The sequence below is a fragment of the Camelus bactrianus genome, chromosome 4 (assembly GCF_048773025.1).
Source record: "Camelus bactrianus isolate YW-2024 breed Bactrian camel chromosome 4, ASM4877302v1, whole genome shotgun sequence".
NCBI lineage: Eukaryota > Metazoa > Chordata > Mammalia > Artiodactyla > Camelidae > Camelus > Camelus bactrianus.
Genome location: NC_133542.1, coordinates 11,924,801 through 11,996,889, shown reverse-complemented (window position 1 = coordinate 11,996,889; position 72,089 = coordinate 11,924,801). Strand labels below are relative to the sequence as shown.

General features: G+C 35.9%; 1 long non-coding RNA gene and 1 pseudogene across 4 annotated transcripts; one reads left to right on the top strand and one right to left on the bottom strand.

Moving 5' to 3' along the window:
- Window positions 1–435, bottom strand: part of LOC105070501 (14-3-3 protein zeta/delta pseudogene) — a 512-nt pseudogene extending 77 nt beyond the window's left edge.
- A 13,144-nt stretch (window positions 436–13,579) lies between these two features.
- On the top strand, window positions 13,580–60,036 carry LOC141577439 (uncharacterized). 4 transcript variants are annotated; one of them, XR_012506317.1, is made up of 5 exons: window positions 13,580–13,688; window positions 43,882–44,021; window positions 44,205–44,560; window positions 44,640–44,755; window positions 45,321–60,036. It is a non-coding gene; the product is annotated as an uncharacterized LOC141577439 (long non-coding RNA). The 4 variants fall into 4 exon arrangements; XR_012506318.1 differs by lacking the exon at window positions 13,580–13,688 and having other exon boundaries at window positions 39,822–44,025; XR_012506316.1 differs by lacking the exon at window positions 13,580–13,688 and having other exon boundaries at window positions 39,825–44,021.
- Window positions 60,037–72,089: the final 12,053 nt, after the last annotated feature.

The following is a 72,089-nucleotide window of genomic DNA, read 5'->3' as shown; positions in this document are numbered from 1 at the left end:
TCGTTGCATTATTAGCCTCCTGTCTTTGTATGACTCCTCACTTAAAGTATCAAGTTGAGCAATGGTTTCATCAAAAGTTCTCTTTGAAAGAGAGCAGACTTTCTCAGAGGAGTTCAGATCCCAACACAACCCAGGGAAAGTAAGGACCTGACCCAACGACCCAACCTGATAGAATGAGTCCATTACACTTCCTTTTTGCTGGTTTCAAAAGCTTCTTGGTCTGCTTGTGTGACTGATCCATGTTCCCTTTCTTGTCACCCATGGCAACCTCAGCCATGTAACAGTAGTAGTCACCTTTCATTTTCAAATTGAAGACTTTGCTCTCTGCCTGTGCAACACTGGGATCAAGAACTTTTCCAAAAAGAGATAGACAGTATGTTGTTACAGATGTACTCTAAGCTTGGTCTCAACTTTCTCTCTGGAGTCACAAGTCATCTATTGTTTCTGTTCAGCATCTTCTTTCTTTTACTGAATACTTGAGATGACCCTCTAAAATGGCCTACAGCTTCTTACAACATTTTTTATAAATGACCTAGAGAAGATTAGTCTCCCCCTTGGATAATTCAGCTCTTGCCCAGTTACTGACTTAATGCAAGTGGCTGTGGCATCACACAGCTTAGCCTGCTTGGCCAGTTTGGCTTCTGATCCAGCTTCTATTTCTTCATGAGTAGATGTTTTATGACCGGAGTAGTTGGTGGAAGGTGGACAGGGGCTCAGCAGTCCCTGACTTTTTGTTTTCAATGATACTTTTATCAGATCAAAGATGTTCTCATCTATTTCTGAATTCCTAAACCTGAAAGAGGTTTTCTTTTTTAAATCATGAATTTAGGTTGAACTTTATCAACTGCTTTCCCTGCACTAAATTGAAATAACCATATTGTTTTTCTTGTAACATCTTCAGGTAATGAATTATATTCATGGGTTGTTGAATCATAAGCCTGGAGAAGGAGTAACTTTATGCAATTTCTTTTTATATAATTTATTTTCATTGCTGTATGTGTCCATACAAGTATATTTTTCAGTTGTTTCTAACTTTGTTTTAAACTGTATCAAGCTATTTAAAATCATTTAGGACTCTCCTACTAATGTTAAGTTTTATACATATTAACACATTCATCCATTTTGACTGTTTCATATTTCATTGTGTAAGTAAACAATTTATTGTTTGTTTATTCCTACTGATGATCAGGATTTTATTAACTATAATAATAAAAAAAAATAGTTTGCGACTGGCACAGGGATAGAAAACTGGCCAATGGGACAGAGAACTGAGAACTAGACTTGTGCATTCATAGAAGCTTAGGTACATCAGAGATGAAACTAAGAAACTATCCAGAAAAATCAAATCATCTCCAGATAGATTAAAGATTTGAATATTAAAAACAAAACTGTGAATGTCTAAGTAGAACATATTGGTGAACATATTTTAGGCACAGAAATTACAACAATATTTGACAATATTAAAATTTAAAAATTTGGTTCATTAAAAAATACTCCTAAGTGAAACATAAGTTACAAATGGGAAAAAGCTATCAGCAATAAACACAGCCAAAAATAAATTTTATCAAGGCTAGCTAAAGAACCCCTACAAATTGGTATGTAAAGCACCAATAACTCAAAGGCAACAATGGGGCAAAGGACATGAAAAGCATTTCACAGCAAAGCAAATACATGTCACTAGTAAATGAGCTTTGTCCATTGTTGAGGCAATGTCAATCAAGACTGCTGCAAGATACTATCGTAACTCTCATTAAATGGGCAAATATTTAAAAACCTTGGCTGTACTCTGTGTTGGAAGCGATATACGCCTTAAATCTCTCATACATTGCTAGTGAGGTTAAATGCTAAAACAATCATAGTACTACCTTGTAAGTTTAGACCAGTAATGTTAATCCTATATCTAAAGTCAAGAGAAACATGGGTGTATGTCCAGTATATGTGTATACCAGAAGACATATACAAAGAATGGTCATAGTAAAACAGTTCACAATAGCAAAATCATAGACAAAAGCTCAAATGCTCATGGACAAGACAGTAGATGAATTAACTGTATATTTATATGATGGTATATGAAGCAGCAATCAGATCAAACAAATTATAGCAACTATGTATATGAATATTAATGGTATGTTATTTGGTAAAAAAACTTAAATTATTTTTATATATAGCACAATATCCTTCTTACTGAAGTTAAAACAACTATAATCATATACTCTTTATGGAAACATACAATAGTTAAAAAGAACTATATAAAATAGAAGCAAGAGAATTAGGAAAATAAAAACACAAGTGATAGTTTCTTTGTGGGAAAGTGGTGAAAATAAGAGAAAAAAAGAAGGAAGAACATAGAACCAGAAATAAGCTATCATGAAAAATCTGGCTTTTAGGATTTTCCTATGCAAAAGAGCATATTTTGTGCAGAAACAATTTAACTTATTCCTTTCTGAATTGGATATATTTTATTTCTTTTTATTGCTAACTTGCTGTAGCTAGAGACTCCAAAAACTATTGGAACTAATAAATAAATTCAGTAAAGTTACAGGAAAAATTAATATACAAATATTAGTTACATTTCTATACACTAACAATGAACTATCTGAAAAAGAAATTAACACAATGCCAATCACAATAGCATCAAAAAGAATAAAATCCTTATAAATAAATTTAACCAAAGAAGTGAAAAATCTGTACAGTGAAAACTATAAAACATTGATAATAGAAATTGAAGAAGGCACAAAGAAAGGAAGGCGATCCCATGTTCATAAATTGGGACAAGTCATATTATTAAAATGTCCACACTTCCCAAATCAATTTACAGATTCAAAGCAATCTCTATCAAAATTATTTGGCATTTCTCACAGAAATAGAAAAAAACTTCTAAAATTCATATGAAATCATAAAGCACCCTGAATAGCCAAAAAATCTCTTCAGAAAGAAGGACAAGTTTGGAAGTATTGCACTTTCTGATTTCAAACTATATAACAAAGATGTTGTGACCAAAGTAGTATGGAACTGTCATAAAAACAGTCACATAGACCAATGGAACAGAATAGAGAGCCCAGAAATAAACCCACAAATATACAGTCAACCAAACGTTAATAAGGGGGTCAAGAATACCCAACGGGGAAATGATAGTCTCTTCAATATGTGGTGCTGGGAAAACTGGCTTCCCATATACAAGGGAATGAAATTGGACCCTTATATTACACCATACATCAAAATTAACTTGAAATGGATTAAAGACATAAATGTAAGACCTGAAACAATAGAATTCCTTAAAGAAAACATAAAGGAAAACTCCTTGACATTGGTCTTGGCAACAATTTTTTGGAAATGACACCAAAAACAGGCAAGAAAAGCAAAACAAAAATAAAAATGTGGGAATACATCAAGATAAAAACCTTCTATACAGCAAAGGAAATGATCAGCAAAATGAAAAGGCAATCTATGGAATGGGAGAAAATATTTATAAGTCATATATTTGCTATTTGTTACAATCCACAATATATATGGAACTCTTACAATGCAATGGCAAAATAAACAACAGTTAAAAAGTGAGCAAAGGACTTTATACATTTATCCAAAAGAGACATACAAACATCCAACAGGTGTATGAGAGGGTCCTGAAAATCACTAATCATCAGGAAAATGCAAACAACTTTTATATGGAGTCTTAAAAACGTCAAATTTATAGAACCAGAGAGTAGAAATGTGATTGCCAGAGGCTGGAGGTTGAGGGAAATGGGGAGATATTGGCCAAAGTGTAAAAACTTTCACTTATAAAATGAATTAGTTCTGGGGATCTAATGTACAGCATGGTGATTATAGTTAATTATACCCTATTGTATACTTGAAATTTGCTAAGGGAGTGAATCTAAAGTGTTCTCATTGCACACACACAAAATTATAACAATATGAAGTTATGGACGTGTTAATTAACTTATTTGTGGTAATTATTTCGTAATGCAAGTGTACATTAAATCATCACATTGTACAATCTAAAAAATTGCATTTACTTTGCAGCCCACCAATTTCACTCCCAAGTATTTACCCAAGAGAAGTGAAAAATAAAATATGTACAAAGATTTGTCCATGAATATTTGCAGCAATTTTATTTAGAATAGCCAAAAAAGCAGAAGTAAATCAAATGTACACCAACAGATAAATAAATTGTAGAACATCCATGTAACAGAATACTAAATAAAAATAAATAAATTAAAAAAAAAAAACAACCATTGATACCTGCAACAACGTAACTGAATTTCAGAATGGATGAAAAAAATAAATCAGAAGAAAAAGTACATACTACATGATTCAATTTAGATGAAATTCTTAAAAAGCATCTAAACCGTAGTGAGAGAGAGCAGATAAGTAGTTGTCGAGGGCTAAAGCTGAAGGAGGCGTATTGACTTGCAAAGGAGCACTAGGGAGCTCTGGGGTGACGGTGGTCTTCTATGTCTAGATTGTGACGATGATTACTCAAGTCTACGTATGTGCATTATATTTTCTATAAATTGCACCCCAATAAAATTGACAAAAAAGAATCTCACCCTTATTTTGAGTAGTATGTTTACTAATACTTATTACATTAAAGTAAGCTAAAAAACAATCTAATCACATAAGCTTAGAAATTCATGATGGAAAGTCATGAATAAACCAGCTGGATTATGATCAATCCAAGCCTAGGTGCTTGAGATCCTTTAAAATTTCAACAAGTAACCTCTCTGCCTATGCTAACTCTCAATGCCTTTTAGAAAGTTTAAATAAAACTATATTGGCATGTTCTGTCAACTATACTATGGCTCCGACCCATTCATCAGCTCTCAGATATCATTCAGATTGTTTTCTTGAACTGACGTCCACAGCCGTGCCTCTTGCTTGAGAGGCAGTCACAGGCAGACACTTGAAGGTGCAAGTTCAGGAGTTCGGGTGACCTGGGTTTATATTCTAACTCTTCACCTAGTAGCTGTCTGTCATTGAGAAAGTAACTTAGCTTCTCTATGCTCTGTTTCCCTCATCGGTAATATCAAGAGAATAATAGAAATAACAGTAACTTTTGAACAGGTTTTTGTATGATCATAGTATTAAATGAAGTAATGTACGCAGGCACTTAGAGTCAGAGCTCAACAGAGGACAGTTATAAACAATGCATTTAGAAATATTTTTGTTCCAAGAAAATGTTTGTGTAATGATATTTTGTGCTACGGGTTTGTCCTGAACTCTGAAAGCTTACTTTTCTACTTAAGAGAGGCTGAACTCAAGATCCTTCTCACTTTAGAAAAATAACCTGTAGAAATAGATCCTCAGTGGACATGAATGTGTTTGGAAACCTATACGTCAAGCTGAAAATGATGAACTAAAGAAACAAAGAACCTGTTTGTTTTTATTTCCTAAAGAAGTATCACCAACCCTGAGTGTAACTGCGTGATCCTTCTCACTAATACTCTGTCTACTCCTGTCAAGCAGAAGAGAATGTGCTAGGCGGAGGCTGGTGATTCACTCAGATCACTCACGTCTGTGTTTGACAGGCACTTCTTATTATCTCTCTATACTGTTTTCCCTGTGCATCGATATATTTTCCTTCTCTTCTGTTGAAAACAATACTAAACTAAATTAAAACTAAACTAAACTAAACAGAATAATAGAAACATTTCCCTCCCAAACAAAAACACCTTGGAACAGGTACTTGTATATCATCATACAACTAGAAACTTTTCTTACTTACCGGTATCTGTAATTCTAAAGAAAAAAGAAGCACTGACCACGGGTTACAAAACATGATAAGAAATGTTACAGAGTGTTGGGAGTTTCCAGGTGATGCTAATTTATTACCATCACTCAAGTGGGTAAGTTTATTATCCAGATCTAGAGTGTCCTACCCTCCTAAACGGTCTACTTAGGAGAGAAATACTGATTCCCGCATGACTCAGTTATTTATACCCTTAATCACCATTTTTTTTTTTTTGCATGAGAACCAATTTATGGAAAATAAGGTTATTTAAAGTGATATTTAAAAATAAAAATAGTCTTTAAATGTATCTTTTAAAACTGATAAGTGTTCATTTAAAAACCTCTATATACATCCAAACTATAACATGATAAAATACTAACACCCAGAAACAGTGACAAAAACACATTAATTCTGTTTTACTTTGTTGAATCCCAAGGGGAAAGGGTATATTTATACAACTCAGACTACCTAGTTTATTGTGCAAAATAATTGTAGAGAAAATAATTTTGCTCTTTATTCCTATCAGAGAAAAAGCAAGACGGAGGCAGCTTTCTAAGAAGCTGACATCCTAATATTAACTTGAAGATTATTTTCTGAATGTTATGATCTCTATTTGACAGTTAGTTGGTCACTGCTACAGAGCTATAAATTACACCAGCTACGTTCTTAGTTATTATTCTCACTTTTGCTTATCTGCTTAATTAGTTGAATCTCATTGCCAGTCAGGACTAGCAGCTTCAAGGTTTACCATTTTTACTTAAGTCAAATTGCCCTCTAGGCAATTCAGTGATGGGCTTCTGGAGAAGATGGTCTTCTGTGGATCTAAAGCACAGCCTGGTGATTATAGTTAATAATACTGTGTTATATGCTGAAATTTGCTAAGAGATTAGATTTTAACTGTTCACACACACACTGAGATAACGGGTAAGATGATGGATATGTGGCAGTCATTTCACAATGACTCACACTGTGTAGTTTAAATACATATAATTTTGATCTGTCAATTCTATCTTAGTAAAGCTGGAAAAAAAATATGGGCCACAAACCATAACTTAAAATTATTGAAAGATCAAGCCTTAGCCTTTCTATACTGAAGTTTCTGTTTAAAGGAGGATCACGAGGTCTTTAAATATTTAAGATGCCTCTAAAAGAAGGAAGGAGAGAGACACAAATCACAACTATAAAACCCTCAGTCTGATTAGATCAGAGCTAAGGAAGCATTTTATTTCCTCGCTGAAGTCCTAATCTTTCTGTCCTAATTTTATTTTCTTAGGGTGATGTGCCTTGGACTTCAGATCAACTAAATTCTGGTCTACTATTTTATATGCCATTTTTTTGATCACCCTTTTTGTACAGTGCAATATTCCTGATTACCCTGCCCCCTACCACCTCTCCCCCTCCCAGTCTTAGAAGCGTGATGCAGATGCAGTATTCTGTTATGGAAACAAACACAAACAGGTTAAACTAGCCAACTGAACGTATATGCTATGCATTTTTTGCTGCTGTAAATACAGTGATGAACAGAATATTTCACTTTGCACCAGGAGTTGCGTTATATATTTAAAACGAACAAAAAATCATCAACAAATACAAGGTTTTATGATTTACTACCTACTGAGTTCACAACTTTGAAAAATTCTTTTAATTTTCTGAACTTCCATTGCCATGTTGGTAAAATGAGAAAAAATATAAATATATTTACTTAGTAAGTTTGTGTATACTCATTTTGCATATAATATAAGCAAAAACATCTAAACATAGTAGGTATTCAAAAAGTAAGTCTCCCATATCCAGTATTTTCTATGATGAAACTAATTTATATTTTCATAAACCACAGTTTTGGCATTTGACTGTGTCGGCTGAAAAAAATTCACAACCTAAAAGTTGACAGTTATATTTTTTTTGGTGAACTTTCTGAGGACGTAAGCCCCACAGACAGCCTCTCAGAGAGCTCTGAGGGACTTCTCCAAAGAGGTAAGGGACAAGCCAGGATATTCAGAGTTTTTCTAACAAAAACCAAGTGGTAAGAACACCAAACGATTACTGTTACTTGAAGAAAACCAGATAGCTCAAGTGCTTTTCTATGTTTGGGAAGATGCAAAAGTCTGGGCTTACTGAAGTCACTGCTTTGATCTGCACCTTAACTCTCTAGGGCCAGTGACCTGTTTTTCTCCATCCTGAATCCCCTCAGGGTGCACCGTGGCAGGTGGCTGCAGTGGCTGCTGGCTTGATGACCGCAACATCCTTTGTTTATTGATATGGCAGGTGGCATTTTTTGTCCACAACTGAAAATGATTTAAGTCTAATTTCAAGGGAAGTATCTTGAATCCAATTCCAGCACCTTGATTACCAAAGCAAAAACTACCAGGTGACGGCAAGTGATTCAACCTTCTTTTTACTGGACTGTTTTCTGATTAGGTTAACACCAATTTCAAACCTCACCCAGAATTGTTGCCTTTTTGGCTCTGACACTAAACTTAAAGTGATGATATTTCAAGGAAAACTGAAATGCAAAGGATGCTATGTTGCATTTACTTTAGGGTTCATTCACTCTGACTTTACATGACTTGTTAGACATTAACCTCTTTGTTTTGAAAAGGCCAGGTACATCAGGGTTAGTGCAGAGGGTGAGCACCATTAGCCTGCACTTTGTCACCGTCAGCCAACCGCTGAATGGCTGCATTTTACATTCCACAGGTAATGGAGGATGTCAGAGCTATTTCAACTCCCATACAAGTCAGAACTTAACCGAAGACTCAAGAGTCTCTGATTTTAGTAAGAAAGACTTTTTCTGCCCAAGTCTTTCAAAGAACCTACATTCAATTTTCAATGAGAACATAGTAATTATTGTCTGTGAGTGCATTTCATTAACCTATTAATGAGCTCTATGGTAGAATTAGTTCAGAACTTAGCATGTAAATATGTAAGTAATTATAAAATAGACCCAAACTTTGCTTCAAATATTTGCTTTCAACCAGATTGCAACTGAGATGAACCATCATAATAAGACTGCCATTGTGTTGCCATTCAGTCTTTACATCAAACTCTAAGTATGAATGGTTTCAGCAACTTAAGTGACAGTGTCCTCCCTCAAACCTGCACTGATCGCACTTGCTCCTGCCTTGGCAAAGCCCGACAGCCTGCAGCACCCAAACACTGACAGTTTTATCTGGGCGTTGAGCAGAGATTTTATTTCACTTCATTATGTCTTATCACACTTTTCATTTTTTATTCCGCTATGGCAGGCTCATCTTCCCCTCACACTGCCAGAGGCTACCACTGGCAATAAATCTGTTTCAAACCCACTCAAAAGAGGAGAAATCAAATGAGTTAAAAAGGAAGTAGACCATAGCTGCTGCTTTCATTCATATCCATAGATTTTCTGCAACCTGAGGGGATTGCTATTCAGGGATGAACTGAATTGTATGTCAGGAGACTTGGATTCCAATTCCGACCTTGGAATTCACTACAAAAAATGTTGACACTTCTGGCATCACTATTTCCATATTTACAAATTAAAGATAGAAAGGTAGATAAAGATAGACCAGATAATTTCTGTCACTTTCATCTTGAAAAATACACACTTCAGACAATAAGAGAAGAAACATTTACTTTTTTGAGTAAATAATTGTGTACATGCTCTTGATTCTCAATTTGCAGAAGGATAACAGACTTTCTAGCTCTTGGTATCTTTTGGTAGTAATATCATTTTAAAAATAAGCATGTGCTTTTCATGAGAGTTAACACGTCAAGTTGGCTGGGTCTTGGGGTGCCCGGATATTTGGATAAACGTTATTTCTGGGTGGGTTGGTGAGGATGTTTCTGGAAGAGAGTAGCATTTGAATTTGTGAACGAGTAAGTAGACTGTACTCACCATTTTAGGTGGGCATCATCCAATCTCTTGAACGCCTGAATAGAACGAAAAGCTGAAGAAAGGAGAATTCGCTCTCTCTGCCTGACTGTTGAGCTGGGACCTGGGTCTTTTCTTGCCCTTGGACTAGGATTTACACCATTGGCCCTCCTGATTCTCAACACTTCACACTGGAACCGGACTTTATACCATTGGTTTCCTGGTTCTCAGGACTTCAGACTTGGACTGAAACTATACCACTTGTTTTGCTGGGACTCAAGCTTGAGAGAGGCAGATTGTGGGACTTCTCAGTCTTTACAATTACTTGAGCCAAATTACTTATTTTACATATTTCTTATTGGTTCTATTTCTCTAGAGAACAGACTAATACACTTTTCAAAAACTAGAGTTTTCAAAAGTATTCACACACTGATATTCTCATTATTTTTTTTGATATTCTCATTATTTGATTATACATTTTCACATGTTCCTCAAAACACTTTTGTATATATTACCTTATTTTTCCCTTCTTCTTTTCCTTTTGATAAAAACCGGTAATCACTTGTAATAACTGGATGGGCATTGCCTTCTGCATTTTAAGGATGACGGATTCCAGATGAGGAGAAATTAAGTGGCTTCGGAAAGATTTTGTGGCTAGTTAACAGCAGAAGAAATAGTACTATTCAAGTTAGCTGAATGCTAATCATATGATGCTCATTTGCTTTTTAAGATTAACATCTTTCTGTGAATGTACAGGAACATGCATTATTATGTGTGTAGTTTAAAGATAGCAGTGATGAAAGCACTTGTAACTACCAAATGTGTGAAGTCTTAGAACTTTATCAATATCACAGGCGGCTCTGTCTATCCCTTCCATGCCCCATATCAATTGATCGCCCCTTACTTTCAGATTCACCTTTTTTGATGTACTCCGCAAGAAAGGGGCTTTAAGCATTTTTTTTTTCCTTTGCTGCCCACGTGATTATTAAGTGTTGTTGGTAGAGGGAGCTGGAGAGACTTTGTGGGAGAAAGGGGCTCCTCCTGATTCCAGGGTGCTGCCTTTGGTGACTTTCTCCTGAGGTATTTATTATGGTCTGTACATAGTGCTTCCTTGCTGATGCTGGGTCCTCAGTATGATGGTGCCCCAACCCCCTCAGCCAACCTCAGCCCTCCTGCCCCTCAGATGGATGAGTCCTGCTTGCCCAGTGACTCTGAACCAGCTTTGTCCTGGACAACTCAGTGAACTTTCTTAATGAGGTCGGAACCCAAGTCTTGGGGAGGGACATGTTCATCCTTCTTGTGTACCTCGCTGAGCCTGATGGAATTCTTTGGAATTCTAGTTACCATGTGTGTAATTATTCCTTTGTTATAGTTGTTTTGGACCCTGGCTAATACGCCTTACAAATTATAAATCTCTCATGTCTCCCTAGAGACAGGTACTATCCTAATTCATTTATAATTCTTACCTTGAGTTCCTTTACAGTTTTTCCACCCACATATACATTTTTTCATGTTAAACAAATTTGAAAGATCCCCTGCTAGTGCATGTGGTTATTCCTTTACATATTCTTTGTCATTATAGGCTATTATAAGGTATTGAAAAGAGTTCCATGTGCTATACAGTAGGACCTTGTTGTTTATCAATTTCATATATGGTAGTTAGTACCTACAAATCCCAAACTCCCAGTTTCTCCCTCCCCAGCCCCACACCTCTTTCCCATCTGGTAACCATAAGTTTGTTTTGTCCATGAGTTTGTTTCTATTTTGTAAGTTCATTTGTGTCATGTTTTTATATTCCACATATAAGAGATCATGGTATTTGTCTTTCTCTTTCTGTCTTACTTCACTTAGTATGACTATCTCCAGGTCTGTCCATGTTGCTGCAAATGGCATTATTTCATACTTTTAATGGCTGAGTAATATTCCATTGTGTGTATATTTACATATATATACACACATACAATGCTCTCTTTTGTTCAAAATGATGTATTTTAGACACAATAATGTTGCTGTATCTGAGATATATATATATATGTATGTATGTATGTATGTATGTGTGTGTATATATATATATATATATATATATATATATAAAACAACTTCTTTATCCAATTATCTGTTGATAGACATTTAGGTTGCTTCCATGTATTGGCTATTGTAAATAGTGCTGCTATGAACATTGGGGTGCATGTATCTTTTCAAATTAGAGTTTCCTCTGATATATGCCCAGGAGTGGGATTGCTGGATCATAGGGTAACTCTATTTTTAATTTTTTAAGGAACCTCTATACTGTTTCCCATAATGGCTGCACCAAATTATATCCCCACCAATAATGTAGGAGAGTTCCCTTTTCTCCACACCCTCTCCAGCATTTTTAAACAGTTTTATTTTGCCTTTTTTTTTTTAGAATTTCACATAAATATAGTCTATAATCTTTTGTTACTTGCTCTCTTTTGTTCAAAATCACGTCTTTTAGATACACGAATGTTGCTGTATCTGAGATCTGCTCTACTTGTATACCCACAATGTATTCCCCATTCTCCTATTGTTGGGTGTTTGGATTGTTTCCAATGTTTGACAATTATGAACAATTGTGCTCTAAACATACTTGTACCTATTGCAAATAAGTATTTTTATCTCTATGAACAAGGGTGAAATTTCTGAATCAAAAGGAATAAATACATCTTCAATATTTCTTGATTACAGTATATTGTTTACCAAAGAATTTGTACCTGTTTACAATCCCTCTAGCCATATATGAAAATTCTTGTAGCTTTTATATGTTTAACACATCTCAAAATTAAGAAAAATGTTTGATTTTGCAGTTTCCTGACTTCTAAAGTCCAGTCCTTTTGTATATGTTTGTTAGTAATTTGGGTTCCTTTTTTGTGAAATACTCTTTTAAGTCTTTCACCTATTTATCTATTGGTTGCCTGACTTTTTATTTTTCCTTACTGGAATTATCTAGATAATCTGGATAAAAGTCCTTTATCAGCTGAATGTGTTGCAAATACCTCCTTCCATTCTATACTCATCACTTTTTTTTTAACAGTGTCTTTTGAAGATGGCAAAATTATGACTAATTTTAACATAGTTGAATTTATTACTCTTATTCTTCATGGTCACTGCTTTTTGTGTTTTGCTTAAGAAATACTTTTCTACCAAGGATATTATATATTCTACCATATTATCTTCTAAAAGTTTTATGGTTTTGCCTTTCACATTTGGGTTTTCTAATCTACTTGGAATTGATTTTTCATATGGCATGAATGCTCTTGCTATTATGCTATAATTTCTAAAAATCGAATGTATACAAGGTCACCATTACCATTTAGTTTTTATATCTACGGTTTTGGGGGAAAATAGCCTGATGTAGAATGATGCTGAATCAGGGGGAAAAGCCTTTTCGAGGAAAAAAAAAATCTGTAATTGAGCACTTATTGTTGTCAGACACAATGGGAAGTGTTTTACTTAACCTCAAAAAAGCTTATTTTATAGATAAACCAATTAAGGGTTAGAGAGTTGGAGAAGCTTGGCCGAGGTCACACAGTAATATCAATTTGAGCAAGGATTCAAATTTTTACCATTAAACTCAAAAGTCTGTTACAAATTAGATGGAGGCCCCTAGCAGAACCGAAGCCCCGCTGGTGGGTCAGTGAGTTGTTTCCCTGCTGAAAGTCCCGCTGCCACCGTCAAAACTGAGTTTGGTGCAAGCAAGGCAGGATTTTACTGAATGGCCCAGAGAGTGGAGAAGGAGAGCTCACGCACTAATGGCACCTTCTCCCTGAAGGGAGGCGTGTGGGGGACTTTTAAGGTGTAAAAGGCGGGTACATCATCAGAAACAGGATTAGAGGGCGGAGACTTCCAGGAACAGCCAGCGCATGCCTTCCCCCAGGCTTCCCTGCACTCCGCAAACTGAGCCTCGCAGAGTACCATCCCCTTTGGGCGGAGGTCGCCGCATTTAAATGAAGCGAAGGTAACTCTGGGACGACTCTAGGTTCCATGAGCGCAGGCGCCTGCCTGTCGTCACGTTGGAGCTGGTGCGGGATGGTTGACCACTATCTGTCTCTCCAAGTACAGCTGCGAAGCATCTCTGCCAAATACCAGGTACTTTCGAAACAAACACAGACATAAATCAGGGCAGGAAAGCAGTGACCTTTAACTTACTTTGCCTCTATCTTGGCTCTAGCCTGTTCAGTCTGGTTTTGCCACAGGCCTCTGTGGCATTTTGTTGATAAACGCTACTAGCTTGAGTGGTTAAGTTTCGGTGCCTGGAGCCTGGGCTGCGTAGTATGGATGACACTTCTGCTACTCTGTCTTTCTTGGGACAGAGATGTGCATATGTGTATGTGTTTGTGTGTGTTTCCGTCTTATTTCCTTTGCTTTTCTGTGTCTTTAATTTGAAATATGGATTTTCCTAGGATCATAAACTATCTCTGATTCCCGTTCTGAGTTTTGCCTGTACTCAGTTACTCCATTTTCCTTAGAAGTGTTTTCTTATATTTGTTACTGAACCAAACTTGGGTCTGCTCACCCGACAGGCAGCAAAGCCAATCTACTGACACCAGGTTGTGGTGAAGGAAAATCCAGTGTTTATTGCTAGGTTTCCAACTTGGGGCCAAGCAAGGAGATTGCTCAAAAGAGTTGAGCTCCCCGATGGCTTTCAGGGAAAGGTTTTTAAAGGTAACATTAGGGGTTAGGTTTGTAGGATGACTCATCAGTTTGTGGACATTCTTCTGATTGGTTGGTGGTGAGGTAACACAGTGGTATTTTGGGGGTTTAGGTCATCAACTTTCTGGTTCCAGTTTGATCTGGGGTCTGCCTGCTTGTGATCAGCATGCAGTTAACTTTTTCCACCTGGTAGGTATTTTAGTATCTGCAAAACAACTCAGGGATAGGGCTCAGGATATTATCTAAAGCTCTGGAGGAGGAACTAAATGTCCTTTACTTTGTTTATGATTAAATCATTATTATTTTGTCCTGCTTGACTATTTTCCTTGTTTCGGCATTTTCTCACTTTGCTGATTAAATTTGCCCTCCTGAACTCGGGGAAGGGCTAGGAGGCTAAAGCTTTTCTACAGATAGGAGGCAGGGGACCTAGGGGTCAGGCCCCAGGAAGGCCTCTCAGGGTCCTGCTCAATTTCATGTTTTCAAAATAGCCAGTCCCATAAGCAGACTTAAGCTTCTTTTTCTTTGTTTACATCGTATTATTTTTCAATAAAATGTTTTATTCAAGAAATATAGAAATTCGATAATTTCCTGAAGTTTAAATTTTAATTATAAATGTGAAGCCCCAGCACCTGCATCAGTTTGCTAGCTGTGTTCCCAGGAGCCCTCGGGGCCCTCAAATTCCCACACGATCCACACTGGGGGTCTGAATTAAGCAGGCAAGGCTTTGGTTCCCTCATCCCACACAAATTCCTCACACCAGCTTCAGCCAGAGAAACTCTGATTTATCTGATACGTTTCTTGGGACACCAGTTAAAATTTCATTTTAATAAATGTTTTTGCCGTTAAAAATGTCTGACAATAACTGGACAATCACAGTGAGTCGTTTTAGCATACAGCAGGATGCTTTCAGTTATGCAACTGTAAGATGATGATGATGATGATGATGATGATGATGATTATTTTAAACATAAATTTTATTTATTATGGCTGAAGGGGCCTATAGATGCAGGGGTAATCTACCCAAATACAAGTTTTAAAATAGTAAGCAAACTTTTCCCAGGGACTGATTAGGCAGATAATGAGAGTTGTCCAACACCATATGGTTTTACATGGGCAATACATTTGTTTTCTTTCTTTACTTTTTCTAAGATTATTTTTAAAACCCAGTGGAGAAAATTAAATTTATGAGATTTTTAAATTCTAGAGTTAATATGTCAATTTAGTAAGGTCAGTTTTTGTAGTCAATTTTATTTATATGCCAATAACAAACAACTGGAAGATGAAATAAAAATAGTTAAAAGAGCATCATAAAACCTGAAATACTTAGGAAGATCATTTTAAAAAGACATGAAAGATTTCTGTACTGAAAACCACAAATAATTACTAACAGATTTTAAAAAGCCTAAATTCGGAGCTGTGTCATGTTGATGGGGTGAAAAACTCATTATTATTAAGATGTACGTTCTCACCAAATTTATTTCAACAATGTCAAAATAAAAATCCTACCTTTGGATTTTCTTCTGCTGCTGGATCTTGCTCTGACACTTTCTTATTGCTTTGTTATTTCTTCAGTGCCTTCAGGCTGTGTATACATTTATACATAATGTACATCTTTCGCTGAGCCAAAGCAGTCATCCCTTGGTATCCAGCTGGGATTGATTCTAGGACCCCTGGCAGATACCAACATCCGAGGATGGGCAAGTCCCTAATATAAAACGGTGTAGTAAATAGGCTTCTGTCTCTGTGGGTTCTGCAACATTTAATCCACTGTGGTTAGGAACTGTAGATACTGAGGGCCAGTTGTACCTAATCTGTAGTTTCTCCACCTTGGTACTGTTGACGCTGAGGGCTGGATAATTCCTTACTGTTGGAGGGTGTTCTGTGTGCTGCGTGTTCTGGATAGCAGCATCCTTATCCTCTACGCATATGGTAACATCCTCCCAGTTGTGACAAACAAAATGTGTCTAGTCATCGCCAGATGTCCCTTGCGAGGTAAAATTGCCCGTTTAGAACCGATAACGTAGTATATCATTTTCCCAGAGCAAAAACCCCACCTTTTAAATAATTCTTTTCTTCTTCCTATTTCATTTATTACTTTCAAGCATTATCTTTTTTCCTCATTCTTGCCAGCAGCATTATTACAGAGTACATTCCTTTAAATCATTTATTTCCCATTAATTACAGAATTAATGCCAAATTCCTTAACATGTCATTTAAAGCTCCATCACCTTTTCCAGTCTCTTGTCTCACTGTACCTTGCTTCAGATAAGTACCCTTGCAACGTCATTATTTGTGTCACTCTTAGCCGCCACACAGCACTGTTGTTTTTTATTATCTCTCTGCTACCTGTCTTCTTTTGACCTGTGAATGAGATATTCCATATGGGTCACTTCAAATCCTCTTGGCCCCACTTCTGACTTCAGACACTGTGTGTGGATAGTTTTGTACTGACTTCAAAGGGTTTCACACAGGGGTGGGCCAGTAGGTGTACATTTCATATCCTGCCATGGGTTTCTCTGCTATTGTGGTGAGATGCTTGTGGAAATTTGCCTGAAAGTCCTTTGTGAACGTGGAAGAGTTAATGCCTGTGGGACAATTCCTGACTAGTAGGACGCACCTGACTAACAGGGGCCATAAACAAATGTTGCCCCCTTTCATCCTATGAGTGGATAATTTTGAGACTACTGTTGAAGTTTCCTGAGAATGTCCCACATAGTCAAGCCACAGTCCCTCATCTTGGATACCTTCCCGATAACACATGCTGATACTGGCTTCCCTCCTTCCCGGCTTCCCTCCTGCCATCCCTTACTCCTGCTGCTTAGGATCAATTTCCAAACAAACTACCTGCACAGACTCAGACTCTGCTTTTGGGGGCTCTGAAACTAAGACAGCCTGGCTAACTTTTGCTCATCTTTTAAGACCCTTCTTAAGTACAATCACTTCCAAAAAACATCTCCTTCTTTCTCTCCTCTCTCCATTTTTACTGGTGTTTCTCCTCAGTGCCAGCTATTTCACCATAATCTTTGCCAATTCTCCTCAAACTTCCTTGAGAACAGTGTTTATATCAACATCATCCTTTTTCCTACAGTGCCTAGGAACCACCTTGAATAATGACATACCTAAGTGGTTGTATGGTCAATTCAATATCAATCTTGAATAAAATAATTGTGTAGTTAATTAAATAATACGCTTTATTTTGGAGAGATTAGAAGTGGGTAGACAAACCCTGTAATAAAAGTGATTATTTGACTTAAAAACATTTTCAGGGGTAGAAAGATCAGATTGTATATATTTTTTTGACTTAAAAACACTTTCAGGGGTAGAAAAATCAAACAACCTCTTCATTCTCTATTTCTCTTCTCAATCATTTTTGTTCAGGCTGAGGCTGAGAGCTAATTGATGGGAGGATATAAATTTAAAGAAAACATTACCTCTGAGGCTAGAGAAAGCACTGAAAATACATTTAATTATGTGTTGAAATTGGTATAAATTAAATTACAATATTGCATTAAATAGCCTTATTCTCTGTAAATTAGTAAGCAGGAGATGACTTGAGAAGATTTAAGGCTTGAGGAGAAAGGAGAAATTGAGCTAGAGCCTCCATGAGGAATGACATGGAAGCCACCAGAGCTTAATGGAATGATTATAGGGCAGTGAAAAGTGTGCACAAGAGAATGAATGTATACAGGGTGGGGAAAAATATTTTTTAATAGGTGGACACACACAGTCCTCTCAACACCCATCTGGAGTTCTAAAGGTAAAAAAATAAATTTTGCTTCTTTAATCAGCTACCTACTGTCACTTTTTCTACAAAGAATCCAGGTTACTTGCTAAGAGAAGAGAAAATTAAAAACAACAAAATGAAATGTGTTGATGTTTGTAACAAACAGCTGGTAAGAGAGGAAAAGAGAACTTGGAATGAGATTGTCTCATAGTTGGGGGAGCAGCTGCCAATCATGTGGAAAATCTAGAATAGAGCATTGGGAAGAAAGTTTTTTGTTGTTGTTTTCCTTTTTGTTTTGTTTTTAAATTAAAAAAAACAAAAACAAAAACTGAGTCTGTGGTTGAAGCTTTGTAAGCTCAGAGCAGATGTAGAGAAAATGGAAGAGGGAATGCCACCAGGCTGGGAATTGGTATTAGAGATACGGAGAAAGAGATACGGTAGAGTGGGAGTCTAAGGTGCTCTTGAGGATGCAGAGAATGCCACAGGGTCTGCAGAAACACTGGTGTGGCTAGCGGCCTAGACTGGCCCTGCTGAGGCTTTGTTAAGGGAGGCCTATGAGCAAAGCATCCTTTGAGTGTACAGTACAGTATCATATGCTATAGGCACTATGCTATAGGGGAGATCTCTAGAACGAATTTATCTTGCATTACTGAAACTTTGTACCCTTTGATCACCATCTTTCCTTTCACTTTCCCCCAAACTCTTGGGAATCACTGTTTAACAATCTGTTCCTATGTGTTTGGTTCTTTTAGATTCTACATATGAGATCGTATGGTCTTTGTCTTTATATGTCTGGCTTGGTTTGCTTAGCATAATGTCCTCCATGTGCATCCACATTACTGCAAATAGCAGAATTTCTTGAGCTTTTGGTGTCATATCCAAAAACTAATTATATGCATTATGACTTTTTAAGCTGATTTTAATGATATTAACATAGTTAAATTGAGTACTTAAAATGTGACAAGGTTTGTGCTAAATGCTTTATCAACATTATCTTAACAAATACTTAAGATAACCCTTTAAAGTAGAAAATATCATTATGACCTTCTCATGAGTGAAGAACAGATATCTAGACAGGTTAAGTACTTGCCCGAGGATACAGTATACATGATAATTCTAAGAATAGATCCCAGGTTGGCCTGACATAAAGACTGTGAGTGTAACCAGCAGACCGTATTATAAAAGTCACTAAGTTGCCAACTATGATCTAAAACAACCAAGTCTAGGGAAGGTGAAGGAACACTGTTAAGATAAATACTTTGTACAACTTAACATTAGTAATAATAGCATTGAGAAAGCAAACAGATGCATCTTGTTAAGGGGCAGGTTAGAGTACCAAGTGACAAGTCTGTACACTTGTGACATATGCTTACTAATTTAGATGGATAACTGAGTCCTTGGTTATACTTCCATTTTTGTTTATAAGGGTTCATTTTCTCAGTAAGGATTCTTGGAGAGCAATTATTGCCATATCAATGCTAAAACAAATGATGTGTTCATATCACTTCTCGTTGAGAAATACGATTCATTTGGATTTAAATAAACATTTCAATCCATGGAAAGCATACAAAGAAACTGAGTATTACTGGACCATTTATCAGCAAGATCTCAGTCCATGCTTAAGGGCTATCATTATAGCCTTGAGAAGAATAAAAATTAATTACTGGCTTAATTCATTAAAAAAATTCATGGAGCATTTTCTGAGTGAAAATACTTTATTATTGTGTTTAATCTTCACAGAAACACTCTAAGGTAAATATGAGTATCTTCTTATAAAGAAACAAAGGTTTGAAGTCTATAAGACCCGTGCCTATGGTCACAGAGCCAGTAAGTAGTTGATTTGGCCTTACACCCAGGCTCGCCTGCTTCCAGAGTCTGTGCTGTATTCCCTAGTAAGGCCGATTTCAAAAACAGTCTGGCAAAAAAGTCAAAAACAATCCCTGAGTGCCATCAGCACACTATTCCTAACAACTATCTATGGGGAAAATCTCACGGATCATAGACTTGGGCAGAATGTCACACTGGCTGGCAGAACATCAGCTTAAAAGGTCAGTAAGCTTCACAGTAAAGCATCCTAATCACCCATGGAAAACAAATTGCCCATATTTCTACTTACTAAACAAAGTGAAGGCTCATTTAGTGTGTTCATATTTTGGGTAAATTTTCTCCGGACCAGAAAGTTATCAGTCTGTATATCATACACTGTCACATATTCTGAAAAGACGTTTTTAATCATCTGAACCAGGAATGAGAGCTTTAAGCCCTCTGGAAAAGCACGTAAATACAAACCAATTGTAGAAAATATAAGGAAGTCAAACTAAGGTGATGAGGACACCAATGAGTTATACTATGAAAAAAATATCTCAATACAGGCTGCTGCCATAAAAACCTCAAAGAATGAGTCAGTCTGCAGACATTAGGAACAATCGATAATCACCAAGATGCAAGGAAGACTGACTAGGAGGAAATTGAGTGAGAACATTTAGAATGGATAATCAGGAAAGGCTTCTTTGACTATTAAGACTGTGGGTTTTTAGAACAATCTATCTACCACAGGAAGCTGTGAAACTGACATCATTTAGGACACAACAGGGATTAAACTCAGAAGCCATAAAAGCAAGTGTGAGCAGATCCGTCAGCAGGGAATGAGGAAAGTAGCCTATTGTTTACTCCTTTCTGTGCAACTTATAGGAAGCTGTCTGTGTCCTTGAGTAACATTTCAGATGTTTGATAAAAGATGCAAATTTCACCCAGTTGACTGAGCTATGCTGCTTTTGTCCTCCAGTCCAGTTTCTGCTGGACTTGCTCAACTATTTCTCATGTGTCCTGAAGAGTTGTGTGTGTTGTGCTTGTGAGTTTGACAGAGACTAATTAGCATACTCACTATGGAAAGTTAGAATAGACAGACATGCAATGAAGTATCACCCATATCTTAACCACTAAGGGATAAGCGTGTTAACATTTCCATGAATAAACTTTGTAATATTTCACAGATGTGTGTATGTTTATATAGGTTTGTGTTTATGAAGATTATAATTATACAGTATAGACTCTTCTGCAACTTGCTTACTAATTAAACGTACTATAGTTGTCCCTCATGTAATCAAATTATCTTTAAAGTATAATAATACAGATTACACCCACAGTATTGATATATAATCATTAATTCTTAGTTGCTGGACACTAGGTTGTTTCTGATTTCTTACTATTATATATAATTATATAGACTACAGTGTTTAACCTTGTACAGAATTTTTGTCATAGCTTTAGTCACTTTAAGAGAAACCCTTGAATTGCCGCGATCAGAGGGTTTGCACGTTAAACTAATTATTTAAGTACCCACCAGATAGAAGGTGCCTTTCTGGAGAAAGGTAGTAGTGTTACTGAGTCCAAACTCTTTCTGCTTACCACACGGCAGGCTAATAAATCAGGAGATGAGGTGTTGGTGCAGAGAGTAATGACTTTATTTGGAAAGCCAGCAGACCGAGAAGATTGGAGACTAATGTCCTAGGGAACCATCTTCCCCAAGTCAGAATTCAAGCTCCTTTTATCCTAAAAAGGAGAGGGGTGTGGTTGCTTGTTGCAAACTTCTTGGTGTCAGAATCCTTTGTGCTTGCAGCTGTCCACGTAGGTCAGGTCATGATGTTCCTGTAAACCTCCAATGAGACAAATGTTATTTTCTATTCTGCTGCAACTTTTTAATTTAATCTTTATATGAATGGGAAAGTGTTACGCCTTTAAAGGTTAGAGCCTTAAGAATGGGCTATCCTGTGTATTTCAGGCTAGAGGCAACATGCTTTTACAAAAGGTGCAGAACCAGCATGACTAAGCACTGGAAGCAGAGCATGAGGTTAGAGCCAAAGGAACAGATCTAAGACAGAGTCAGATTTGTTCTTCCCTGTAACAGCAGAATGTGGGCTCTGGAGGCAATCAGCCTGTGGGACCAGAGGCTGATTCTTTGCAGCTCACTTTTCTTATCTATACAATGGGTTTCATAAAACTACTTCATATGATCTCTCTGAAGATTTGACAGATAAAAAAAGTGAAATAATCATGATAGTACCTGCCAGAGAGGAAATTCCCAGAGATTTTATTATTACTGTTGTTGTTGTTATTATTATTTTCGATTAACAGAACTATTTTCCATCAGTAACTATTTTCCCTCACCCTAGATTACAGTATATCACAGACATTTGCAAACCGAATAGTGTTATCTTACTGTTTTAATTTTTCCTTCTTTGATTAATTATAGGTATGATGTTTATCATATATTTATTGGCCATTTGTATTTTTTCCTCTGTGCCTTGCTTGGTCATAGTACTTTTGGCTTATTTTGCTGCTGCAATTTTTTCTTTATTTACTGATCTGTATGAGAGCTTCTTCTTTGCTGTCTTGTAGGACAATAAAGTTTTGCATGTGTTTAAGCAAAATGTACATAGCATGAAACAATTTCTAAAACAAAAGTAGCCATACTTTTCCCCCTACATTTTCCTACAGAGCACTGTTCTTCGACTGTGAATCCAGAGGACATGTTTTACATTTTTATACACCATTCCCCAAAGATGTATTTTTCAACGTCTTTAATTTTAATTCTAATTCTGTTTTACAATCCTTTGACTTAGTGAGTTGTTTTACTTGTATTACTTTGACCTCAACCTAACTCTGAAATAGTGACTTTTTTTTCTGCTATTTAAAAAAAAAAAGGTTTTGTTATTAACATATATCTATTTCCCTAGACTTAATAGTGCCAAATGCTTTGCTTTTTCCTCATTAGGCTAACTTGCCAAATCTTTAATGACACATAATGTAGTGTATAATTTAAGGACATAATCTTCAGAATAAGACATGTACCCAGATTCTAGATCACCTCAGTTAATTTTAACAAGGCACTCAGTATCTCTGAGCCTCATTTTTCTTACATGTAAAATGAAAATACTAGTATCTATCATATAGGAGCAGTTATGAAGGTTAAATAAGAAAATGCTTGTGGCAGGTTAGCTGCTAATAAATGGTAGTTACATTTTTCTACCTAATTGTTCTCCAATGAAAGTTCATCATGTCATATAAATTGCTCCCATCTTTGTGAATGTCAATAGCATTTCATTCATCTGGTTTTTCAAACTAGAACTGTTAAAAGTATCCTTAGACCCTTCTTCTCCAGCAATCCCTACATCTAATCTATTGTCAAGTCCTATTCAGATAGCACCTAAATGTGCTTCACATCCACCCAGTCTGTACCATCCCTGATGCTGCTGTACCCATCTAGAGCCCTCATCATCTCTTGTCTCAATTTCTATGAGCATAGACACTCTCTAAGTCCAAGTTTTACCTGCAGCCCAAGGACTATTTCTAAATTATAAATGTAAGTATGGTCCTGGTCAACTACAATACTTTCCCATTTCTTAGAAGAAATAATTGAAATTATTGGGTATGGAATCTGAGGTCTTTAAAAACATGAACTCACTCTATTTGCATAGTCTCATCCTTAGTCTATTTCCCTGCATCAGTGATCCTTTTGAACCATTTTGCTGTATGATTACAAACATTTTTGCTATTTCCAGAATATTCTGTGCACACAAATGTTTTAGGGCATTTGCTCAAAAAAAAAAAAAAGTCCTGCCTAAAATAGCAATTATTCATTCATTCATTCAAGATTAGTGAAAGGGAAATTAACATGTACTGAGTTTTAAATAAACACCAAGCACATTTAAAAGTTAAAATAATTCTTTGAAATAACTATTACTAGTATTATTACCGAGTCCAAACTTGTTCTACTTGCTGCACGACAGGCCAGTAAATCGGGAGATGAGGTGTCAGGGCAAGGAATAACAACTTTATTTGGAAAGCCAGCAGATTGAGAAGATGGCAGACTAACGTCCTGGAGAACCATCTTTCCCCAAGTCAGAATTCAGGCTCCTTTTATACTAAAAATGGAAGAGGGGTGATTGGTTGTTGCAAAATCTTCTTGGTGTTGGAATCCTTTGTTCTTGCATTTGTCCACGTAGGTCAGGTCATGGTGTTCCTGTAAACCTCCAATAAGACAAATGCTATTTTCTATTCTGCAAATTTTTATCTTTATATGAATGGGAAAGTGTTATACCCTTAAAGGTCAGAGCCTTGAGAATGTGCTATCCTGTGTATTTCAGGCTATAGGCAACATTCTTTTACAAAAGGTACAGAACCAGCGTGAGTCAACATGGGAAACAGAGCACAGGGTTAAAGTCAAAGGAACAGATCTAAGGTGGAGTCAGATTTGTTCTCTGATTTGTTCTTTTCTATCACAGTATCATGTTACAATGGATACAATTAACTGTTTTGCTCAAGTTCACACATGTAAACAGCAGAGTAATTCCTCATTCTTCCTGCTTCTCCAAAATATTTATTAGGTACCTATTCTCAGTCCTATGATGGAATATAATGCACATCAAAATAAATTAAAAGCATATTCTCACTCAAGGGAATTACAGACTAGTGGAACAACCACTCAGAAGCCTGTTGTTCATGAGTATATCCACATTTCCACAAGGCATGTTTCTGACATAGCCTCGTTTTGCACTTTAACTAACAGTACATGGCTGCTCCATTTCCTGCCATGGCTTCTTTCTTTGCAATTCCTTCCCTGGTTTTGGCACTTTCAGAATCTGTCAGAACCTTGATTTGCATAATAAAGTAGCATCTTTACTGCTTTAAGCACTGTAAGATAAGGCTTGAAAAAAAATTAGAGGATCGAAATTAATGGCCCAATTGGAATTATTTCCTTTTTATAGATGTGTATTTTATCATGAAGAATTGATTGACTGGCTGTTATTTTCTATTCTACACATGGGGAACTTGATGTAGATAAAAGGCAGACTATCTGAGGAGGAAGAACAGCGAGATGGGAGTGTAGGGCTTGGATGCTTGGTCTTTTGCTTTCGTATCAAATTGCATTTTGTCACTTGTCATAAAATTATGAAGCAAATGTCAATGGTAGATAAATAGATGGATAGATAGATTTTTTTATGATTGAAAAGAACAAAGTGTTAAAACAAAAATTCATAGGCCCTTGTATAAGCATGACTTCAATTTGAGTGAATGCTTCTACTAAGCTTTATGAAATCTAAAATTCAGGGCTCTGAGATCTTCAAGGGATCCTGAGCCTACTGGTGGAAACTTCTAACATAGCAGAGGGAACACTAGACTGGAAAACAGAAGAATGAATTTTAACTATCTATCTGACAGGCCAGAGTCATTTAATCATTATCATTAATTTTCTCATCTTAAAAGATAATAGTGACAACTTGCTCATCTCATAAAACTATTAAAGTTAAATAGATAAAGCATATACAAATTGAAAAATCTATGAAGTACTATCACAGTTTCTGGTAATCACTATTATAGTACTGCTTCTGTAAACAGAGTTTTATAGATTGTGGAATTAAAAATCAGAATGGGGGTTCAGAATTGGAAAGGACCATACCACTACTTTCCCATTCTATAAATTAGGACACTGATGTTCAGAATAGCTAAATGATTTGCCTATTGTCAGGTAGCCTTTACTTAAAATGTTACATAAGCACATGTTTTATTGGATTATAAACACTTCCAATTATTTAACAAAACCATTCTTATTAATATTGGCACCTTAATAAAGAAAAGTGGACAATGTGGAAGACAGGGACCTGGTTATAATCATATATGAGTATTGGTATGCATTTTATAAAATACATTGAATCGATTGTGTACACATTATCTACATACCAGAATCCCTGTGCTTAAATAGACTTCAATGATCAAGGACATATTAGAGAAGTAAATGAATTTGTAGAGATGGAGGCATAGAGTAGGCATTTAAATCAAGATAGGTAACTAGATCTATCAAGCCTTTTTCACATACCAAGGAAGAGACACACAGACTAAGTAATTAGTTTAAGAGTGGAACACACGGATAATAAATGATAGAGTCAAGATGTGAGATTGAATTTTATTAACTTCAAAGGCCTATTAATCCCTATAACACATAGGTATTATACATTAAAGTAATATTATGTGTTAGCTTCCATATGATACTAAATAATTATAATTAAACAATAATTAGTGTAGAGAAAAAACTATTGGAAATTAAGTACGAGAAATTATTTATAACTTGAAAAAAAGATGCTTCAATTTCAGTTAGTTTTAAGGATGAGCTAAATACTTTGAGATGGGAAAAAAATACAAGGACACTCAAGTAAGAGAAGATCTCACTGGCAAAGGCATGACTTGGAAAAACAAGACATTTTTAAAGGTAGAACAGTCTGTGTGGGTACAGTGGAGACTGGAAGTAAGGGACCCTGACTAAAAGACTTAGAAGGGATAGGACTGTATATTATTTACGATCTCATATTCTTAGGGTCTAGCAGATTAACAGACATAACAAAATTTACGAATGAATGAATGAATGAAATGGAGAGAAGGAGAAGTAGAACTTCATTATGAAAAGTCTTGAACTCCATGCTAAAAGTTTCAGAAATTACTTCTACATGTTGATGACAAATTGAAATATTTTAAGTAGATGTGTGACAATGTCAGTTTTGTATTCCAGAAAAATCACTCTGGTTGCAGAGACTAAGATTGTCTGGGAGGATTTGAGACAGAAACAGCATAGACATTTTTTTTTTTAATCAACTAAAAAAGACAGATAATAAAAACCTGCTAGGTGTTTGATAATGTCTTTAACCAATTCTGAGAAAGAAGACATGTTGAGGACAAATAATGTGGCAAGATTTTGTTCTATTGAAATGGAAGTGCCTATAGTATCTTCAGGTAGTATATTCTACAAAATATTACCTATAACTTAAAGTTGCCAGCATTTAGTGCACATCAAGAGAGAATGCACAGAGTAGCACAAATGAAGGCTTAAGGCAGAAAAATAGGGAAAACATAATTCAATAGGGATAAAGAAGAAAAGGTGATAATAAAGGAAAGTAAGAAAGAATGATCGAAGAGGAAAAAAGAATAGAAGACAGTAACTTCCTGGTAGCCAAGAGAGTTTCCAGAAAGAGGAGGTGATCAACAGAGCCAGAGCCTTCAGAGAGACTAGAAAAGAAGAAAATTGGTAAGAAGTCACTAGATTTAGCAATTAAAATAATGTTCTAGATTTTGAAGAGACAGTTAACATTTGAGCAGTGCGATTTATTTTTTAAAACATGGGCCAAACTTAACACGCTCTTATATTCTTAGAACCAGGGGGGCATCATATAATGTTGGTAAATACCTTCAATCCTTTGGGGATTGAATTCCAAAATTGTATTATTATAAATTATATAGTTTACATGTCCAACTTAATTAACAGTTGCTAGTAATATATTTATAGGCATCAAAATTTGTTGGTTCAAATGTCTGCATTATCAAGAATGGAAATTTAATCTATTGATGGCTTAACTTTCCTTGGCTTTGAATGAGACTTAATTTACCACTAAGCAATTTTCTGGTCCTCAAGTAGCATTGCCCACTCAATTGTACTTTAAATACTGTACTGAGACGTGATAAAGATTGGTATAACCAAATGGAAGGGAAATTTTATTATTATTTAGAGCTAGATGGAGAGTATCCTTAAACATTTGGGAAAAATACGATGATCCCAGGGAAAGATCAATTTTATATTAAGACTATAAAAACTATTTAAAAACTCGTCACTTAAATGTCTATTCTCCTTGGTAGAATTTAATTCTGTTCCTTAATTTCCACAGCTTCTAATGAGGGCCAGTCCCAACCTCATATAACTGTAAAGCATTGCCATTGGGGATTTCAATTTTTTTAAATGTAGCACCTCAAATGCTGTATTTAAGATTTGCTTATTAGATAATTTTTCATAGATATACTTATTCATACCCATGTACCTAGCCATATTTTTATAAAATCTTGAAATACTCTATTTAAAAGGGAAATTTAAGTAAAAGAGAACATTGAGTTAATCATTGGTAAAGTGATAATTCATCTTCCTGTGAAATGGAACACAGAACACTGAGAATAGCTCATGGGGTGGGTAATTCAAATTTAGTTGCATTCATGATGTTAAGAAACAAATGTATGTATTTTTCCTAAAAACTGATGCTTATATTTGGTTGTGTTTCCCCTTCATTGGAAGACATAGAGTATTCAAGAGCTTTTTCATAACAAAATTTAAGCTTTTCAACTGTATGCTTTAAGGAATGAACAATGCCAATCAAACACGTAATACTACCTCTGAAATACTAAATATTTTTAAGGGATTTTTATTTAATATGTTTAAAGTATTTTATTACTGCAAGTTAATAAACATTGTTTTCTGAGTCCATAATTAGATAGGAGACAAGAGGCTTTTTAGTCTTTTGTAGATTAAAAAAATGAAATTTAGAATGGGATGCATTAGCTTACTCTGGGTTTTTAGTTGTTTGTCCAGATATGATGTATCAGATCTTTGATTGCTGTACCTGACTATAATACACACCTTTATCCTTTAAAATTTATTTACACCACAGATTTGTGCTCCTTGTAAAAATTTGAGTTTTATTATTTTAGTCACAATACAGTTTGTGGAAAATCTTTGATGAGAACTGTGGAAAGCCCTGTGAAAGTCACAGTTTAATATAAACATAGCACTGGTAAAAAAAATAAGACAATTCATATTGGTTCCTATATTTGTTTCCATAAAATAAAAATGACATCAGGAAACACTATACCCTGAATATCTTCTCTGACAAGTGAAGTTTACTTTTAATTATCTCTGATATCTTTAGATAAGTATGTGTTGCAGATGTCACAGATAACTTGGTAAAAATAATGAGGTCTGAATAGCATGAGACCTCATTCTAGCTATGTGTAAATGAAATCTCTTCTGCTGGAGAGATGGAGGAAAACATCTAAGTTTATTCTAAGAAGTATTATATTTATGGATTTATTGAAACAAAACCAGTTTAGCTTTTAATTTATTTTAAATTTATTTTTTTGCTTTTTTTGACAAGTTGACAAGTATCAGCTGCTATAAAAGGAAGTTTCATGTAAGTTTGGGATTTATTTTCATGGACAATGCCAGAGAATAAAATATAAATATTTATATTTTACAGAATCATTGCCATTTGTGATGTCTATATGACAATAGTCAAGCAAAAAATTAATCTAGCTTTGATTCAATTTCAAGAATTTTTCACTTATAGAATAATAAATTTTTGGAAACTTGAAAAATGTATGTGATGTCTCAATTGTTTATCTGAAGTATGTTATAGGCATACCTTGTTTTACTGTGCTTCATTTTATTGTGCTCTGCAGATACTGTGTTTTATACAAATTGAACGTTTGTGCCAAATCTGTGTCTAGCAAGTCTGTTGGCACCATTTTTCTAATAGCATTGGCTTACTTCATGTCTCCATGTCACATTTTGGTAATCCTTGCACTATTTCAAACTTTTAAAGTATTATTATATTTGTTATGATGATCTGTGATCAGTGACCTTTGATGTTACTATTGTAATTGCTTTGGGGCACCACAAACTGTGAAATTAATCAGTAAATATTGTATGTGCTGACTGCTTCACCAACCAGCCATTGCCCCATCTTTCTCTCTCCTGGGGCCTCCCACTCTCTGAGATACAACAATATTGAAGTTAGGTTGCTTAATAACCCTACAAGAGCCTCTAAGTGTTCAAGGGAAGGGAAGAGTCGCACCTCTGTCACTTCAAATCAAAAGCTAGAAATATTACGCTTAGTGAGGAAGCCATGTCAAAAGCCAAGACAGGCTGAAAGCTGGGCCTCCTGCTCCTGTCAGCCAAGGCATGAATGCAAAGGGAAAGTTCTTGAGCAAAATTAACAGTGCTCCTCCAGTGAACACAGGAATGATAAGAAAGCAAAACAGTCTTATTGGTGATATGGAGAGAGTTTGAGTGGTCTGGATAGAAGATCAAACCAGCCACAACATTCCTGAAGCCAGCGCCTAATCCAGAGCAAGGCCCTTAACTCTCTTCAGTTCTATGAGGGCTGAGAGAGGTGAGGAAGCTGCAGAAGAAAAGTCTGAAGCTAGCGAAGGTTTGGTTCATGAGCTTTAAGGAAAGAAGCTGTCTCCAGAACATCAGAGTGCAGGATGAAGCAGCAAGTGCAGATGTAGAAGCTGCAGCAAGTCATCCAGAAGCTCTAGCTCAGATCATTCATGATGGAGGCTACACTAAACAACAGATTTTCTATGTAAGATGAAACAGCCTTATATTGGAAGAAGATGTCACCTGTGACTCTCATAGCTAAAGAAGAGAAGTCAATGCTTGGCTTCAGAGCTTTAAGGACAGGCTGACACTCTTTTAGGAGCTAATGCACCTGGTGACTTGGAGTTGAAACCAGTGCTTATTTACTGTTCTGAAACTCCCGAGGTCCTTAAGAATTATGTTAAATTGGCTCTTTCTGTGCTCTATAAATGGAACCACAAAGCCTGGATGACAGCACATCTGTTTACAACACGGTTTACTGAGTATTTTAAGCCCACTATTGAGACCTACTGCTCAGGAAAAAAAAAAAGATTCCTTTCAAAACACTATTGTCTGTTGCCAATGTACCCAGCCACCCAAGAGCTCTGATGGAGATGTACAGTGAAATTAATGTTGTTTTCCTGCCTGCTAATACAATGTGCTTTCTGTAGCCCATAGATCAAGGAGTTATTTTGACTTTGAAGTCTTATTATTGAAGAAATGCACTCATAAGCCTGTAGCTGCCATAGATAGTGATTCCTCTGATGGATCTGGGCAAAGTAAATTGAAAACCTTCTGGAAAAGACACACCATTCTAGATGCCATTAAACACATTTGTAATTGATGGGACGAAGTCAAAATAACAACATTAACAGGAGTTTAGAAGTAGATTCCTACTATCATGGATGACTTTGAAGAGTATGAGACTTTAGTGGAGGAAGTAACTGCAGATGTGGTAGAAATAGTGAGAACCAGAGTTAGAAGTGGAGCCTGACAATGTGACTGAATGTCTGCAGCCTCATGATAGAACTTGAACAGATGAGGTGTTGCTTAGGAATAAGCAAAGAAAGTGGTTTCTTGAAATGGTAACTACGTCTGGTGAGGATGCTCTGAAGATTGTTGAGATAAAGACAAAAGATTTAGAATATTACATAAACTTAGTTGATAAAGCAGTGGCAGGGTTTGAGAGGATTGACTGGACTTTAGAAAGAAATTCTCCTACGGGTAAAATGCTATCAAACATCATTGTATGCTACACAGAAGCCATGCGTGAAAGGAAGAGTCAAATCAGTGATGCAAACTTCATTGTTGTCTTATTTTAAGAAATTCCCACAGCCACTTCAGTCTTCAACAACCGTCACTCTGATCAGTCAGCAGCCATCAACACTGAGGCAAGACCCTCTACCAGCAAAAAGAATATGACTTGCTGAAAGCTCAGATGATGGTTAGCATTTTTTAGCAATAACATTATTTTTAAATTAAAGTATGCACATTTTAAAAACACAATTCAATTATACACTTCATAGAGTACAATATAGTATAAAACCTAAATGTTAAATGTATTGGGAAGCAAAAAACATTGTGTGACTCTATTGTGGTATTTGCTTTATTGTGGTGTTCTAGAAATGACCTGCAATATCTCTGAGGTATGCCTGCATATTACACTACTGAAGGTTTTCTAAGATCTTCAAGTAATTATCAGCACACTTGGTAAAGAATACTTAATAATATACCCTAGGAGGTAGGAAACTGACCAGAAAGAGCTATGTAATCTGTGGGTAGTCCCAACCCCTGGGACACATCTCTGTGGCATCTTTAATTATAGGTAACCATTTTACACAGGATAGTTTATTTCTATTCTTCCGACTCTTAAACAATATCAAAAATGCACTGGCTCATTTCCACAATGGATTTCAATTTTTTTCTTCAAGCATATAATCTCAGAATTTTAGAGACTAAAAGGACCATAGATGCTATGTAGACCAGTGGTTCTCAGATATTTGGATTACACAGACCATTAAAATTTTAAAACAGTAGCAACAACAATTGAGGTGGAAGAAAAAAATACGGGTTAGCTTTTCACGAAATCAAACACATTTAAAAAAAAAGGTGAATGGATAGAGAAAATGTGGCATATACATACAGTGGGATACTACTCAGCTTTTAAAAAAGACCAAGAAATTCTGTGACATGTGACGATATGGATGAACCTTGAGGATGTTATGCAAAGTGAAAAAAGCCAGTTGCTGAAAAGCAAATATGGCATGATGTCACCTATAGGAGGCATCTAAAACAGTCAAATTCATAAAATCGAAGAGTAGAATGGTGGTTGCCAGGGGCTGTAGGATGGTGGAAAGTGGGGAGTTATTAACCAACGGGCATAACGTTTCAGTCAGTGAGATGAATCAGCTGTAGAGTTCTGCTATTTAACTTTACCCTGTTGTCAACAATCATCTACACTTAAAAAATTGACAGAGTAGATCTCACTAACTGTTACATGTTATTACAATAAAAACTTAGAAATGATGCCATGATTATAACTTCTTTGAAAAGTTAACACCAAACATTAATACTAATAATAATACAACCACAGAATAAAAGACAATCTGGTAAATACATTTCAACTTCCTAAAAATTGCACCATTTGGTTGACTGCAGCTCCTGTTGTTCATGAAATGACCTCTAACAGCTCTGCAAGGTCCCACAGGGTCCCTACATCGTCTCTCACTCCCTTACTTTTTGCCCTCCAGTCTCCCTGACTTTGTTTTGGTTCCTCTAAAGCAGGTGTTTACAAAGTGAGGCAAAGAAAGATGAAAAGGGGTCTGAAGATCATCTTACATTGAGGTACTAGAGAAAATATTATGATTTAATATTCATCTACAAAGTTATAAAAGTAGACTTGACTGCTAGTTTCAATAAGAATGACTTCCTTGCTACCTTTGTCAGAAAGGCAACCATCACAGGGAATGAGAGAGCTCGCTGGGGACGAGTGGGTGCTTGAAAACTTGGATTGCTAAATGGGTTCACCCTTACTAGTCTGTCAACTTTCAGAGAGAGTATTTTAAAGCCCCACAGTTTAGGCAGCCCAGGCTTTCTTTTAAAAATGGATTTACTCTTTAAAAAAATTCTTTTTTTATTTTATTGAGTTACAATCAGTTTACAATGTTGTGTCAATTTTCAGTGTAGAGCACAATTTTTCATTCATACATGAACATACATCCATTCATTGTCACATTCTTTATCACCATGAGCTACCACAAGATCTCGTATATACTTCCCTGTACTATACAGTATAAACTTGTTTATCTATTCTACGTATACCTGTCAGTATCTACAAATTTCAAACTCCCAGTCTGTCCCTTCCCACCCCCCTACCCCCCGCAACCACAAGTTTGTATTCTATGTCTGTGAGTCTGTTTCTGTTTTATATTTAAGTTCATTTGTCTTCTTTTTTTTTTTTTAATGGGTTTACTCTTTTACTAAGAGTTAACTGAATTTTTCTTTTAAAGACAATATTTAATAGGGTGTTTATAATCTGTTGGAAATAAACTGGGCCATGACTCTCAAAATCTTCTGTGATATCGAAAGTTTGGCTAGTTAACACATGGCAAAATTCTTAGAAGAATTGTTGTACTTAAACATAAATTCCTAAGTTTTCCTTTTCAAAAAAAGTGCTTATCTTTTCTATCATATGACTGTCTTCAATTTCAAATTTACTAGTTATTTTTTAGAACAAAAATCACCTAATCTATTTGAGGTAAGTGTGATATTTTAATGAGTGAAACAGCTAATGATACTTGCTTTTTTTTTTTTTTAACATTTTTTTAATTGAGTAATAGTCCTTTTACAATGTTGTGTCAAATTCTAGTGTAGAGCACAATTTTTCAGTTATACATGAACATGTTTATATTGTCACTTTTTTTCACTATGAGCTACCACAAGATGATACTTCCTTTTTTTTTATTGAAGTATAGTCAGTTTACAATGATGTGTCAGTTTCTGGTGTACAGCATAACGTTTCAGTCATAAATGTACGTACATGTACATACATGTATTCTTTTTCATTATAGGTTACTACAAGATTGAATATAGTTCCCTGTGCTATACAGAAGAAACTTGTTGTTTGTCTATTTTATATATAGTAGTTAATATAATGATACTTTCTTTTAAAGAAACTCTTGTTATGGATAGAGCTCTGTGGAAGATGGGTATGTGGAAGTATTTCCATCATTACATGATGCAGGCTGAAAGTTCTGTGACTACATCACCTATAAATGTTCTTATCTGTGCACATTTGATGTCTACAGAAACAGAGTACTATAATCTCTTAGAATTTTTTGATAAAGAATTTCAATGATTTTAGATTCATTTTTTAAAAACTTAAAAATATGACACATTCTGATTAGTATGCCCAACAACTGATGACAAGAAATTGCAATTTGCTAGGCAATTTTTAATAAAAACTTTGGTTTACCGTGTAAGTGAAAAGCCCAAGTCATAATTTGGTAAGTGTAGCTAATCATGTAATTTTCTTATTTAGATTTGCTCCTTTGGGGGACTATTACATTTTAAGACTGTAATAGCCGTTAAAATTAGTCATCAAAATCAGCTGGCCATCAAACAAAGAGTGTTTTTTAAATTGAACTACATTCAGTTACAATGTCTCAATTTCTGATGTACAGCACAATGTCCTAGTCATGTGTATACATATGTATATTCGTTTTAATATTCTTTTTCTTTAAAGATTATTACAAAATATTGAATATAGTTCCCTGTGCTACACAGAAGAATTTTTTTTCCTATTTTTATATATACAGGTTATCATTTCAAACAAAGGCTTTTATTCGCAGTATTAAAAAGCATTAAACCATGATTTTCAAAAGTAAATGTGCATAATCTGGTCACATTGGTTGATTAACAGTGCTGAATTAAATTACAAATTAATAGTGCTAATTTTTTGAGAGAGTGGAAAGGCTCCTGTACCATTCACGTTAACATTTAAACGTTTATATTTTTGTTATTTTTGTATTATACACATAATATAAATAAAATAGTTTATATATACTATTTATGAATAAATACACAAACAACAAACAAACATTGTAGTGTGGTCAAAATTTTTTATCCAATTATACATGATCAAAATAAAATGTGGAGACCACTGCTCTTGTGAGCTGTGTTTCTGCCCCACTTCAGGACGTTGTTTGTACTTTGCCACTTGCCTGATAGGCTCTCAGCCTCCTCTTTTAATCCCTCATCGTCTTTGCTTACCTTGGGCTTATCCGTATCTCAGCTTACATGGCACTTTCTTAGAGAAGCCTTATCTATCTCCTTCAGAAGTTAATTACTGTGTTCTCCAGTGGCTCTTTTTCCTTTATCTTCGTAGTACTTAGATGCAATATGCAATTCTGTGTGCGTTTCTGTGATATTTGCTTAACGTTTCTACACTCCAGCCGTACTGACAAAACAGAACGAAACAAAAAACTAGGCTCTCAGCTGCAGGAAGGCAGAGTCCATGTAACCTTGGTGCCTAGCAGTTTCTGACATATAGTAGATGTTGAATGAATATTCTAGTCATGTGTGAAGGAATGAATTGTCTTTCAAACTTTGTTATGAATGAACACCAATTCAGAACTGGTGTTTGGGAATCATGAGTCGGATTAACCTTCCCATTTTTACAGATAATGCAAAAGAGATGAAATTATTATGACTATTAAACAGTTCTGGGGTAAGAAATTAGGTCTTCTCATTCCTCACTGAGTTATTAATACTGTCATGTTGTCTCAGTTTTTATACCATATTGATTTGGAATCTGTGTTCCTTGCCTTCAAGTCTGTGATCGACTTCTCCATTCCAGAAATTATGTTTCATCCAGGGTTTTGTGGGTCATGAAGCTTATATAATACTGGGGACCTTTTCAAGCAAAATAAAATAACATTATAAATACAAAATTGGATGCAAAACTGAGTAAGTAGATAAATATGCCAGATGTAATTGCTACCCTGAAAGAGCTAGAAATAAGTTAACTGGTTACGAAGAAGTAACTGGGAATCACAGATACCATCCTTCTAAAACCGGTCCGCAACTCAGCCTCCTTCTGGCTAGATCCCAGTAATGACTGAGGTCGTACCAAAAAGCTGCCTGATTTGACAGGAAGAGACTTGTCACAGAGGGTAACTTGGAGAGGAAAGAGACAGTGTTTTTTTTTTTCTTCCTTAAATCTCTCAATTTTTATTTTATTAAAAAAATTTTTAAAGTATATTTTTTATTGAACTAAAGTCAGTAAACAATGTTCTGTCAACTTCTGGTGTACAGCACAATATTTCAGACATATAGGAACATATAGCTATTTGTATTCATATTATTTTTAACCATAAGTTACTACAAGATATTGAATACAGTTCCCTGTGCTATACAGTATAAACTTGTTGTTTATCTATTTTATATATAGTAGTTAGTATCTGCAGATCTCGAACTCCCAATTTATCCCTCCCCACCCCCTTCCCCTGCCTCCATAACTGTAAGTTTGTTATCTTAACTAAGTTCGGTTAACAAACTTATTTTGCAAATTTTCCAAGATGTACAATCATATAAACACATTGTTAGAGCCTCTCCCAGGACCCTGGAAGGAAACAGTAGAAATAAAGAACCTTTAAAATTAATCTTACAGTTTTATAATAAACACTCCTCTGCATGTATGTTTTGTATAATAGCTTAGCAAGTTTGCTCTCCTTGGCCTGCCCCATTTGTTCTTCCTCTGTACTGTGTATGCCCAGAAAGTTGAATTTATCAAACTACCAAGTTTCTAACACCATCTTAGTAGCTGGTCCACTATTTTTCCCACCCTCCTATTGATTAATTTATTTTGGTTTTTCTCCTTTGGGATTTCTGTTCATATTTAGAGGAAAACTATGTCCTGAATTCTGAACATTTGAAAGCTTCTCTGGAGAGACTTTTCACCTCTGAGTCAAGTTCAAAACCTTTACGGCTCTTCCAGCAGAAAATGGCACACTTTATTATTCCTAGAGCTCAAATGCTATGTATATGTATATTCAAGATGTAACATTGATCTTCTAAAGACTGTGTGTTCTCTTTCATGCAGAGGGAAGTTAAAAGTTAGAAACAGCAGGAGAGAAGCCCGGTTGTCCTACAGTCGGCAGGTGTGCCTCTCATTCTATAATGTTCTGAAGAATTCCTCCCTCCCTGGGTGCATTTATATAGCTTATTTCTCTACCCACTTCTGTGTCTTGCATCTCTGCCTATTTCATTTGGCCCATTTTCCATGAACCCTTGGCTCACTTCTTCCCCTGTATTCACTTCAGTGAAATAGAGATCAGTGACTTTGGGATTAAATATACATTCAGTATTTATTAATTCCTCCTTTTAAGAACTATTGTATCTGTATACCCAGCTCTGTGACTGTGCTAACTCCACATCCACACAGGAACCACACCCTTTCCTCTTTATATTCTTCATATTGTCTAGCACAATGGCTTAGACATGTGAGATATTAAATAACTTAATATAAATTTGAACTGATTTTGACCGTTGTTATGTTGATTACTTATTAGAATCTGAAAGGATAGAATTCCAGTACTAAAAGAAAGGATTATTAAGGCTACTGATATTATTATTGTTGTTATTATTATTAAAGACTTTCTCTTGACCTGGTAGATCCTCTCTTGATGTGCATGTCTGTATTATGTTTTAGGCACTTTCTTTACTTTTTGGTCATTTTGGTTATTTCTTTGTTTTTTGAGGGGGGTTTGCCCAAAATATTTGAACCTGGTTACATGTTGTGTATCTTTTTCTTTGAAGCTCTCAGATAGAATAAGCCTGACATTTCTTGCACAAATTATATTTTTGGGGGGAGGGGAGGGTGTAGCACGGGGAGGTGGGGATGGGACAGGTAGGGTGAATTACCATTACAAAATGATACAGTGGTAGATGTCAGTTGAGCATATTATTGTTTTTCAGGGCAGGTCTGTACTGTGTTGTAGTGCTGTTACCTGGTTGACTTTAGGTTGTAATAATTATTTTAAAAGATTCATACAGAATTGAATAACAGTGTTAACTGGTAACCACATTGCATTGTTTCCCAGCCACTTTAAAACTTTTGGAGAGCTAAGGCCAGCCAAGAGCATTTGTAGTCTTGTTAAAAACCCCCTTTTGAACTAATTTATCTGAAACCCTTATTTTCTTCACTTCTTGCTCATTGACCTGTTGCATGGACCTGTTGTATTCATGTTGAGTTTATCCATCAACATATGCACCTGTCAGTCAAGTGAGCAGTTGTTTTTAGAACATGTACTAGAATCACGTAAAGCATTGAATGCAGAGAAAGCAGTGCTACCTAAGTTTTGCTGGAAGTGGACTTTGACAGTTTTCTTTCTTTGATGAATTTTTTGTATTTTCATGTTGTAAGTGGTATGGAGCTCTGCTTGAATTAAAAAAAAATTTTTTTTTGAGTATCATCAGCTTACTTGTCTGGCAAGTGCAGAAGCCTGGGGCCAGCCTGAACTCAGCCAAACAAATATAGAAGTGTATTTAATAGTTATACGTGTGTTTTGTCCCTTCTTGCTGCACCCATGTTGTCACTTATCCCCCAGAAGTTATTTATTATCTTCTTTGTTAATGTCAGGCTCCTGTGGGGTAACGTGATGACTGTTTAGGTTTACATGACCCTCTTTCCTCTCCCCCCAAATATGTATATGTATTTTATCTATATATAAATATATATACACATATTAAAAACTCTTAATGATCAAATATCCATATTTTATCAATTGACAGTATAACTGCTAGAGTATATCCTTATGTATGGATTACATTCCAACAGGTTATTTCCAGAAGGATGGAGAAGTTTCATGAAACTCGGGGGCCTACCACAGAGGGTCTTCTCTGTGAAGTCTTGTCATCTTGTTTGCAAACTCTGAGAGCTTTCAAGGACAGGGAACAGTTGAAAGTACAACTATCCTCAAAATCCATATATATGTCATGTAAATTAAAAATACATTGAGACTTGTAGCTCAACATGACAGAGTAATATCGCTCATATACCTCTCTTCTTTTCTCAAATTTCCACAAAAATTAGGAAAATAAAGGAAGAAATGAATAAATTTATAAAAGCGCTAGGTGCTAGCAAAGGGTGCCAAGGGTAGGTTAGAAATTCTAAGGCAATTCTCTAAGACATAATGGAAATGAAACTTTTAATGAAGAAAGATACTCCAAAGAACTGATGATGCAAACAGATAAAAAAATTCCAGCACCAGCTTCTCAAGTTCAAACAGTGAATTTCCTTCCCTTCACATGCACTCTTTTCAGGGAACATTTTCTATTTACAATGTTTTGAGCTCAGAGTCAGTAGGAATGAGAGCAGTTGACCTTGCAAATGTTATCAGAGAAATTAATTAAAAGATTTCATTTTGTCTTTATAACATCGTGATGAGGATGATGTTATTTTATAAATGGGAAAAAAAATGAGGTTTAGAGTTCACCCAACATTGTGCTTCAGGTTAATGGTGAAGCTTTCACTTGAGTCCAGGTTCACTTGACCCCAGAGTACTTGTCTTAACCACAGGTAACTGACTCTTCAGAGACAGAGCTAGCTGTGTCTTACTCTCTGAGACTGTTTAAGTACTCACCAATAATAGATTCATATGCATTATGAATTAACGTTGAGAGTTTTTAACATTTTAACAAAAGAATGAGACTCCAACACAAACAACCCCCCCTCCCTTTTTTTTTTTTTGTATAACTCACGAAGGATGCTAGTTAACTTCTGCAATGTGGAAGTTAATCAGTAAAAAACTCCGATGTAACCTTTGTTGACTAGGGTTATTTTTTCCCTTCTCCATTCACGAAACGTCAATGAATTTTGTGTTAAGTCATCAGAATATTAACCCAACAATTGCACAAAGAACTGATGGACTAGTAATGGACAAAAAATGGTTTCTAAGCTAAAGTAAGAACAAAGTATGGTATTTGATGTGCCATTTGGAGCTGGCCACATGGAATTATAGGAAACGTTCTGAACTAGAAAATAGGAAGTTAATTCAACACCCCAGCCCCCAGATGTTTCACTAGGTTTTAGTTCAGCTCCTGGAGGGTGATTTTCCTCACACCGTTAGGTGTGTAAATAAAGGCTGTGCACAGTCTCTAGTCAGTGGATTTCAGAGAGAAAGAATGGCCTGAGAATAATTCATGTGAAATGAATTGACAATAGCTTATGGAATCCTGCCTCTCTTCACACACACACACAACAGGCACACACACATACACAACAAACACACACACACACACCCTGGTCCTAAGAATCCCAGCAAGACCAACTTTCAGCTACTTTTGTAAGGATACAAAGAAGAGAAAGAATAAATTATGTTTCCAATCACAGGTAATCCCTTAATGTGAGAGTTCTTAATATATCCATTGGATTCTAGAAAAATACATTATTCTACATTTAGTATTCATTCACTATTCATTATTTCAGTTTCACATTGCTTTGTGCAGTGTAAAAAGAATCAACTCTGGGTAGAAAATATGAAGAATGTGGGAACCATATCCTAGTTCTCATCCCAGTGGTTCCTCAGTGGGCATGACAGATTTATAGTCACCATTGTTGGCACCACACCCAAATTACCCTCTTTCCAATCACTTTTTTCTTCCCATGCTGCCTTGGTCTTGCATGTTGGTCTGTCTTGGTCAACTATCCCCCAAATAATGAGACTTTCACATTGCCTGATGACATTGGGCTGACTGTTTATATTCTTATGCTAACAAAGTATCACTTTATCCTTCCTACTTTTAATTTATTACAAAAGCCCGCATCTACTATTCTAACATGGAGTCAGCCAGGTTTATGGAAAACCCCCTCTTCATTTTCAAGCTTCATAGATACTCTCATCCTTACTCAAATCCCCCAGTAATGCAGAAAAAGGAGAAAGCATGTAAGTTAGTCTTTCTTCTTCCATTTAGATGGTCAGTTGATTTTTGACTTTCTGACTTATGAGGACATCTTTAGGAAAAGTTACTATTAAAGAAATATTCTACGCAATGTTAAGGAGAAATTGATTCCACATGTGTTTGAAGGCTCACATGGTTACATGTGGAGGATTACTTTATTACTTAACATTAAACAAGAATGATACATTTTCTTCTAATTTTCTGAAATGTTATCACTAGTGTACAACTCCATGTTTGTAGAGAATTTTGGGCTGACACAAGTCTTCTTGTAGAAGAACATTTTATTATGCAATTGAGTGTAACTCCAACTCATGTGTAATGATTTCTTTTTGCCAGCTCAATTTTCTAGTTATTATTGATTTCCCACGTTTTGTACATATTGCTTATAACAAAGAATGCTTGGTCAGATAATTATTATGCTAGATGCTGGTAAATGTGGCAACACAATCAGCTTCAAAGAAAGTGTATTATCTCATCTCAATTCATCACAAACCCTATTGGATTCCCTATAGAAACATAAAGGGTCAGACTCAGCAGGTGTAAGAATAATTCTAACACTGTAATTGCTTTTCTACTAGCTGTCATCACTGTGGAAAGGTGGTTAAGAATTAAGTGCACTGTTCATCAAAATAATTAGTCTATTAACTGTACAATCTCTTTTTGGAGCTTGTTTTTATGATTATCTGATAATTCAATTTTTCTTCTATTTCTGGGGACACTTAATTTAAGAGCCTTATTCCACCTGTACAAACTGAGCAAAGTAAAATAATTCCAACCTGCAATTTAATTAATTAAAAATAAAAAGCTTTGTTAATTTTTTTTGCATTTCAGATCCATTAGGGGATAATGAATTTCTCCATAAAAACAAAGGATGTTTTCCAGTAATCACTATATTTTTAATTTTCATAAACACTGTAGTGTGAAACATGTTTTTTGTCATAATAGTCAATGATTTTAAAGTGTAACTGAATATTAAAAGTATCTGAATGCCATATTCGCAGGAGACACATTATTTTTGAAAACAGATAATAGTTAAATAGCATATCTGGTTTGGAATGTTTATTTTAATTACCAGTTTCTTATTAATAAACAATTTATTATATTACATTTAGTTCCTCTATTTAGATATAATAGTATTTAAATCTTTCCTTCTCTCTCTCTCTTTTAAACATTATTTCAACATTGTAATGAGCTCCACGTATAAGAAAATCTATTTTATCTGTATAAATTGAAGAGAGTTTTGCATTGGTTTTATCTGTGCACATAATCAAAATTGAATTTTATTCTATGAGTTTCAGTGCCTCTAGTGGCAAATGGATAAGCTCAAATTCAGTTGCTGTGCTTGATAAGATTACACATTTGCTTTTGGTGCCTTCTATCTGATGTTGATTTAAAACAAAGCGTATTAAATCATGGTTCCCACCTGTTCAGCGGCTCCAACTGAAGATAAATACCACGTATATCTGCTTAATGTACTACAGCTATAAGAGTGCTTTCTCTCCTCTTTCTTTTCTGTTCTTTTCTTTTCTTAATGTGTAGGATTATTTCAGCTTTGTGTGATATTAAATATAGGCCCTTGATTTATGCTTCCTGTGTCGAGAAAGTTTTCAGGATTTTAGAACCTCACTGAGCACAGGCTTACGTATTAAAATAATAATATAGTTCTGTATTTTTCAGAAAGCTCTATTTTTAGATAAAAAGGAATCACATGTATTCTATAGTGCTATCACAGAATGTGGTTAACCTTTCATGAACCAAGAGTCTTGACTCTCAAAGGCAGGATAACAGGAGCAGTATATTGAGTGCTCCCATCCCTTTTAGCCTTGTCTCCTCTCTGTCCACAATTTTTTTTTAAATCTGCCAATAGAAACATGGGCATGGTGGGGGAAAAGAACACTAAGCTCTCGAGCCTGGCTGCTGTACTACTAGGTGGGTGGCAGAATAAATCAGAAAATGTATCCCTAGTTCTACTTTTATTTCTTATTTAAACTGCTATTGTTTCGGAATTTAGCCCAAAACTCTTAAACTAAGGATGTGTGGTATGAACCTCTGCATTCTAAAGATTGCTACAACCACTGCAGGCGCTATCACCACCCATCTTTGAACAATGTTTAGAGTAGACTGGAGATTCACTGAGAAAGCCTTCTTTGGGAGAAACTTATGGGAATAAGAAGTGGTAGGATTTTTTCCATCCTTCATTCCGGCTGGTGGGAGAGGCTCCTCTCCTCCCATCAACTACTGCTGGGTGAAGGGGTCCAGAGAGAATGTTTCCAAAAACATGGGCTGCCTGCAAGAAGGGAAGCAGGCGTCCTATTTCTGGACTGGGTGCTTGTTGAGCTACAAATCCTAGTCCTTATCAGGCTGCTCCTGGAGAGGAATGCAAAAGAGTTCTTAATCCCCAGCAATGTTAGTTTTAAGCCAACCAAGAAGTTGATGGCTGTCTCTTGCCTGCATAATTTTGAAGGTAGAAGATCGGCTGGAGTTACCCGCTTATGGCCAGGTAAGGCAAAAGTCAGCAAGGGCTACATATTATCAGAGCCCTAGCAGTCTTAAAAGCAACTCACCCAAAAGGGCTGGCCAGTGACGGGAGGGGCTTTAGCAGAAGGATGCTGGGAATTTTCTGCTAGCGACAAGAGATGGAAGAGGTGTGAGTAGCCAGACAGGGAAATACGTCAAAGATCAGGGAAGAGGACACCCTGCAGGGGAGCCAGGAAGGAGGATATTCTAAGGAACGTGAAAATGGACCTTGAGATAGAAAGTCAACTTTTTGATGGTGCCCATGACAGAGGGCACCCAAAAGCCACATTAAAACAAACAAACAAAAAAATGAGTAAACAAAAACTTGACACATAAAGCATTTGTATTTCTTTTTCCAAGTCCTTCTTCCCATGCTCCCAATCCTAGACAGTCAGAAGCATAAGAGGGGCGGTGGAAGAAACAGAAAGTTAACTGGATAAAAAATAAAATCAAGATCATGCCTCTCTCTCCCACAGGCAAGTCTACATGCCATCCATCAGGCCTGAGCAGAGCAGGAGGGGAAGAGCAGGAAGTCAGACTGAAGTTGAATCTTGGCCTTGGAGAGCCCTGGATATAGTAATAGTAGACGGAGGTCGGGTCAGGATGCACTCCAGAGGTAGGTAAGCTGGATACTGCCAAGTGTGTTTGCAGCCCCTGGTGGGAGAAAAATAAAACTGCTTTCTGTTTCTACCCTAACCTATATCCAGCCCAGTCATAAGTCAGTCCCTCATTTTGGCATAAATCGTTTTATCCTCTCATCTATTCCCTTGTCTTTTAAGAGTTCTGGTTGTCATTTTAGGATTTTCTTTGCTAAGAACTCATGTTTTGGGGGAAATAAACTCCTTCCCCGACTCTACAAATGATGCCTATGGCTCAGGCCAAGAGACTTCAGCATAAGCTCACGTCCTGGACACATTATTAGTTCAAAATGACAGTGACCGAACGTCTGGGGCTTGGGCTCCAGGGGCAGGTTTCAGCACTGACAGCGCAGCTGCAGGGATCTTGGAGGCAACGCCTGGCGGTGCTTCTGAGTCCCGCTGCCCCAGCGATGGCCCCAGTACCTGGGACTTGTCCTTCTGGCCCTGCACCCAACATCCGATCCAGCCCATTGGACTTGTACACCTGCTTCTTCTCTGACCTCTGGATTCGTGAAAGGTGAGATCACATTCCCATTTCTGAGGCAAGGGCTGCCAGAGAGATTGGAGAATGTAATGACGGAAATGTCTTCTTTCAGATAATCTCAGGACACCATCAGCTCAACAGTTACAGAACTACTGTAGTCGCGTCTTCAGGAATTGCTTGCTTTTTAAGGATGAAAATGCTGGAGGCAAACACTGTTTAACAGGCAAGGTGAGAAGGATCTAGAAGAGAGAGCAGGAAGTAAGCATGGCTCAGAGTGTGAGCAAATACAAGGAGAGCTTCAGGAAGGTTCCCATCTCTAGCCAGTATTTTTTGGATATTTTTGCATCAGTTGCATTTTAATTTGAACGCTACTCAGTTCGCTACTCTTAACTGGAGGGTGGCAAAAGCGAAATCATCCCATCTCTTTAAAGTGGAAGCTTTAATGCACATTGCAAAATAGGTCAAGTTATTAAAGATGGCTATGAAACTGGTAGAATCTGTGTGATTTGTATTATATTACCTCTCCTGAAAGAAACTGGGACCAAACATAAAATCACCAGAACAGCCAATACGAGTGCCTTCTGTATCATCCATCCCTCTCCCGGGGGGTTTGAACTTTTCAGGAATGCATGTGACCAGTCATGAAACTCCATACTGACAAAGGTAGCTGACCCCTGTTTTCAAGTTCATGTCACATTAAGTAATTAGGACTTGACATACAAAGTGATTGTGAATATGCTGTTCCTCTGAGGAAAAGTGATAGATTCTTCAACTACGTGTATTTATATTCCAGCCTCCTGTGGCAATATTTGGAGTCGCATCCTGCCAGATTTGGATTACAGACAGCCCATACGATGTCTCATCCAACATTTCAAGGAGAACTTAAGCTATATCCCCTAGAATGTAATGGGACAGTTATATTTATCTAAATAAGACTTCCCAGCGTATAACACAGCTACCTTGAAGCATGACTGCACCAACACCGTGCTCATGTTAGGTTTATACCAAGAAGACAGCCAAAGCACATGAAGACATTCTGCAGTGGCTACAGACTCCAGGACTCCTGGAAAAACCACATGTGGTTTTGTATTAAGTTTTGAAGGAATGGTGTTGATTCTTGGAACCAAATGTTTTATTCTATTTTATTTTATTTGGGGTAATTATGTTTGTTTGTTTGTTTCTTTCTTTCTTTATGGTGGAGGTGCTGGGGATTGAACCCAGAACCTTGATGCATGCCAAGCAAGTGCTCTACCACTGAGCTATACCCTCCCACCCCTCCAAAATTGTATGTCTCATTGTCATAATTAAGTCTTCTGTGTAGAATGAATAGAATGTAAAATCTATACATGCTTTAAACTTCCTAAAGGTTGAATTTGCATCTATTTTACACTGATATTTTTGCAGTTAATTTATTTGTCAACAATAGTAATTTTGTTTAACTTTTTTGTCCTATTTGTGGTAAACTCCAGAGGCATGGAGATCTTTACATTTCTACAGTAAACTGTGCAGTTTATTTTACACTTTTCATTTAGGCCTGCGAGAAACATTTTCTCAGATATGCTGATTAGCTACTTAGCCAAGTTTTTGTCATTTAGAGATCTTCCCTGTTTTATTTTGTAATGACAGCTGTTATGAGATTGTCTCTGTTGATCAGTGGATGACTATAAACAAAGCAGAAACAATTGGCTCCTAAGGGTAACACCACTCACTTTTCACCATCTACTTGCTGTGTCTTAGCTCTACCAGTAACATAATGTTTTAAGGCTTTCTTGTAGAAGATTCTTATAGGTAGTTCTCTATGGATATTTATACATTTTCTTTGAATGTGCTTATGATCAATGTCAGAGGAAAAATTTTTATTTGTTATAAAACATAAGCAACAGCTATTAAAATTGAGAGCTAAGTAGTTTTTCCCAAAATAGCAGTTTCTAGAATTGCCAGGGGGGGATTTTGAGAAACAGCTTTCCTATGTCCTGCCCCAGACATTTTAAATCACACACTGTAAGGCCTCAGAATCATAAAAAACCCAAAACGAAACAAACAAAAGCCCTTCCCAGTTTAGGGAGCCATTGTTTTAAAACGGGTGGTGATACCAAATTTGCCAGAGTAACAGAGAGATCTTTAGGTGTTCATTCTTGTGTATTCAGAGGTCAAAATTCTAGACTCTGGGAGAAGCAAACTGAGGATCAGGTCCTACTAATTAGGAGATAAAGCAGCAAGTTAAAAACAAAGCAAAATGACTACAAAATAGTCAAGTTAATTGAACGATTTGAATCATAAATGTACAAGTCCTCAGAAATGTATATATTTTATGTAACTTACAAATTATAGTAAATCCAGCTATTTTAATCAAGAACAAGTCAAAACTGGTCACCATAATAATAATTCTTTGCATTGGTATGGTGATTTGTTGTTTAAATATACTTTGATAAATAGAATCTCTTTTGTCTTCATAACTGAGAGAGAGACAGGGAAGTGTCTGGTATTCTCATTTTGAGACTCAGAGTTCTTTCCAGGATTGCAGAGAATTGGAGCCACGGCACAGAAATCCCTGCATGCTGATCCAGTCAATCAGATCCCAAATTTGAGAGGCAGAATTTAGGAGGTTGCATTATCAGTTAGTTATCTCATGTTATTTTAGGGTGAATGGAAGGATATAATGCATTTATTGTAAAAGTAAAGCTTTACAACTTAAAGGGGAGCTTTATGTATCTAGAAACTCTCATTCCTCAAAGGATTACTTAAGAGAACAATGCTACATCAATGTTTAGGTTGGGAGGGATATTAAAGTTCGTTTAGTGTAGTTCTCTAATTTTGTAGATGAAGACCATAAGACTCAGAGACTTGTAGAGTTTGCCTAGTGATTCAAAGCTAATCTGACCAATTTTGGCAAAAAAGGACATCTTTCCTAAGTTCCATAATTATGGATTTGTTAAACAGTAACCTACATTGGTGAGTGATTTATGTTAGTTCAATTTGCTAATATGTTTAACTTTAAATTTCACTTTTCTTGCAACATAAAATATGTTGTAATGCTTTAAAACAAAGTAACCTCTTTATTCCCTAAATAAGTTATTGTAAAACTGTGATAAAATTGATAACTTTATGTCTAAGGGATTTCACCCTCACCCAAATTACAAGTTCGCTCTCTTTATTTGAACACTAATAATGGCATTTTCAAAGGAGCTGCAAAAGTAAAATATTTTCTTTTAGTTTCTTTGTAAAGTTTAACCGTTTTTACTTTGCTATTATGGTAATAGCTAGAAAATTACATAAAACAATATTTTGAGGGCACGTTCTCCTAGTTGATTTAAATCACTGTGCTGACTGAAAAGTTTAATATTTCAGAAACTCCACAAGTTACTACATTGATCAGTATCTGATTCATGCATTGTGGATATAAAAATGTATTTAAGGAGAGGAAATTGATTCTATGTGCTTCTTATCATCTGAGAAGTTAGTGAATGTGGCAATATTTTAAAGGAGGGGGTAGAAAAAATGTTCTGCTTTATAATCAAAATACTGTCTTCCTACTATGAGGTCATTATTTTCTGGCACTGTGAAATTCTTACATGAAGATGTTAAAGTGGAAATAAACCATAATAGTTTATAAAATATTTTCAGTATGACAATAATCTGAAAATATGGGGAAAATTGTCATCTCTGACTCAGGTCAAACAAGACTGGGTAAAGTGTGTGTTATGGTTCAATGCGAAATAAGTTTCTGTCTTACCAGAAATTTTCTATCAGTGAGTCTCTCTTCCTCCACTGCTGTGAAGAAAGAAGTGTAGAGCCCTTGAAATTGTTACTAGGATGAGTGTGGCAGTTTGGGGATGAAGATAACACTGCTGAAAGTAAAGAAGAAAGAAGGAGAAAATCTGTGTCTTGATTGACATTCATTTACACCTGAATCAAATCAGTTCCAAAGACTGGTCTCTCTTTGCTTCTACTTATTAAAGCCAATTAATGCCCTTTATTTTTTTAAGCCACTTTGAGTCGGGTTTTCTGTTGCTTATAAATGAGTGCCCCTTAATGGGCAGACCATTTTAAACCCTTAAGTTGTACCTTATGCTGCTGTCATTGATGCTGTATTTTTCTGTGGGTTTTTATCCAATGATGTGAGTGTTGTAGAGCCTGAGGCTGTATAAGTGTACCCATTTATGAATCAAACAAATAAACCCTAGGTATAAAAACAGCCTCCAAAGGATTATTCTAAAATTCCCCTAGCAGCATCATGAGGAATAAATATTAATGCCTTTTAATAGCTTTATAGCTTACAATGTTGACTGGCAGCATCATGACCGATTTTAAAGATGAGAGTAGATGAATATTACTCAAAAGTGTAAATTCATGTCCATATCTACTCCAAAGTAATTTCCTAAAAATTGCATTTGTGTTCTAGTTACTTTCCCAGGGAGTGCATCTTTTCCTTGAGAGTATAGGAGTATAGTATGAAAATATTTGTCAAACTTTATTTCTTTGTAGGAATCTTGGCTACTTGTGTATGACCTTTATTATTGGGAAAGTTAAGCGAGACGGATGGTCTAGGTCACTGGCCCAAAGCCATCTTTTTTGAGGTCATTTACATCTGTCTGTCTTCAAAATCAAGATATTTGTTGGGATAGCAGTTTCTGTGGGGAATTTATAAGCCAGGATGCAGCTTAAAACATGTAGTATTTCTGAGGCTCAACTCCACCTCACCAGTTGGTTGATAACCACTCTTTGCTCTGAAATGTGAGTGGTTTATATGTTACAAACCTTGGTTCTACTCTCAGGACATAACAGCAAGTAGTGTCAGCCATCCATGAAGAACAGATCCTTATTTTATTTTTCCTCACTTCTCTTGATGTTTGTAAGTAGTGACATGACTTCTGAAAGCTTCTAATAGCACTTGTGAGTTCTTCCAGGTTCCTTCATCCTTTCTCACCTCTATCACCAGCCCACAGTTCCCCTCAGCTAGTCTCTCATCCTGTTCTGACATTATTGAGACTAAGCTGTGCATACCCTAGAGTTTTGGCACGTTTTACTGTATCTGGAGGACTGGTGATGGTTGTGGGGCTTTAAAATAGTCATCTGCATACATTGTTGACCAGAACTCTGGGACATGTGGGCATAGTGGAACACTTCCTAATGGAAGAGAGAACTGAAACATAAGTCTGATTCAAAGTAAATGGATGAAATCCCACCAATGGGGTAACTGGGCATAGAAAAATGCCACTTTCTCAAATATCCTCTGATCATGAGTCATGTATTTATTTTCGAACTCTAGGATAAAGGACTATAAAAAGAGAACATGAACTTTGAATGTCCTATGTTTGTATTTCCTTGGGAGAAAAAATTGTGTAATATATGAATAGCATCGATGCCTATGGCTTCTCTGAAGGGGAACTGTGCTAGACTTCTTCCCAATGATTATAAGGTTTGAGTTTTATAAATGAAGGTCATTAGTACCAATATTGACATAAGCAAACATTGGACACTGGCAGTCTTGGAGTACACATTAGCCGGCAGTGATGGTATTTCTGGTAGACAACATCAGGGGGGTTTGGGGCAATGAAAACCTAAACAAACCTAAACTGAAATTTAATACAGGCATACAGAAGAAATGGAAGTAAAGGATAGAGCTCATTTTGTGCTTGTGAGGATTGTGTTTTTGCAAACACAAGAAACAATCCCTAGGGACTCTGCAGAGTATAGTGAAAAAATGTTTATAGCTAATGCATGTGGAATACCTAGCATGTCCTCAACACTAGGCTAAGTTCTTAACACTTAACGTTACAATAATCCTAGGAAGTAGGTGCTGAAATGATTTTTCCATTTGTCCAATAAGAATGACTGGATTATTTCATACCTTGTGCAAGATCACTTAATACCTGACAGAGCTGGGATTAGAAGCAAGGCAGTTTGGCTCTGTACTTTTTAGACTTGTGTTTTTTTTAAACTACTAGAATTCTAGTACTTCGTGGGCATACTACCATGATACAAATTTTCCCCTCAAGGCAAAGGTGGATTTTGAAATTCAAGGTTGTTTAATGGGTGCACAATACAAGTTTAGGGGATTAAAAGGAAAAATGAACATACTTTTAGCCTGTGGGTAAGATATTACCTCTGACTTAATTCATCTGGTGTTATTACTGTAGTCCCACTAGGGTGATTTGAGTGTAACTCCCTTCCCTGTAGGCTGAAGGGTACATTTCTCCATTTATCAATTCAAAATAGTTGTATTAAATGTCTGTATTAAATGTCTGCCTACCATATGCCAGACATTGTAGCGGGCACAAGGATTCAGTGAAAATGAAAGAAAGATAGAAGCTCTTCTAGAAAAATTACTTTCTAGCATGTAACTAGGAGCTAAAGAGTTGCGAATGGTGGTTAATTGATTGGTTAGCAGCTTCAAAGAGGAGTGTTTTGAGGTGCTAAATGTTTTGTGACAGCTGAGGAACTAGCAGAGGGAGACTTAAAAACTAATTAACATGTACTCCACGATCTGATGAACCTCCGTCTCCTTCTATTTCTCTCTCTGTTTCTGTGTCTCTGGTCTTCTCTTCCTGTATGCATCCCCCATACTGCTCTCCTCTTTCACTGTTTTCTCTTAAAATGTAATCACATATAATGTAGCTAAATGAAGTATCCTTATTATTGTTTCTTTTCCCCATTGGTCTAGAAGGCTGAGGTACATAGAGAATTTTTTTTAAAAATTTCAACTCCAGAGTAACATGTCAGTCCTTTTGAAGAGAGGAGACCTCATTTTCAGCCAAAGGGCTACTGCCAAATGGCTGTGCATCCAGAAGGCAGTGGGAATGGGAAAAGGAGCAGGAATACTGGCGATCCCCCAAAGCCAATGGAGGTATCCGTAAGAGGAAGAGACAGCTTTAATCATATGTCAGTTGCAAAGAGAACTGAAGCCAAATTTCCACATTACCAATCAGTGAGAAAGTTCTTAACTCATTCGACTTCATTCCTCTTTTCCTTTGTATATTTTTCTGAAGCTAGAGAGGAAAGACCAATGATAATCTCCTCTCCCAACCAGGGGAAAGAGGGAAGTTCTAATATTAAGTCAGTATTAAAGTTTTGACTATTACACAGGTCAGGGCATTATAATGACAAGATTAAGACTGGATTGTGCAACTAAACATGATTTGAGAACATTTTATATTGTCAAAAAGTGATCAGAAATTTATGGGGTTATCTTCATCGTTGGGCAGGGAATGAGCCAGCCCAGAAAACCAAATGAAAGGGACAAGAAGACAAGCATAATTTTGCTTTCTGAAAAATTTACTTTAGAATTTTACTCCCTGCATTAAGAAAGCTACATTTGCACGTATATGAGAATATCTCCAGGATGTATACTCGGAGCAGATTTGGTGAGTTATAAATTATTGACATGTTTTTATATATGTATATATGTATATGTTATATATATATGTATATATGTATATGTTATATATATATGTTATATGTGTGTGTGTGTGTGTGTGTGTGTGTGTATATATATATATACTTTTAATATAATGCTAATTATTTCAAATCAGAATAGCCTTAACGTTTCTCTCAGCTTCATTAAACTTTAGCAGACTTCCTCCTGTGTCTCGGGCCCTGACCTCTCTCTCACCCCCTCACCCCAGCCAGGTGGCCCAAACACAGTGGTCCTTCCCCTCCCTTATCTTACAGCATTTATTTAAGAAAACGCATGCTTGTAAATCCTTTCTTTGCCTCTTGAGATATCATTCTTTTAGACATCCTCTTGCCAGTTGAACAGCCCAGGAATGTGTTTCTCAAAGACCTGAGAGCCCCTCTCTTTGGAAAGGAATTTTCAAGGAAGAGAGGGCACTATTTTCCAGTCCCTGTGGACCCTAACTTCAGGGGCACCTTGGTCCAAGTTGCAAAACTACCGTCCATCATAGAAATAGAAGAACGCTTACTTCTCCTTTGGAAAAACTCAGCAAACACAGATGGGCCAGGATTCCTCTAATCACAGCTACGAAATCCTCTGCCACCCTTTGCTTTGGTGAGTTGAGTTCAGCCTGAACTCAGGCTTCTCTCTCCCACAGCAATAACTTTGAATGAAGTCTTACATGTCTGTCTGACAGAGCAGTCACTGGTCCTGTAGAGTTCTGAATTTCTCCTGGGCAAATGTTGTCAGGTCCATGTAGCCTAGAGCAGGATCTGCACAGGTTGGCCCATCAAGCTAGATCGTGCCACTCATTGTCTTTTTTATGATCTGGGAACTGAGGAAGGCTTTTAAGTTTAAAAGAGTTGTTAAAAACAAAATGAAAGCAAAGAAAAATATGCAGAGACCACAGGTGGCCAGCAAGCCTGAACTATTTACTATCCATTCCTTTACAGGGAAAATGGGCCCACCTCTGCCCTAAAGCTAGGGGGGAAGCTTTCGGTGCCTGGTCAGCTTTCCCAGTGTGCTGTCTGCCTGTAGGAATTTAGAAGCCCTGAGAGTTTTTCACTCTTGAAGTGGTTTCAGTTTTCTTTCATCCAGGCTGTCAGGGCATTAGCCAATTCAACATTTTCAAAAACTCTGTAGCTGTTATTTTATATCAATTCTAGAGGTGCAGGGTGCATCAGACTTCTGTGTAACCACACCTTTAACCATCCTAGAACCTTCTTTGGCTGAGCGTATCTGAGGTGCTCATATTAATTCTTTCAGAGTTTTTTAGAAATGGGCTTTCCAGTTATAATCTTGTTTTTGTCTTTTGCCTGAGGCCATGTTTTCCTGGCCCTATCCCTACCCCCTCTTCCATATTTGGTTTCTGTCCTGAAGTTGATTTTGTGAGAAATAGTTTTATTTTCCATCCCTTTAATTTCTGGCCTGACTATGTTGCAGCAAAGAGTGTTACAGCTCAGTGTTACAGCTTAGTTGTGACAGCAACCTGGATCAGGGTGAGACCAAGCAGTACTTGGAGGGTTGGAGAACTCAGGTTTATTACACCAGTGGGCCCAAAGGAGTTAATACTCCAAGCTCTGGACCCTGTCTGTAGGTTTACATAGGCTTTTATAGGCTGCTGGTCAAGACTTTGCAACATCATATGCAAATAAGATGTAACAAAAGTTGACTCATTAGGAATGAGCTTTGTAGAACTGGACCAGTCAGGAGTGATAGAAATGGATCAATCAGAAGTGACAGAAATGGACCAATCAGGAGTGAGCTCCATGCAAATGAAGTGCTATAAATGGACCAATCAGGAGTTAGCTCAGGAAACCAATGGAATCTTAGGGTTAAGTTCTGCTTTCCTAGAAGCAAGCAGTTTTAGATGCAAAAAGCGTGATAATGCCACTGGGCCAGGGAACTGGATAGTGCTGGCAGGAGAGTAGTGGCCCTGCCTGAGGGTCCTGCTGATCTTTTTCATGGGGCTTCCCAGCTCAACTATATTCTCTTCAAATTCTGTTCCCAACTGGCCACTTTCATTCTGAGCTCAATTCTTTCTTTTTAGTACCTTATCAAATGCATCCAATAACAGCACACATTTACAGAATCTTCTTAAAATTACCTCTTCCTACCCTTTTAAGGTCATTAGGTGATTTTATTCCTTCCATGTTATCACAGGCAGTGGTTTTTACTAAGTGTTTTCCCACTCATATAGGTCACCATTTTTATAGTTGCTTTAACTGTTTCTTCAGTGCCTACCACTTGGTGTCAAATCCTTTGTCACACGTTTGAGAATTTTATTACCACAAGACCTCATTTCTAGTTACCAATCTCTGAGTTTATCAACTATTGTCATAAAAATGCTGACTAATTACATGAAATTCAGTAGCTTGAAACAGCATTGACATATTCTTGGTGCAGAATCTATGAGTGAGATAAGATCGAGAGATTGACAGATTTTGGCTGAGTTTTTCCACTAGATTAGGCTGGGCTTGGTTCAGTAGGTTCTCCAAGACATCTTCTTGTGATGGATAGCAGAAACATAAAAATGCAAGTGCAGCTGCACAAGCACATGAAGGTCTCTAGTTGTATCATTGCCAATCACCTCTGGTCTAAGAAATTCCCATGGATGTGCCCAAAGGCCAAGGGGCAGAGAAATACACTCTAGAACAATAAAGTTATGGTTAAGGGTGTGAATATAAGGAAGAATGAAAGACTAAGACCCATAATTCATTCTTCTACTGAAGGTAATTGATACAGAGTGCAAATAATGCAAACCCATTCCAACATTTATAGGTGGCTCTGAATAATGAATAAGAACGTTCGGAAGAGAAGTGGAAATCAATGTCATTTAAAAAAATATCAGAACTGAAAAAAGAAATGACACAGCTGTGTATTTCTGAAGTGCTTACCCTATTATACAATTAAGTGAACTCAACTCAATCAAAAAAGAACTATAAAATATACTCAAGGAAAGGCAAAAATAGGAAATAATAAAGATAAAAGTATAAACGAATGCATTTGAACATAGAAAAGGGAATATATTGTCAACATGTCCTTGAACTTATTTTAGAAAAACATAATAGAAAAGTCCTGGCAGATCAAATTAAGGAAAACAGAGAGGAAGTGTAAATAAGTAAAAATTAGAAGTACAAGGAGCGCAGATATGTGCATTTAAAAAATGATTTTATTAAAATTTGATCTCAATAACATAATTACATAGTGATTATAGAGATTAGATTTCAAAAATATATGTTTCTTAAACTGGTTAATTAATAATTCTCTAGTAAATATTATGTCTTCAAGTATGAAGAAAAAGTGTAAAATGTCATGAAAATTTGTACCTCAAAGAATTCTTTTGACTTAACCATAATAAAACATCTAACTTTCATTGTTGATGAAGTGTCAACCTACGTGCTATATGTTTTGCATGATTATATGTTATATATCTCAAAATATAATGGAAGTTGTATAATCCCTCTATGACAAGTGAGAAAACTAAAGTTCAGAAGGTGAAAAATTTACCTGAGGCCACCCAGTTTGGCAGGCGCGTTCGGGATTTGGATGAAGGTAGCTGGATTGAGAGCTTCTGCTTTTAATCACAGTGCCATTCCTGATTTTGGGGCACTTAAAAAAATTTCTTTTTTACTTCTGAAGTTTTAAGAAAGCATAAAAGTGAAAAGTGTGAGGATGTAAAAGTTATTTTTCCTTTAGGGAAACGTTTCTAAAACACAAATTAAAAAATCCAATGTTGAAGTAGAAAAAAATTACAAAGGGTATATAAGGTCCCTCGATTACTCTGATTTATCTTTTTATGTGAAATAAATGCAAACAACAAATAGTGGTAGTCATTCCCAATGGAATTCTGGAGCAAATTTAATTGGAGAAAGGCATCCAGATCCTTTTAACAAAGTAAGCATAAAGTTTGGCATCATTGAGCACCCTGAATACGGTGAAAGTAGCTAATGATACTTTGTTTTATGACAAAAATTAAAACTTAAAACAAATTGATTATATACCCTAAGTACAAAATTCCATCAAGAGTATAATACCCCATGCATTTACCAACATCACTTTTTTCCAGAGGAAAAGATAAGAAAAGAAACAGTAAGTAAGTACATTTAACATACATATCAATTTTATGAAGCTCCAGAATAAAAAAATTATTAAAATGTGAAAAATGTGTTTTAGAATTGTGGAACTACAAATAGTATTGATTAATAGCAGTTTAAATTTGGGTTACAGTGCCTTAGTGCAATTTTCATTGCTTGTAAATGTATAATTTAGAAATAGATGTAATCATTTTATATAAGTAATTCTATCTTCTAAGTAATTCTAATTTCTAATTAGAATTCTAAATTCTAAATTTTAAAACTACACTGTTTCTTGATTTTTAAGTTGTAACAGAGTATAGTAAACATTTTTGAGTTTGCAAAAAAAGTCTCTGTCTGAAAAAATTGTGTTTTGCCTTATACTTACTGTAGAAAGATTAATATTTAATATTTGATAAATATTTAGATTTTTATGCAAACTTTTTATGTGTTTATATAAAGAGTACAGTTAGCAGGATCCTAAATGCCCTTGTATTCTGGAAAAGCCAAGATATTGCCCTTATAATGTTACCGTGTCCAAACTCGTTCTGCTCTCCACACAACAGGCCAATGAATCGGAGATGAGGTGCTGGGGCAAGGAATAGTGACTTTTTCAGAGAGGTGGCAGACTGAGAAGATGGCAGACTAATATCTTGGAGAACCTTCTTACTCAAGTCAGAATTCAGGCTCCTTTTATACTAAAAAAGGGGAGGGGTGTGATTGGTTGTTGCAAACTTCTTGATGTAGGAATTCTTTGTTCTTGTAACTGTCCTCTTGGGTCAGGTCATGGTGCCCCTGTAAAACCTCTAACAAAACAAATGTTATTTTCTATTCTGGACCTTGTTATCTTTATATATGTGCGAAAGTATTAATATCCTTACAGGTCAGAGCCCCGAGAAAAGGCTCTCCTATATATTTCAGGCTAAAGGCAACATTCTTTTACAAAAGGTGTAGAGCTAGCAAGACTAAGCCTAGAAAACAGGGCACAGGGTTAAAGCCGAAGAAACAGATCTAATATGGATTCAGATTTGTTCTTTTCTGTTACAATAATTCTATCAGGGCACTTCCATTCATCAAAACACTCATATAAATATCATATAATATTTATTGTTACTTATATAGGATACAAAAGCATGAACATAGACTGATAATATACACATGTAATTCATTATAGTGATTGCCTCCAAGGAGTTTCTGGAATTGGGGCAAATGTTAGTTTACTACCATTTATTGCTTTATTTCTTTATTACAAAATCAGTTTTAAGTATATTAGCACAAACAACATTTGCTACCTCTCAGTTTTGTATTCACGGGTATTTTTATATTATTATACATATTATTGTATATTAAAAACCTCAGTATAATAAAAAGATGGTCCTTAATGTTTATAGGCAAAGAAAGAGTGACAATCTCTTCTCACTGTTTCAGTCAAGAAGAAATTAACTGAAAGTTGGCTTCTCTTAGAATAGAAAGACATGAGGTGGCATGTTTGATTAGAAAACTGGTGCAACAGTAGAAATGAATTGTAGGTCAGTGCAATAGTCTTCAATGTGTAGGGATTAAAATTGAGACAGAACTGGGCTGATATACTGAATCTGTGGCTTAATCCTCTGTTATGTGGAGCATGATACTTAATGACTTATAGTCCTATAATGTATTGTTTATAAAATGAGAACCATGAAACCTACTATATATAGTTAGAATTAAATGAAATCATATATGTAATGGGTTTAGGACAGTGAATGCAAAATATTATTACTTTGTTCCTCCATATTATTGCTCCACGTTGCCCCCAAGATTCTTGAGGGGTTTTCTTTGGCTTCTCTTACTTATCTCATCTATGTAGACACATGCATTAGTAGCTCATGTTTTTGTTGGCTGGTTCCTATTCTTCTTATGGGAATAAATGTATTCCTTTGAAGAAATATGTTAAAATTTGTTTATTCACTCTTCTGGAATAGGATTTGGGGATTTTTTTTTTTCTTTAGCTTTGTCCCATTCTAAGTAAAACTTCTCTAAATATCTCATACTAGTCTTTTCGTTGACACGTATATTTATTCTCTTGGATAAATGCATAGGAATGTCTTTGTTGGTTTGAAACTTTGGGAGCTTCCTGGGGGAAATCTGAAACTGGCCCCATACAAAGAGGACAGGGACAAACCAAAGAAAGAGCCAGAGCACTCCAGATTGATAGGTAGCAAGTTTTATAAGCAAGGGAACTTACATACGAGGCTTGTCTTGGTTGGCACTAGAGAGTTAGATCTCTGCACCCACCTGCCAGCATCTCAAAAATTTGTATAGAGGCTTTAACTGGGTTCAGACACATATACCTTCCAGATGGTCTCAGCAACACATTACTCTCTTAAGGCTGTGTCCTTGAAAACGGGAAATGGTGGACAGAAAGTATTTTCTAAGTTCAAGGGACCATTCATTGCCTGGGTCCAGCTCAGGGGTCAACCTACAGTCACATCCTCTAGTTGACCTCCTGCCACAGTCATAGCATTAAGTGTCTGTTTAAATTTCTAAGATACTTGCAGTTTTTCAAAATTATTGTACACTTTACACTCTCACCAGCAATGTGTGAGAGTTCCTGTTGCTCCACATCTGCTCAGCATTTTATGTTCTCAGTCATTTTAATTGTAGCCATTTCTGTGGACGTGAAGTTGTATCTCACATTGTGACATTAATGATCATTTTCCTGTTGACTAATGCTGAGCCTTTTCATGTGCTTATTGGACATACATGTAAATATATATACATATATGAATATATAAAAATATATACATAAAATATATACATATATGTGTATATATATACAGATAAAGATATATACATATAATTATAAAAATATACTTACATATTTATAACATATATTTATATATAAATATATAAATATAAAAATATACTTATAAATGTAATACATAATAATTAATATAACATAAATATATCAGACATACAACAAATAAAATATAATAAATAATAATATAAAGTATAACATATAAATATATATATATAAATAGATAAATATCTAAATATATATAAAGTGTTCAAGTCTTCTGCTTATCTTTTCCATTGGGGTTGTTTGGTTTTTATTATTGATTTTTATCAGACATTGATAAAATCTGATATATCAGATATTGATATATTCTGAACAGAAGTCCTTTGGTATGTTTATCAACTGTGAGCATTCTCTTCTATTCTGTGGTTGCCTAATCATTTTCTCAATTATATTGTTTGAACAGGAGAAATTCAGTATTTTGATGTAGTCCAGGTTATCAATTTATTTTTTATGGTTAGTGATTCTTATGAACTTTCTCTGTCTAAAAAATATTTTGCTATTTAAATTTAGAGTCCATTCTCCAATGATTTCTTCTAGGGTCTTTTAGATTTCAACATTTAGTTGTACATCCCAACTTGAATTATTTTTATTTGTTTATTTTTTGAAAAGTAGCTGTCATGAGTCATTTCATTCCATATGTGTATCTAGCAATGCCAGGAACATTTGTGAAAAACTTTCCTTTTCCCACTGAAGCACCTTGGCACCTTTGTAAAGAAAACCTTAATTGTATATATTTGGGTCAACTACTAAGCTTCTATTTTGTCCCATGGTTACGTGGAGAGAGGAGGGAGGAGAGAGGAGTATCACTCTACATGAACAAACTTGTTATGCATGAGTTGACACTTTTACTTCTCTACCTTCCAAACTTTAGGCATTTTGTTTTCTAGCTTTGTTCAAAGTCTAGGCCCTCTAATAGGATATTGAATAGAATTGGTGAGGGCAAACATCCTTGCTTTTTTTACAATCTTTGGGGAAACGCTTTATTTTTTACCATAAGAAGTGAGTGATGTTACCTCTAGGTTTTCTGTAGATGCTCTTTATCATATGTAGCTTCCTTCTTTTCTTAATTTTCTTACTACCAAGAATGAATGTTCTCATAATTTTTTCCTATGATTGATCTCTTTCATTTTCTCTTTTAATTTGTTAAAAGGGTGAATTGCAATGACTGATTTTCAAACAATAAATTATCCTTTGACTCCTGGGACAGCTTTATTATGACTCATTATTTGCTGTATAAATTGTTAGATTCCATTGCTAATATTTTATGGAGGGTATCTTTGTTTATGGTCATGAGGGATGGCCACTTGTAAACTGATTATGTGATTTGATGTTTTGTTTTCAGTACTCTGTTGGCCCTATAAAATGAGTTATTTGATCTCTCCTTTCATATTTTTTGAAGCATTTGTTTAAGATTGGGATTATTTCCTCTGTGAAACAATTTTGTACTGGGATTTTCTTTGTGAGAAATTTATTGATTCTGGATTTAATTTCTTAAAAAGATTTTGTAGTTTTCCTTGTATCCATTATGGTAAGTTATGATTTCTAAATGATTTGTCCATTTCATTTAATTTGTTGAATTTATTGTTTGAATTTACCTCACTATTCTTTTTAAATTCTGCAGGATCTGTAATAATGTTCTCTCTTTTATTCCTGATAATGTTAATTTGTTTCTTTCCCAGACATATAAAGGCCTTGTCAATTTCTACTCTCTAGGAAACACGTTTTGTCTTTGTTGATCCTTTCTACTATTTTTCTATTTGCTACTTGACTTATTACGTTTATTGTGTTCTTCCTTATACTCACTTTGAGTTTATTTTGCTCTTCTTGCATTATCTTCTTGAGGTAGAAATGTAGATAATTAGTATTAACACTTTCATCTTCCCTAAGCATATAATGCTGTAAATTTCCCTCTAACCAGTGTTTAAGCTGCATCCCACAAATTTTGGCCTGTTGTATTTTCATTATTTACTTTAACCTGTTTTCAATTTTTCTTGTGATTTGTTTGTTGACCTATGTGATATTTGGAAAAGAATTGTTTCACTTGTGAATGTGACTTTCTTCATAACAGAACACATTTCTGTTTTATGGATTTCTCATTTAATTCCACTGTGTTCAGACAAAATACCTTGTTAGAATGAGCAATTTTGATGGTTGTTGAGAATTATTTTATAGCCCCCTCATTATGGTCCTTTGTTAAAATCCTTGAAAAAATGTGTTTAGTGCATTTGTTGTGTACAGTGTCCTATAAATACCAATTAGGTCAAGTTAATTGGTAGTGTTTAAATTGTCTAAATTTTAGAAAGTCCTATCTTACATAATAGGTTGACCAAACTTTGTGTACAGTTTTAGGAGTCGGGGTCACAGACTTGTGGAAACACATACCTGAATTGTGATTAGTAGATGATGTGCCCTCGTGGTGCCAGCCAGTCAACTGTTGCATAGATTAGTTGCTGGCTGATAGCTGTTGTACAGATGTAATTGCTGAGAGGGGTGTCCTGCCTCTGTCCAGGGTACTTTTTCTGAGAAAGCAGGTGGTTCATACGTTGACAGCGCTTGATCATGGTGTGACTATCTGTTTATCCTTTAAAATTCTCCAGACCAGATGATTTTCACAATGACCTCATCAGGTAATGTCAGGAGGATCCCCTGCTGGGAAACAAGTCCCTGGATGCAGAACAAGTTTACCAGTTTGCCTTCAGTGAGTGTCAGAGCAGAACAGTGAACCAAAGTTACGTGAAGGTGTGGAGCCAGCCAGCAAACCTGTGTGATGCTCTTTTACCTACACCATAACTCGAGCTGGAAGCAGATTTGTTTCCACTTGAACCCCTGGTTAATGAGAGAAAGTGTACCATATTTTGCCTAATGGCCTGTCATTTTATTAATTTGATTTAGAAGTTTTCTTTACTTCTGTGAGTACATATGGGGAGGACAGTTGGGGGTAGAGAAGAGCAGGCAAATGTTCAGTCTTCCATTGCAAACCAGATGCTGCCTGACTGGAAGGGAGAAATATATAAATTGTTTGGCTAATCCCTGCCAACAACCTAATGTCCACCCATGAAAAGCAAATCGGTACGTCATGTCAGAACTGATATTTTTGTTTCCAACCTTATCTTTTGTTCACCAATCTCAGGGATTTTCAGTATGTTTTTCAACAAGAAAATTGTCCCTGGTAAGCCTCAGCTGTTTCCCAAAATGCCCAATAAGAAATAAATGGTAATTTATGTTTAGTAAAGCCTGTGTGCTTGAAGGTCTCTGAGAGGTTTCTGGATAGTAGAAGATGACAATGGAATCTGATTCTTTTCTTAACACTTAACCACTTTAAATAGAAGTGATTCTAAATTCACTCCACAATTCCCTGTGAACTTAATCAAGATGTTCTGAATATAGTGGAACATAATATTGAAGGGAAGAGAAGAATTAATAGTTATTGAGAAATTTAATACATTTTTAACTTCAAGGCAGAGAGCAGAGTCTATGCCAGGCTCTGTGTTCCAAGTTGTTCCTACATTTCCTCATTCAGTCCTGATAAAAATCTTGTAAGATGAGCAGTATTGGCCCAATTTAGAGAAAGTGAAGCTGAGTTTCAGATGAAGTCACTACCTGCTCTAGGACTCTGACCAGTAAATACAAAATCAAAGATGCAAATTCAATTCTTTGCTGTTCCAAAATATATATTAACTCTTCCACTACACCATATTAACTCCTTTCCTTTCTTTTCTACCTCCAGAAACATTATTACTATATTAGGCACTATACTGGCTTATTAGATGTATTAAATTTAATTGTGTTTAAATGTAATGCAACAAAAATAATCTAAAGTGAAACTTCTGATATTCAAATAAATATTTTCTCTCTGGGAGAAATAGTCTAAGAGATATCTGTAACATTAAAATATAATAAGAACTATTAAGATATTAATGACATACTTTTAAGTTATATGATACTAACCAGTGACAACTCATAAATTTTCTCCTTTCTGTAAAAGGTGGTGACCTAGATTTTTAAAATCCCTCTCATGGCCTTCCTATAACTTCCAAATTTTTGTTTTCTTATAGGTTTACATTTATAATATTCTGAAAATCATAATTTCCTTATTTATTTGGTAATAAGATTAGTTCTACTTTTAACGGATTCAGTATTCATCCCTGGTCATTTATAGAGTTCCTAAACATGAATTTTAATCAGCTGAATTCTATTTTTTAATAAAACTTTAAATTTTGAGGTAACTGTAGGTTCACATGCACTTTCAATAAATAATGCAGAATGATCTCAAGTACCCTTTCCCCAATGTCCCCCAATAGTAGTGTTCTATAGAACGTAGTATAATATCACCACTAGGATGATATGATACAGTCAAGATACAGAGAATTTCCATCACCACAAGAGTACCTCACGTTGCCCTTTTATAGCCACAAACACTTTCCTCTGACCCCACCCCTCCTTAAATGTGGCAACCACAATCTTCTCTCTGTTTCTATAATAATGTCCTTTCAAGAATATAAGAAATGTCAAATTACTCCTCCTCCTGACTTCCTTGTAGGCTCTTTAAATTACAGGATGATGAGAGCAGAGAGGCGTGCTAAACTGGGACTGGGAGGCAAAAAAGATTTTTAATGGAAAGTTTTAAGGACATATTTGTAGATGTACATGCAATTGTCAACATAATACAGGGAGATCCTGTATACTCTGTCCAGTTTCCCCCAATGTGACAAAAAATTGTTTTAAGGAGTGTAATATAATACCACAACTAGGATATTGACATTGATACATGCCATCAATGGTATTTTGATTCCCCCAGTTTTACTTGTACTCATGTGTGTGTCTGCTTGTAGGTTCTACACAGTTTTACCTCAGACCTGGGGCTTGTTCAGCTTTTGAAAATAAGTTGGTGTATGTCTTTTGAAAATCTGGGAAGTTTTCAGCAGTTATTTCTTTGCATACTTTTTAAGCCCCATTTTCTTTCTCCTCCCTCTGAGACTGATACCAAGAATTTTAAACATTCTGTTACTGTTCCATCGTTCCCTGAGGCTCAGTTATTTCTTGTTAATCAGTCTTTCATCTGTCATTCAATTGGGTAATTTTATTGTTCTCTATTCTGCTTAGTTTTCTTGTTTTTTGTTCCCTCCACTCTGATGTTTAGTGCATCTATTGCATTTTTAGTTCAGCTATTGTATTTTAAGGTCTAAAATTTTCATTTGGTTCTTCTTTATGCTTTGTATTGCCTTTCTGAGACTTTCTATTTCTTTGCTGAGACTTTCTAGTTTTTCACATGTTTGAAATATATTCCTCACTATGTTGAGGCATTTTATGATGGCTGCTTTAAAACATTTGTCAGATAATTTTAACATCTCTGTCATATTAGTGGTGACATCTTATTGTTCTCTATTCATCTTGTTTGAAATTTTTCTGGTTCTTGGTATTATAACTTTAAAAAAATTGAATCATGGGTATTTGTGGTATTATGTTAAACTCTGGGTCTTATTTCAACTTTGTATTTTAGCTGGCTTCCTCTGAAATTGCTTTAACAGGGAAAGAGTGGGCTTTTACTGCAAGAAGTGGGTAGAAATCCAGGCTTCCTACTTGGCCTTCCTTGACACCCAAGGATATTCCTTGTTGCTGCTCAGTGTGGGAAGAAGTTTTGGCTTCCCAAGGGGCTTCCATAATACTTCTATGGATGGGAAGGGTAGGAGTGCCTGGTTACTGTTCCTCACATGGTCTCAACTGACTGATACAATGGGGCCAGGGTGTCTTGGTTAGTGCTGAGTGGTGGTGACATTCCTTAGTTTCCACCAGGCCACCTCTGTTACTATCACCATGTTGATGGGAGTGGGTGCCCTGTTACTGCCTTCTGTTTTCTAATATAAAGTGTTAATGCCTCAAATATTTTTTTCCACCTTAAGAATTTTACTAGAACAAATCTCTGGGGCACTCTTTCTGAGAAATTTTCTCTGGTACTTAATGTGAAATTTCAATATGTAAATTCTAGAGGTGATTTGGGGATGGATGGAATGCTATGGTTTTTAAGTATTTATTCTGTTTCATTGCTTTCTTTTTTTTCCTACTGATACTTACTGAGTACCACTCTTATACATGTATGTCTAACTTCTCTATCATTTTCTTTAGTATCATTTGGATCCGTTCATATCTTTTTGTTTTTAAAGATAATTTTCTTAGACAAAAATTGTTTTAGGTTCACAGTAAATTTGAAAGGAAAGTCCAGAGATTTGCCATATACTTCTTGTTCCTACAATGCAAAGCCTCCCCTGTTATAAACAGCCCCCACCAGAGTGGCACATTTGTTGCAGATGATGAACCTACATTGACATGTCATAATCTCCCAAAGTCCATAATTTACATTAGGGTTCACTCCTGGTGTTTTACGTTCTATGTGTTTGAACATTATTTAATGACTTGTATTGATCCTAATGGTATTATACAGAGCACGTTCATCATCCCCCCAAATCCTCTGTGCTCCACCTATTCATCCCTTCTCTCCAACCGCTGGCAACCACTGAATTTTTTTACTGACTCCATAGTTTTGCTTGTCCAGAATATCATATAGTTTTGATAATATAGTATATAGCATTTTTAGATTAGCTTCTTTGATTTACTAATACACATTTAAAGTTCCTCCATGTCTTTTCATGCATTGATAGCTCACTTCTTTTTTAGCACTGAATAATATTCCATTGTCTGAAATGTACTACATTTTATTTATTCAATCACCTACTAAAGGACATCTTGGTTACCTCAGGTTTTGGCAATTATGAGTAAAGCTGTTACACACTCCCACGGCTAGGTTTTTCTGGGGATGTACATTTTCAACTCCTTTGGTTAAATACCAAGGAGGACTACTGCTGAAATATATGATAACTGTATGCTTGGTTTTGTAAGAAACCCCCAAACTGTCTTCCAAGTGTGCATCCCCATTATTAATGAATAAAAGTTCCTTTTGCTCTGCATCCTTGTCAGCATTTGGTGTTGTCAATATTCTGGATTTTGTCCATTTTAATATATGTGTAGTGTTATCTCATTGTTGTCTTCATTGCTTTTTGCTTTAAATTTTTTTTCTCTGCATCTTTTATTCCTTTAAGGTCTATTTATTTTCTATATTTGTTCTTTTCATCTTAGTTTAGATTTCACACTTAAATGATTTTTACTTTTGTGAAAAAGAAATTTTTTTTCTAGAAGACCTTTAGACTTACTAATTTTAGAACTTAATTTTAGAAAAATTAAAAAGATAGCACAGTTTCCATATGTCCCACACTTAGTTTTGCCTATTATTAGCATCTTACATTATGTGGTGCAATTGTTTAATGAATGGACCGATGTTGTAACATTATTATGAAGTCAAGTCCATATTTTGTTCTAGTGTCCTTTTTCTGTTCCATGATCCCCTCCAAGATTACATTTAATCATCATGTCTCCTTAGGTTCCTCTTGGGTATGACAGTTTCTCAGACTTTCCTTTTTTGGATGAACTTGACAGTTTTAAAGGGCACTGGTCAGGTCTTTTGTAGAATGTCCCCTTTTTTGGACATTCTTATCCTCAGACAGGGTTATAAGTTTTGGGGAAGAAGCAGACTACAAAGGTTATGTGTCATTTTCTTCATAACAAATCAAAAGTGCATACACTAAACATGACTTTGCTGTAGATGTTGAGCTTGACCATCTGGCTGAGATAATGTTTGCCAGTTTTCTCAAGTAACATTAGTTACTCTTTCCCCCATCCTCCACCCTTTCCTTACTAGACTATCTGGAAAGGAGTTACTGTGAACAACTCCCACTTACGGAATGGGAAGTTATGCTTCACCAACTTTAGGGCAGATCATTTACATAAATTATTTGGACTTCTGCACAGATTTGTCTGTTTGCCTCATTTATTGAATCATTTACTTAGTATGGACTCATGGATATTTAGTTTATACTTTGGACTATAAAATTATTATACTTTCAAATATTATTTTCACTAAGTACTTTATTTTTTAAATTTTCTCTTTTAGATTTTTCATTATTTTAAATTTCTATCATTTAACATTTTATAGCTTGCTGATTTGTTTTATTCTTTGAAATTTCTATAATTTTTCTCATTTTCTCATAGCTTATTTTGAAACATTAACTTAGTAATTTTTAACCTGCTATATAGGTAGATGTTAATGGCATGCTTTCCTTATGTAAAGTGATATAATTCCTCTCCTTCTTTTCTTTTTTTAAATTATAACAGCTTTGCATGAGATTCTGTTTCATACCTTTTCTGTGACACATCTGTAGGAGAAACTATTACCGAGTCCAGACTCATTCTACTTGCCACACGACAGGCCAGTAAATCGGGAGACGAGATGTTGGGGCAAGGAACAGTGACTTTATTCGGAAAGCTGGCAGACTAAGAAGATGGCAGACTAATATCTTGGAGAACCATCTTACTCCAGTCAGAATTAAGCCTCCTTTTATACTGAAAAGGGGAGGAGGTGTGGTTGGTTGTTGCAAACTTCTAGGTGTAGGAATTCTTTGTTCTTGCTGCTGTCCACGTGGGTCAGGTCATGGTGCCCCTGTAAAACCTCTAACAAAACAAATGTTATTTTCTATTCTGCATCTTGTTATCTTTATATATGTGCAAAAGTGTTAATACCCTTAAAGGTCAGAGCCTTGAGAATAGGCTGTCCTGTATATTTCAAGTTAAAGGCAACATTCTTTTACAAAAGGTGCAGAGCTAGCAAGACTAAGCCTGGAAAACAGGGCGCAGGGTGAAAGCCAAAGAAACAGACCTAATATGGACACAGATTTGTTCTTTTCTGTTAAAAAATGATCACATTGCAGTTTTAGGGACTGGAGGCAAATAAGCATATTTACTGCAGTTTCACCCTGCTAGAGCCCCCTCTTCTGTTGTTTTCACCAGCTAATCAAAAATAAGGCCTCTACTTGCTGAGAACCTCCTCCACAGCTCCCCCCCCGGCTTCAGCCCTGCCTCCCCTTATCTGACTCTTCTCTGTCCTCTGCCCCTATGCGCCCTGACCTGATCAGTTTGGATTCTATATCAGCACTATCTCTTCAATAACAAAAGGGGGCTTAAGTGGGTTGGTTTCTAGATTTCACAGGGTACAGACCCCCAGATAACTTTACCATTTTCAGATGTTCACATGGTTCGGTGGACTCTCATCCAATTTGGTGGCTCCCATGTGACCCTCCAGCTTTTGCTTCCTTTTTTTGAGAGGGACTAAGAAGCTTTGCAGCGAGTACCTGATAATGATTTGGGGTTTTCTGGATCTAAGGTTTGTCACTAGGCCCTTTGTTTTCCCTTTACTTTCTCTTATACAGTTTCTGATGTTAAGCAGGTAGTTTAGTTGTTGTTAGTTTGTCTTCACCCACTTTTATTTGTTTTTTTAATGAAGTAAAATATACATGTAACTGTGTAAGTCTAAGTTGTACAACTTGTTGATTTGCTACATTTTTATATTACAGTGTGATTACTGTCATAGCATTAACTTATTGCTCTATCACATTATGTAATTATTGTTATTATTATTATTTTTGGTGGTGGGAATAATTAAGATCTAGGCTCTTAGCAACTTTGCAGTTCCTAATACAGAGTTATGGACCATAATCACTCTGCTGTGCGTCAGCTCTCCAGACTTATTTTTCTACTAGTTCCAAGTTTGTATCCTTAAACAAGGTATCTTGAGATTCTTGAAGTTAACTTATCACCTTAGTTATGTTTCTGAAAGAATTTCAAAAGATGCAAATTGCCCATTTATGCCCTAACTATCCTCCCACTATCCTACTTTTATTTAAATTAGATTTTTCACACAGTCTCTTTTGCTCACCTCTGACCTGTTGTCCATATGTTTCTACATCATATTTTAATTACTTTTAATTTCGTCATCTCCCATCATTTTTCTATCAAATGTCATCTTTAATAAAATAGAATTCTAGGATCTAGCCTGATGTGATTAAGAAAAAAATAATGTATATAAAAATCATTTCCTCCTTCTAGTGCATGTGTTTGTGTGAGGATAATAAATAAGATGTGTGATAAGCACCTTGAGCAATTTGAGGAAACATGCAAAGAAAATACAGAGGCAACAACATATTTATGTATTTGTTTATTTATACTTTGTAGCTTCTTCCAAACAAAGGCGAAGAGGTTGGATTATAGTCATTTTAATTACGTTGCATCTTTCACTACTTTCAGATTTGCTAAATCATGAATTCTGAATCCTTGCAGAAAAAGAGAATGAAGTATAAAGCCCCTGTATACTTGACAATCTATTTCCTTCCCTTTCTTTTCTTTTTTCTCCTTTCTCTTCCCCTTCCTTCCCTTTGCACTTTCCTGCTATGTTTCTTTCTTTTTTTTTCTCCCTCCTTGTCTCTCCTTTGGCTGTGAAGGACTTAACTGACACATGATTACTGATGCTTTGAATCTAGTATAACATAAAGTTTGGGGAAATAATAAATGCACCGAATCACAAAATAGGGCTCCGATTTTATCCTGGTGGTCTAAATTTTTTAAAAATGAAATTCAACAGTTTCAGATGTGAGAAGGCAAACTAGAACATGATGCTAACTGCAGAAAATGTAGGAAGAGAGTAAAAGGCTCTCAGCAGCAGTGTTTTAGTCCGTAGTGACTATAATTTCAGTCAACAATATGAAATGCCCACTGAAGTGCTAAACACCTGAGCCTGCAGTGATTACAGGGAAATTAAGGGGAAAAAAGCCCCACACACTTTAGTCTAGAGTGAGACTGTGATATTGTTTTGCTGTGAAGACATAATTTAAGTATTGTTTGTACTTAGTGCTTCACTCTAACAAGGTTTTATTCCTGCCAGATGTGTTCTAGTCAGAGAGACTAGAATGGTGGAGATGCTCACAACTTTTCAATAAGAGTTAGTACCCCGGCTGGTAGCTTGAAGAAGAATATTGTGATGTTTTCCCCTGCATATTGATAGGGTTATTGTGTAGAAGAATTACCTAAGTTCCCCAGTGGAGGATTCACAAAGCGCTGGTCAATATGAGAAAGAGTTCAGATGAGTATATGAGGCTTTTATCAAAACCAGGCAACAGACAGTAAGGGCTGCCTCAGGGGTGCTGAGGGATCTAACCCACATTTCGAGGACCACTTGGCAAAAATTTTATAGAATATTCTACAATTTTAAAGATGACTAGGTTTATATGCCTTTTAGAATCTCTTTAAGTTAGAATGCCTGTAATTTTATGAAAGATCCAGCTCGCCTGCAAATAATGACAAGTATTATCCCTGACTTAAATTCAAATAACGTCTTTAAAAAGGAAGTGATTTATACTCAATTATACTTTGAATCCAATTGGGAAAACTATTAAAAATATAATTTAGCCCCTATTTGCATTCTTCTCTAGTGAGATAATTAAAATTAGCATACAATCCCTGATAATGGGGGAAAAAATTGCAAGAGGTTGAAATATATGTTACTGACCTCTCACTATCTCATGGCTTTTATTCATCAATAAATAATCCCAAGCTGGTCCTGCCCTCTTTGTGATAACACCATGTAAGGAGCATACAAACTAATATAATAAGCTATAAAAAGAACTGTTGCTTTTGCATAAAAGGAAAAATTAAGAAGCATCTGAAACAGAGAGGAAGGAGCTGCACAGATTAATTCTTGCTCCTTTCCCAGTAGTAGCTGTGATGAAACATTGACAAAACTCTGCACATTGTCACTGAGAGAGAAAAACTGGTAGATCACCTTTATTGTTTCCTTTCCTGAAGGGGGAGTAAAAAAGATGGCTGCAGTTCCTCCGGCTAAGGTACTGAGTTCTTATAAGGACATTTAGCAGAATAGTAGGACTTTAGGTTTTCAAACTGCAACCTCAGTTTCCTGCTGTTTCTTCCTCTACAATTCCCCCAGGGTATAGAATAGCTGAAGAGCAGAAATCATCTAGAGCTCTCGAACTTTATGTCTGAAGAAAAAACAAAATTCATATAAAAAGAGATCCAACAAGATTCATAGGGAGAGACAGCTATGCATTATGAAAAATATAGAAACAGCATAATTCAGAGAGAAAAACAAAAAGATAAAGCTATTCAATGACCAATGTTTTTATACAGAAGAAAACACATCAATCCAGAAAATAAATCTTTCCCAATCACTTACTGATACAGTGCAACTAAATAAAAACACAAAATCTGTGAAACCATGACCTCAAAACTAAGGAAAGGAGATAAAACAATTTTGTGATGTATGAGAAAGAATAATGGCCCCTGAATGATGTCTGTGTCCTGATCTCTAGTATTTGTGAATATGTTAATTGATATGCCAAAAGAAATTTTATAGATAGGATTAAAATTAAGGAGTTTGAGTAAAAGAATCCTGGGTTATCTGGGTGGGCCAGATATAATCACAAAGGTCTTTATAAGGGAAAGAGAGTGGTAGGAGAATCATAGTTAGAAAGAGGGACTGGAAGATGCTATGCAACCATCTTTGAAGATGGAGGGAACAACAAACGAAGGAATGCAGGTGGCCTCTAGAATTTGGAAAATGTAAGGAGACATCTTTCTCTACTGCTTCCCAAAGGAATGCAGTCTCCTGACCCACTTAAACTTCTTACAGAATTGTAAGAAAGTAAATTTTTGTATTTTAAAGCCCATAAGTTTGTGGTGATTTGCTAGAGCAGAAATAGAAAGCCAATGCAAATTATAGGAAACAAATATTGCTCACCTTAAAAAAACAGAGGACATGTAAACATTAAATTTAAAAAGAATTCAAGAAAATAGACACTGCTTCAAGTTGGTTTATTAAAAAGAAAGCAAAGTAAGAGATAACCTTAATCATAGATATGAGTCAAGAACAAATAGTTAAACAGATTAAGAGATAAACATGACAAGTAGAAATGAACATAGGAAAAATGGTTTTCCTGATGAAAACATTCAACAAATATATACAGAATTCTGAAAGTATGACACAATTTTCATTTGAAGGTGAAGGGCATAGGTGGACATTCTCAAACATGGTCCACAAGCTCTTTTGGAAAATAATTAAGTTAAAATGAAACTTATAGTTCCACTTTTAGGAAGAGAGAGCTATATTTCTTCTGTTCAATAAAACTAAAACCCTTGGTTATTGTATAAAACAAACATAAGTAGACTTTGAAAGATGGAGAGAGCAAGGTAGACTGGCTGGGACCTCAGGATCCAAAGGATGACTTAGTGGTGAGTTCTCAGGGTTTTCTTTTTGCCTTAAATATCCAAGATGTGGAGCTAAAGAAGGTGGCAACTCAGAAA